The following is a 72,089-nucleotide window of genomic DNA, read 5'->3' as shown; positions in this document are numbered from 1 at the left end:
TTCAGACTTCCAAAACGTCTCCTCCAGGCACAGGGAAGGGGTTTTGGCACTTGTGTGCTTGTGGGTTTCCAGACGAAAACCTCCATCTCAGTCCTATGACCCAGAAATTCTGTTTCTGTGCCCATGATGGAGAAGGGAGGGGCAGCCCGAGAGTCCTCCAGCGGGGGCGTGAATGAGTAACACGTGGCCGATGCACTGTAGGCAGACTCAGCAACGTGGATCTTAAAATCAGTGTTCAGTGAAAAAAGTAGGAAAGCAGATGAGATTTTATAACAGAATACCATTTCCGCACATTCATAATACAAGTATAGGTGCGTGCTTATTTTTAGCATTGTACTATTGCCTCTGGTATTAATAAAATGAACACGACTATCTGATATCAATGTGTAAAAGATTTCAAAGACTCTGCTTATTTTTAGGATACTAGAGGAATATTTTTCAACCAAAATTTGGAGGCTCACTTTGTAGACCAGCATGATCATATAATAGTTCTCCTATGTTAAATTATTTTTATTTTGCAATTTCCCATACTTCTTATAGTTGAAAGTATTTCAGTGGTTACTCTCAATAATTCTGTACTAGTTCAAATGTACCAAAATTCTATCAATTGACTTTGGAATAGTACACCTAAGTGGAAATGTAAATTCATGTGTTATTCACAATATATTTGTATCCCTCAAAGTACTTTTCATTTTCACATTGCCCAGGCCCTGAATTTGGAATGATATGCTTATTCAACATTTGGATTAAAGTCCTGATAATGTATTAATGCTTCTAAGTTTCCCCTTACACATAAGAAAAATAAATTATTTTCTGAGTTAAAAAATATATTCATACAAAACACATGCAAGAATACATACAAATAAAAAGATATGCATTAAGTACATTAGAGTGCTTACCTGTAGTGGATAGGAGAACAGGAGGGAACTATGGGATAAGTGCCTTAGACAGCAAGGAGATCAGGAGTCCTAAAGGAAATCAACTCTGAATATTCACTGAAGGACTGATGCTGAAGCTAAAGCCCCAAACTTTGGCCACCTGATGTGAAGAGCCAACTCATTGGGAAAGATCCTGAGGCTGGGAAAGATTGAGGGCAGAAGAAGAGGGTGACAGAGGATGAGATGGTTGGATGGCATCACTGACTAATGGACATGAGTGAAGGACAAGGAAGCCTGGTGTACTGCAGTCCATGGGGTCTCAAGGAGCTGGACACAACAACAGAACAACAACAATGGGATAAGAGGAAATTCATTAATTCAAATTGAAGGACGAGGCCTTACTCAAAGATGATAATGGACCATGAGGCTAAGTAACTCAATCTCCCTGAGCACAGGTAAGGGCGAAACTGATGAAAAACCCTGCAAGCTCCAGTCTCCAAGCTCAAAGTCAAGTCCATCTGCTCCAGCTCTGGGGCCAAGGTCTTCCAAGAGTTTCAGTCAACAGCACAGTGGCATTTGGTTTATCACCCACCCATCCAGAAAATTCCTAGGAACACGTGGTCCAGGCTCAAGAAATTGCACCCTAAAGAGACTATGAGACTGAGAAATGCGCCCCCTAGAGGCCAGAAGGGTGATCAGAGGTCTGTTTGAGTTGAACCAAAACTTCAAGGGACTCTCTGGCTGCATGGATCCGTCCTGTGAAAAGAGCTGATGCACTTGTTCTCACTAAGGCATAAGGGTTTGAAAAGTTTCCCCTTCCTAGAACAAGTACGATGCTTCAAGAGCCTGGTGTGCACTGTGAAAGGAAAATTAAAATGGAGTCAGTATTGTTAAGAGAGCTCTCTAAAATGGAGGCACTGAGTGAGTGTGATTTATGCTCACTTCAGCCCAGATGGAATCTGAACTTTGACCTGTTATTGTCTCAACTCTGGCATCCAGAATATCTGCCCAGTGTTCCAGACAGTCAAGATACCTCTGGACTCTTAACCTAAATAACTCGTGACAGCCTTTTCCTCAAGGAGAAATATTTCCTTTCCCTTGTCAGAGTCCATCATAATTCCTGCCAGACCATTTTAACAACCTGTGGTCTTTGCCTTTATAAAACCCTGACTGTTTTTCTTCCCTAGAACCCTCTTTCCATTCTACTCAAATCTGTGTCTCTCAAATTGCAATTCTTTTATTAAAAAAATAAAAAACAACCATTATTTATTTATTTGTCTGTGCCAGGTCTTATTTGCACCACACAGGATCTTAGATCTTTATTGTAGCATGCAAGATCTTTTTTTTTTTTAAGTTGCAAATGTGAGGTCTAGTACCAGGGATGGAACCCAGGCCCCCTGCCTTGAGAACACAGAGTCTTAGCCACTGGACCACCAGGGAAGTCCCTCAAATTGCAGTTCTTCAGACCCACACAAATTTCTTTGTTCTTTGAAGGCTAGATACTGATTATTGTTTGACAACAATACCACTGATGCCAAAGGAACAAGTACTGAGGGTGGAGTTTTAGGCAGCTGAGAAGCAAAGATTGTTCAAATGAGGCCGAGAGACCTTGGCCAGCCATACCAGTAAATCTTGGGGGGGGCAACATTCCCCTGATGTTTGGTCTTGGAAAGCATGCCAGTTTCATTTTGGAGGCACAATATGAATTCAATTTCAATAAGGGCTGTGACTTTTTTTTAGAAGGTAAGATATGTATAATTGGTCTTCTACGTTCCCCTCAAATTGAACCAAAATGATTGTGTTATTTATAATGTTACTCCAAACAGTCAGATTTTAAATCCTTACAGAATAAATCCGGCCCTTTAAGATGCCTTCCAGGGAATTCCTTGGTGGTTCAGTGGTCAGGACTGAGTGCTTTCACTGCTGGGGCCTGGGTTTGATCCCTGGTTGGGGAACTAAGATCCCACAAGTCATCTTGCTGTGGGGTTAGGGCTGGGGGCCATGAATATTATCCTCTTTCCATCATCTCTTAGATTAAAGTCAAACATTTAATTTTGGATTTTGGAAACACCAGGGGCCTCTCAATTTTGCTTCATCTGAGATAAAACCCCATCCTCCAACCGGCAGCTGCTGGCATCACCCTGAGGACCCACTGGCCCTGAGCACCCCCCTGGCCCTCCCTCAATCATATGGGTCTCCACAGCATAAGGAGTCAACGGGACCGAGGACACACAGAGCTGTGCATATCTTCTAGAACAAATTTCAGGTCCCCGAAACTCTGGAATAGCATGCCCACATGGCCCCTAAACTTGCAAGGGCCTCTTCCTCACAACACTGTCCCCCTAAGGGTAAACTGAACTGTTAGTGTGTGCAGCATAGGCCCAGAGGATGGCCAAGGGGCAGCTTTGGCAGAGGGTATGGATGGAGCTTGAATATGTGAGCTGGGATGTCCACACACATGTGCACGAGGTTCCTTGCAATGTGGGACAAAGCTGGGGGTGGGAGATAAGAAAAAGGGAGCCCTTTTCAAGGTTCCATGTTCCAGCACAGAGTTCAAGGATTTTTTTTTTTTTTTTTTTTTTTGCTGCTCTGGGTCTTAGTTGTGGCAGGCAGATCTAGTTCCCTGACTATGGATTGAACCTAGGCCTCCTGCATTGGGAGTGGGGAGTCTTAACCACTGGACCACCAGAGAAGTCCCAAAGTTCAAGAGTTTTTAACTAAAACCTGGTTTTCCAGGCCTATAAGAAAACACATTTGTCAGGGTAACAGGATAAAATACGTTTTACCTAGCAATTTGTTAGCTTGATTTATACTCTTATTATTTAGATGTCCCATGGCCCGTGGCCTCCATTTGTACTCTTACCTTGGGCCATGCAAATACTGGGGGCAGGCCTGACCCAGGACTTCTTTTGTGAGGCTGATGTACAATCACCCACTCTCTTGTTCTACAAGGCAGGGAAGTAGAGAAGGAGAAGCAAAGGGGACTTCCAGGGTAGAGAAAAACTGGTGCCCCGAAAGGTCCCTTCCAGTCCCTCTTCCACAGGCTGCTGCAGGGATCCTTGCGTTTCTTCAGTGCTTTATATTTTTAAACATTTGATTGGGAAAAATCTCAAGCATTTCCAAAAGTAAACTAGAAGAATGAATTCTCATGTCCCCGTCACTCACCTGCAAGGATTATCAACTCATAGCTAAACGTATTCCTTCTCTACTCCCACCCACATCCTGCCCCTTCTCTACTATTTTGAAGCAAATTTCAGCTACATCATTTAATAATAACTATTTCTGTAAATATTTCTAAAATAATAAGTACTCAGGAAAAAAACACAACCACAAAGACATCACACTTAAAAACAATAATAATTTTAATATCAAATATCCAGCCAGTGTTCAAATTTATTTTAATGTTGTTTTAAACATCACAAAATTTTTATCTCTTTTTTTCCATTTGAATCTTGATATAAATATGTCCTGCACATTGTAATTAGTTATATGTCATTTAAGTTTCTTTTAAATATCAGTTTCCTCCTCACTTTTTTCTGCAATTTATTGGTTTAAGAAACTAGGCATTTATCCTATAGAGGTTTCCACAACATGGATTTTACTGATTGCATCTCCATACTGTCTTTTAATATTTTCTGAAATCCCATGTGTTTCCTATAATCCTACTTGAATCTAGATTAAGGTTGAATTTTTTGGCAAGAACACTTCACAGAAGCCATGCAATATCTGATTGTCTTTATGTGTGATGTTGGCAGATGTTGCTAATCGAGTGTCCAGTGTCACTGTCCATTAATTAATTGGGAGCTGCCAAATGGTGACATTCCAATTCTATCGTTCCTCTTTCATTTATGAACTGAATTACTTCTATAAAGAGAAACTTGCCAGACTTCCCTGGTAGTACAGTGGAAGAATACAGTACAAGAATCTGCCTGCCAATGCAGGGAACACAGGTTTGATCCCTGGTCTGGGAAGATTCCACAGGCCACAGAGCAACTAAGCCCATACATTACAACTACTGAGTCCGCCTGCTGCAACTGCTGAAGCCCACCCGCCTAGAGCCCATGCTCTGCAACAGGAGAAACCACAGCAATGAGAAGCCCGCACGCCGCAATGAAGAGTAGTTCCCGCTAGAAAAAGCTTGCGCACAGCAACCAAGACTCAGCACAACCAAAAATATATAAATAAATAATATAAAAAAGGGGAAACTTCCTCTCATCTATTATTTCGTTATGCAGGAGTGCAGTTTGTGTAGGAAGGACAGATAAATGCTCAAAGTTAATTTTACATCTTTGCCAATTTTCAAAATAATGAATTTGCTTGTAAGCATACTCCAAAGATGACCGATTAGATTTGTTTCAATATCATTATGAACTCTTGGAATTAAACCAATTTGATGTATTCAATCCATTGCAGTTTTACCTTTATCGATGCTCAAAGTGTCCATCTTTGGCCAAAAGGAGCCTCTTCAAGTTGACTCCTGAGTCCCGAGGATAACCCTTACACTCTCCTAGGAGTCTCTGAAGGCTTCCTTCCCATCTGCTATGACCAACTCCTCATGACGATTTCCTGTCCCAGCCCTGGAATCAACCATTTCTTCACGGAGCCCTAATCTTTCATGGGGAAATGAAATTTTAAGACTGCATTCTGGCCACACTGGGGGTGCTTGCTGATACTGGATTATTATTCCTAGGTCTTTTCAGAGGTCAGAGCTAGAGAATGTGTTTTCTGTTAGTCTTAAAACATGTAAGTTCATACTGATACTTTCAATTCAAATTCAGCACTGGGGTTTTTGCACAAATTCTTATTTCTTCCACCTGCATCTCCTTTCTTCCATGCCAAGAGTCTCATTTCTCAAAGACACCACACAATACGGAATTTCACATAATCTCTCATTGGCTTCATCCTGCATTGCACACACAAAACAATCTCAGAATACCAATTCTCCCACCTGACACCGAAAGCTCAGCTTCTCTGTACATTATTGCCAAATCAAATCTCAGAGACAGAGTTTTGGGGAAGTAGAAAAGGATAGCTTTATTGCTTTGCCAGGCAAAGGGGGCCACAGCAGGCTCAGTTCAGTTCCGTCACTCAGTCATGTCTGACTCTTTGTGACCCCATGGACTGCAGCATACCAGGCTTCCCTGTCAATCACCAACTCCCAGAGCTTACTCAAACTCATGTTCATTGAGTCAGTGATGCCATTGAACCATTTAGATCATTTATCCTATAGAGGTTTTGTTGTCCCCTTCTCCTTTTGCCTTCAATCTTTCCCAGCATCAGGGTCTTTTCCAATGAGTCAGTTCTTTGCATCAGGTGTCTGAAGTATTGGAGTTTCAGCTTCAGCATCAGTCCTTCCAATGAATATTCAGGACTGATTTCCTTTAGGATGGACCGGTGGATCTCCTTGCAGTCCAAGAGGCTCTCAAGAGTCTTTTCCAACACCACCTTTAAAAAGCATCAATTTTTCAGCACTCAGCTTTCTTAATACTCCAACTCTCAGGTCCATACATGACTACTAGAAAAACCATAGCTTTGACTAGATGAACCTTCGTTGGCAAGGTAATGTCTCTGCTTTTTTATATGCTGTCTAGGTTGGTTTCAGCTTCAACATCAGTCCTTCCAATGAACATTCAGGATTGATCTCCCTTAGGATGGACTGGTTGGATCTCCTTGCAGTCCAAGGGACTCTCAAGAGTCTTCTCCAACACCACAGTTCAAAAGCATCAATTCTTCAGCACTCAGCCTTCTTTATAGTCCAACTCTCACATCCATACATGACTACTGGAAAAACCATAGCCTTGACTAGACAGACCTTTGTTAGCAAAGTAATGTCTCTGCTTTTTAATATGCTGTCTAGGTTGGTCATAACTTTCCTTCCAAGGAGTAAGTGTCTTTTTATTTCATGGCTGCAGTCACCATCTGCAGTGATTTTGGAGCCCAGAAAAATAAAGTCGGTCACTGTTTCTACTATTTCCCCATTCATTTGCCATGAAATGATGGGACCAGATGCCATGATCTTAGTTTTCTGAATGCTGAGTTTTAAGCCAACTTTTTCACTCTCCTTTTTCAAGTTCATCAAGAGGCTCTTTAGTTCCTCTTCACTTTCTGCCATAAGGGTGGTGTCATCTGCTTATCTGAGGTTATTGATATTTCTCCTGGCAATCTTGATTCCAGCTTGTGCTTCCTCCAGCTCAGTGTTTCTCAAGATGTATCCTGCTTATAAGTTAAATAAGCAGGGTGACAATATACAGCCTTGACATATTCCTTTCCTGATTTGGAATCAGCCTGTTGTTCCATGTCTAGTTCTAACTGTTGCTTCCTGACCTGCATACAGGTTCTTCAAGAGGCAGGTCAGGTGGTCTGGTATTCCCATCTCTTTCAGAATTTTCCACAGTTTATTGTGATCCACACAGTCAAAGGCTTTGGTGTAGTCAATAAAGCAGAAATAGATGTTTTTCTGGAACTCTCTTGCTTCTTTGATGATCCAGTGGATGTTGGCAATTTGGTCTCTGGTTCCTCTGCCTTTTCTAAAACCAGCTTGAACATCTGGAAGCTCGTGGTTCACGTACTGTTGAAGCCTGGCTTTGAGAATTTTAAGCATTACTTTGCTAGCATGTGAGATGAGTGCATTTGTGCGGCAGTTTGAATGTTCTTTGGCATTGCCTTTCTTAGGGATTGGAATGAAAACACCTTTTCCAGTCCTGTGGCTACTGCTGAGTTTTCCAATTTGCTGGCGTATTGAGTGCAGCACTTTCACAGCATCATCTTTAAGGATTTGAAATAGCTCAGCTGAAATTCCATTACCTCCTCTAGTTTTGTTTGTAGTGATGCTTCCTAAGGCCCACTTGACTTCACATTCCAGGATGTCTGGCTCTAGGTGAGTGATCACACCATCATGGTTATCTGGATCATTAAGGTCTTTTTGTATTGTTCATCTTTGTATTACGGCCACTTCTTCTTAATATCTTCTACTTCTGTTAGGTCCATACCATTTCTGTCCTTTATTGAGTCCATCTTTGCATGAAATGTTCCCTTGGTATCTCTAATTTTCTTGAAATCTCTTCTTTCCCATTCTACTGTTTTCCTCTATTTCTTTGCATTGATTACTGTGGAAGCCTTTCTTATCTCCCCTTGCTGTTCTTTGGAACTCTGCATTCAAATGGGTGTATCTTTCCTTTTCTGTCTATAGATATACAGTCAAATCACTGTGTTTGGAATGGCTCCCCTGCCTGCTTACCCCACTGACAGTATGCACACGTATGCACCTTTGTTCCATTTTATTTCTTTACTCTTAGAAATTCCTTTTTTTAAATTTAATTTTGTGTTTTACATGAAATATTTACTTGGTTCCAAATATACAAAACAACCTTTATTCAAATAAACTCAGCTTTTATCTCCATCCCTCCCCTCTTTGTGGTCCCTCACCCCATGAGTAACCACTTCTCATTGGTTTGTCATCCCATTGTTTATTTTAAATACAAGTAGATACATCTGTATGCTTATATATTTGATCCCTGCCTTTCTTAAATAACTGTTATATACACATTCCCTTTATACTCAGAATATAAATGGAGAAATTCCTCATTCCCAGCTACAGCTGCCTGATACTTTTTTATTCAACCAGCCTTTTGATAGATATATGGGCTGTTTCCAATACAAAGTCAACCAACTAATTGCTTTTTGTCTTTTGGTCTAAGGTTGCTTGCGGGCTAAGTTGCTTCAGTCGTGTCCAACTCTTTGTGACTCTCTGGACTGTAGCCCACCAGGCTTCTCTGTCCATGGGGTTCTCCAGGCAAGAGTACTGGAGTGGGTTGCCATTTCCTATTCAGGGGATCTTCCCAACCCAGGGATTGAACCGGTGTCTCTTATGTCTCCTGCATTGGCAGGCAGGTTCTTTACCATTAGCACTACCTGTGAAGCCTTGATCTAAGGTTATTTGGATGCAAATCCTAGATGTTGCATCATTTCACAGAGGAGTCTTTCTAAAGTACAGATGTGGTCAGGACCTTCTCCTGCTTGGAACCCATCAACGGCTACTCCTGGCCCTTCCTTCTGGCCCTTTATTCTGAGTCTGGTTTTTTTCCAACAGAAACTGAGGTTTTGTCATACAATTCTTGAACCACTTGACTTTTTGGATTATAACATCTTCCCCCCCCACCCCTCAGTGATGATAGCTTCACTATCAGAATAAAGTCTCAACTCCCTAGTTGAGCAGAGAGTGCCCATCAGATCTTACCTTGCCCAGCTCACCAGGCCATCTGCTGCCCCCTTCTCCTCAGCACCTCTCCTGTTCATCTCCACCCAGGAGAACGGGCCCATACTTCTGTAAGCAAGTAAAAAGGGCTCACATGTATCCACAGCACAGGAAGTCCAACTCTGACAGCGGATGTTGGCAGCAAAGTGAGGTTTTATTGCAGGGTGCCAAGCGAGGGAGTTGGGAGACAAGCCTCAGACCCACTCACACTTGGTCTTTGAGTTAGAGGCTTTTTAAAGTAGAAGAACAAAGAAACTGGGCTTACTCATGGCCTTGTGACATTTCTGTGACATTTCTTAATCGTGGTTTCAGGAGTCAGGATGTCTCTGGCCAGGTGGTGCATGGCTCCGGAGTCTGTTAGTTCATCTTGCCCTGGAGAAACAACCTAAGTTTGTAGGTTATCGAGATTACCTACAACTGCAACTTTAGTCATCTGACTCTGCCTGATTAGTGTTCAGTGAGCACAAGATTGACGTCAGAGAGGACAAGAAAGGAAATAAAATTTTAGATAGAGAGGTCAATCAACTCGGTTTCAATACCCTGACTTCATGCTGCTTACACATTCTCTATCCTCTGCTTACAAGCCTTTTAGAAAGGCTTTTCGTCCTTCTTTTATGCAGCCTATGTAAACCAACTGCCATCAATGCATGGATCCTGGACCGTGATTTTCCCATGTTTATCCCCTGACCTCATGGCTCCTTCAGAACTGAAGCTGCAAATATCCCCAATGCCCAGCAGAAACCCAGCAGCTCCATGGCTTTAGGAAATGTTTGTTGCATGAATAAATAATTGTCTTTCCTTTTAAATGAACAAAATCAGCTCCAGGTCACAGCCCTGCCTCTCACTAACCAGAAGAAGTTGCCCCATAGTGAAATCTCCTTGATGTTTTCTTTCTGTTACTCTTCTGAAGGAAAAGTTTCAATTAGGTGTTTATAAGGAGCCTGGTAGGTTGCAGTCCATGAGGTTGCTAAGAGTTGGACATGACTGAATGACTTCACTTACTTTTCCCTTTCATGCGTTGGAGAAGGAAGTGGCAACCCACTCCAGTGTTCTTGCCTGGAGAATCCCAGGGATGGGGTAGCCTGGTGGGCTTCCGTCTATGGGGTCACACAGAGTCAGACACAACTGAAGCGACTTAGCAGCAGCAGCAGCAACAAGAGAGACTAAAGCTATCATCACTGGGGGGTGGGGGGGAAGATGTTATAATCCAGAAAGTCAAGTGGTTCAGGAATTGTATGACAAAACCTCAGTTTCTGTTGGAAAAAAACCAGACTCAGAGAGCCAGCAATGTTGGACAGAGAAGGGAGGGCCTGGCTTGCAGCCCCCTCACAGCGGGCCCCAGGTCCATTTCACATTTGGCCCCTTCAGAGTTTGTTATAGCCACGCGTTCCGGGAAACACACTCACTCAGGAGGACAATGCAGATAGCAGAGTGCAGTTTATGACACCGGCGGGCCCAAGGCAGACTCTCCTCTTAGCCAAGGACCCCGACCAGCATTTGTGAAAATCTTTTATACCCCATGTGTTCATGTCTGAACCCACCACCCCATATTCCTTGAGACTTACATAAACCAAGGAAAATACAATCCCAGTAACCCCATCATTCACGTGCTATGTGAGCTCACGTGCTCAAACAATTAACCAATAATCCATAAGCCCAAGGTTATACTCCGATAGATACAGAAAAATTTATGGCCTGTCTGGAGTGATTAGTGTATGTTTCCTCTTAGGCGATGAGTAACCTAGATACTATCTTCAAGGTTCCCCTGTCTGGAGGGGGTCTTATCCTTCTGTTGTTGTTTTCATAGGCACTAAACACAGAGTTCAGAGTCCATTGGAAAAGTGGCCAAGCATGATCAGCATGAAAGGCCTAAGATGGAGTTCAGGCCCTATGAATCCCTTCTTCAAGTTAAGGAAACCCCCCTCTTCACTTCTGAGACCCCCCAACCAGGGCAGGCTTGGAGAGCATTCTGAGCCAGCTTCAAGATGGGTCTCTCACTGCTTGGAAAACCCGTTCTGTTCAGGTCTACCTGTTGGTTCAGACTTTAGGCTGCCTGCCTTTTATCCCTGTCTACACGGAAGGTGGCTAAAGACAGGCCCGTCCTTCTCAGGTGAGCTCAAATCGGGGCCTCCGCCCTCAGCTGGCCTCAGGATGGGGAGCCGTCACTGTGCATCCCTGGGGAGGGGCGTGTGAGGCGTGTGACTGCTGCACTCTTAGGTTTTTCTCATCTTCTGTAACTATTGATATTTTAGTAGCACATATCCAAGGAAGCTTGTGGGCAACTCAAGAGAAGCCTGGGGAGAAGAGAGAGACGTTCTGGTTTGAAAAGAGGTCGAAGAACCACAGAATCAGAGGAGCTCATATCGAAAGGGATTTTGGTACTCACCTGTGCTATGCTATGCTAAGTCACTTCAGTAGTGTCCAACTCTGTGTGACTCTATGGACTGTAGCCCCCCAGGCTCTTCTGTCCATAGGATTCTCCAGGCAAGAATACTGGAGTAGATTGCCATTCCCTTCCCCAGGGGATCTTCTTGACCCAGGGATCCAATCCGCGTCTCTTACGTCTCCTGCATTGGCAGAAGGTTCTTTACCCAGTGCCACCTGGGAAGCCCTTGGTACTCACCTAGGATATTCCAAAGAGGACATGTCCCCAGGATCACCAAAGAGGCCCCTCTTTGATCTGTTTTATAAGTATTGTGGTGGACTATCTTGCTTAAAGAAAGAGTTCTGGTTTTGTTTTGTTTTTGTTTTTTTAATCTGCAGAACATTGACCCTAGAGCAGCTTCTTACATGATACAAGAATACCCTTTATTATGGTGTTTCTGTCACAGTGCCACCCAGACTTACAGGATCCCAGAGTCAGAGGGCTCCCTTTTACCCCTAAGATGCTGCGCCACTGTTGGGCAGCTATAATGATCCAAAAGAGACACTTCTTCCCCCACCCCTCCCCGACACACACACACACACATGCTTCTCTGTGGTTCTCTGAATTGGTCCTGATCCTGGTCTTCTTCCCCATGGTCTGGGCTGTGGTCTGCTGAAGGCAGAGCCCACATCCTCCTCCCCGCCACCCCCACCTCACCTCTTCTCCCTATTCAATGTTCTCGGGTCCTTGGTCTGCTCCTTTGATATTTAACAGATCATTACTTGCCCTAAAGGGATTCTCTGGTCAGAAGTAAAAATGTTTTATGGCTATCACTTCAGTTGGCTCTGCTACTGATTCAAAATAGCAGTTGTTTTTCTCTTTAATGAATATTTTTCTCCCTCCCAGTTGTTGAGTGCTCTCCCTTTTTAAAGGTGTCACGATTCCAAGCAGACCAGAGCATGTCTGAGATTTCCTCCCCAGGCATTTCGCAACACTCACTGCCCTCCTTCCCTCCTGCCATGGAGGTTGTTGCTGTCAGGGTCTAGACTTTCTAAACTATAAGCAAAGCAATCTGAGGACCCACAGCCATAGAATAGCAGGCCAGGTAGAGGGTTCTCCCACTTGACCTCTAGAATTACCTGGAGGGCTTGGTAAAACTCAGACTCCTGAGTTTCTGAATCAGATCAGGGTGGGGCCCGAGAATCTGCATGTCTAACCTGTTCCCAGGTGATGCTGATGCTACTGGTTTCAGAGCTACTCTCTGAGAACTGCTATATGAAATGGAGACAGACAGCAAGGTTTCAAGGAATGGGAGTGTTTCTAAGTGCCCAGTAGAAAAGGGTGCAGTGAGACCCACACACTCCACAGGTGCCTGAGTTCACCCCAGTTCCTTGCTCAGGCGCCGCCTCTCCCACCCACGGCATCGCCCCCACAGGGAGTCTCACAGGGCTGGGAGCAGACACATTGTTTTTCGGACACTTCATCTCAGAGACCAAAGGAAACTGCTCCTCTGCTCCCAGATTTGGCCCTTGAGGAAAAATTGGCAAGAAAACAGTCATTTCATCTTGGAGGTGGCAGTGATCAAGAGAACAGCCTTCAACAAGCGTTTGAACAACACTCCTGTGTATGCCTAAGGGCCCTGCAGACTGTCCTAGGGATCTGAACAAGGGCAATTTCAAAATTCTGGGCCTATTCTGGTGATGAGCTATGGGAACAAAAGAATATTGGAGCTTAGAGAATGAGGAGTCGGTACATAGATGACAGGTTGTAGTTCCACGCCAGGAGATGTGGCTCCTAAGAGAGAGAAACACTTAAATAACAACAATGGCGACCTGACTTTGCAATCCTAGAGGATGCTAGGAAGGAAGAGAAGCTGAGCGGGCTGGGGGTGGGGGTGGGGGGAACAAAGTAGGAGGCTGGGGTGTCATTCAGGCAAAGAGGTGTTAGAGCCTGGGGGGTGGGGTGGAGGTTGTTGTTGGTTTCTAAAATATTTACCACCACCTGAGCATCAAAGACTGACAACAGACTGTGAAACCTCCCAGTCCCAGAGAGACCCCTGGCAATTAAGTTTAAAGGGCAGGAGCTGTCAATTGGCAGCCAATATATGTATAAAAGGAGCCTTCATCTCTGGCATCTTAACTTCAGCTGTGGAATTCATCTCACCTTGCAGCCTTATCAAAGGTTTGCCCTTCTGTTGCTTCAAAAAAAAAAAAAATCATTTTATTGAGATTTTGAAATGCCAAAGTTTTCAAACCAGCAGCAGCTATCAAAAATTAAAGGACCTTTAATCACAAGGTATTTCCTGTTTTAACTTCTAAGAGAAACTGCTACAGTACTCACTGAGGCTTGACAAGAACTGTTTCATGACTGTGGGTTCCAGAGCTTTCCTTCACGTTGTGTTTTGGCTATGCCTGCTTCATCTCTATTATTACTTAGCAAGGAAAGAATTTCCTTTTTTTCTAGTCTAAACATTCCCCATGAGAAAAACAGTCTGCTTCTCTGTTGAATAATAGGCCCCAAAGCCTGTTAATAAAAAATCAACGTCCATTTAGGAATTAATGGTAGGTAAGAATCGCATCATTCATGTTCATCGTATTTCTGCTACCTGACAGAGTGTAAAAAGTAGATTGCCTTTCTGAGCCTGCTTTGAAGGAGTCGATTCTGTCTCCAGAATGTCTCCACCATCTGTTCCAACCACAGTTGTCTTACCCAAGGGCTCATTACTCCTTCTGAGATGAGTCAACCCCCTCCTATCTGATCTCCCCACTTCTGCACTCCTTCCCTTCTCATCTTATGATAATTCTCTACACACTTCCCTAACACAGATCTTTCCCTAAGACCCACACATCCGCCACACACCTCTTAGGGGAGGGGATACCAGGGCTTATCTTCGTAACCCATAGTGTACTGGGTTATCTTCAAGGTGGGTTTCCCGCACCTGACCTGCCTTTCCAGCTCCACGTTGCCCAGGCTCCCAGTCCAGCTCCTGCCTCAGATGCATTGCTTTTCAGTCATGCAGCCAGGAGCACATTCATCCACTCAGCAGATGCTGCGCCCCGATTTCGGTCCTGGGAAACAGTTTAATAATAACAATAAAAACAGCTAACTGAAACTTTTCTGTATGCCAGGCACTGTGCCAAGTCTCTTCAGGTAAGAACTCATTTGATTCACACAATGACTCTATTAGGTAAATATAGCAACTCATCACCTCCATATAAAAGTAAGGAGACAGAGACTCAGAGAAGCTAAGCAGCTTGCCCAAGTTCAGGCTTCATAGTTCGTCACTCATTTATTTATTCAAATGGTCTCTGGAGTAACTATTATGTTCATGCATTATCCTAGGTACTTGGAAAACATGAGAGAAGGAAACAAAGAACTCTGCCCTCGTGGAGCTTACATTCTGGTGGAGGGAAATGGACAAGAGAATAGATGTTCTAAGTGAATTATCTAGTGTGTTCAAAGGTGATGAGTAGTACTATGGGAACTAAAGAAGAGCAGAGCTTAAGGAATGGGGAGTCAGCGTGTATGTGGCAGGTTGCAGTATTAATAAGATGGTCATGATGGCTGCATTACCCAGGGGACCTTTGCCTGGTGGGCTGCCGTCTACGGGATCGCACAGAGTTGGACACGACTGAAGCGACTTAGCAGCAGCAGCAGAAGAAAGTAGAGGAGATACCCTACGGCTCTCTTGGGGAAGAGCATCCTTGGGAGAAGGAAGAGCGAGTGCAAGAGTCCTGAGGCAGGAACATGCCAAGTGCCTGCTCTGTTTAGGAATTATAATGGTATCCAAAGTGGAGGGAGAGGAGTGAATAAGGGAAAAGAGCAGGGGCAGAATCCTGTAGCTATTCGGTTTTCATTCTGAGTAAAATGGCAAAGCAGGGACTTCCCTGGTGGTCTAGTGGCTAAGACTCTGCACTCCCAATGCAGGGGGCCTGGGTTCCATCACTGAGCAGAGAACTAGATCCCACACGATGCAGTTAAAGATCCCGCAGGCTGCAACAAAGATCGAAGACCCTGCATGCGGCAGCTAAGACCACTGGTAGACAAGCACTTTTTTCCAAGTGGCAGTGGGCAGTGGGGCCAGTTGTATTCTACGGTCATCTTGTAGGGAAGAGATGATGGAGAAGAGGGTGGTGGGTGGGGGAAGGGGAAGTCAAAAGATGGGTGCAAAGAACAAGAGGCAATTACACTAATTCAGGCAGCAGTAATGAAGGGGTGAGAAGTGGCTGGATTGGACTCTGAAGTTTTTTACTTTAGAGCATGGGGACGGCTCTGTGGAGCCTGCTTTACTCCACCTTCGTCCGGTCTACTCTGCCTCCTTTACAGGTAGTTATACAGGGGTCTCCTTAAATTATCACAGATTCATTTGAAATCACACACCCCAAACTGGAAATACTTCATTTAAATTCATTTAATACAAGCATTACATTAAGAAAAAATAACATCCTCCACCTTTCAAATTTCCTACAGACATTTTTTGTCTTTGAAAGTTAAATTGTTAAATCCATCATCTCCACTTTTAAATTCCTCTCGTAAAAAGGCAGTGTTTCTTCCTGTCTGTTTAAATCATATTCCACCCTGAGATTGGTTATGTAACTTAGGAATGAAAACAATGTCATGCCTTACTTTTCATCTGTCTCTTGGGAGGTGGCTACAGGAGCTGGAGTGGGAAATCAGTAGAGTCATAACCATAAGGCAATTTCATCTACTTTTTCTTAATTAAATGGGAAATATAAATTCTTTTCAATGAATGTATTAAATAGAAAACACACTCCAGTTCCAACCGGTTGCTAGGTAAAGCAGGCAAGGATAAAGACTCAGAGCTGGAAGGAATTATAAAGACCCACTCCTTTGAACTCTTCAATCATCCTCTGATGAGGAACCAGATCGGGAACAAAGAGAGCTGCCCAGACTGCACTGAGGTTAAGTGGCTGAAACTCAGGTCCTCCTTCGGACACCAGCCTAGTGCTTTTCCCAGACACAGTGAGGCAGCTTCCTGTCAGAACAGACCAGAGAAAACAAAATTATGGGCTTTCAAAGCTAGACTCTTAAAGTGATATCCAGAGCAACTAGACCAGTGTTTCTACATGGGGTGAGTTTGCCCTCGGGGCACTTTTGGCAATGTCTGGAGACGCTGTTTTTTATCTGTTACAGCTGAAGGGAGGGTGCTACTGGCATCTGATGAGTAGAAGCTGATGATGCTGTTAAACATCCTGCTATGCACAGCTCTTCCCTGCCCCCAACAAAGAACAATTCAGTCCCCAAGGTCAACAGTGCCAAGGTGCAGAAACCCTGAACTAGATCCAGCTACATATTAAGAGTCACCTGGGTGTCTGCAGACCAGTTGGATCAGAATCTCTAGGGGAGGGGTTCGAACAACGGTGTTTCTGAAAAACTCTCCAGGTGAAAGTTTGAAAATTACTGGTTCAACCCCTACCAATTGGAAAATGAATCAAATAACCAACCAAAGAATGTAATTAGCCCTCACTGTGGAGAAGGCAATGGCCACCCACTCCAGTACTCTTGCCTGGAAAAGCCCATGGACAGAGGAGCCTGGTGGGCTGCAGTCCATGGGGTCGCAAAGAGTCGGACACGACTGAGCGACTTCACTTTCACTTTTCCCTTTCATGCATTGGAGAAGGAAATGGCAACCCACTCCAGTGTTCTTGCCTGGAGAATCCCAGGGATGGCGGAGCCTGGTGGGCTGCCATCTATGGGGTCGCACAGAGTCGGACAAAACTGAAGCGACTTAGCAGCAGCAGCAGTGTGTCCACCAGAAACTGAAGGACGTATAAAGCAGTTCACATCACAACCCTGCTTCAGGGAGCTCGCAGTTTGCCTGAGTAGCAGACCAGGAAACACTATCTGTTGTGGGTTATTTAGGTGACGAATGAAGACCATGTGGAGGAAGGGCTTTAGCAAACAGAAGGCAACAGTGAGCATTGAGAAGTCAGAGGGCTGGCTCCTGGGTTGCAACCAGAGGCGAGTTTATTGGTAGGACTACTTCATCTATTTTCCATCTTTGTATTTACTTCCGTGATCAGAAAAAGTCTCATTTTTTCCATCTGCTAAAATTGGGTTAGATAAGGTACACTATCTTATCCTCCAAACTATAATTATACATGATTTAATGATATTAAATATAATGTTACTGAGTCCAGAGAGACTGTTTTATTGCTTTTTAAAAAACTATACAAGTAATTTAATATATTTTATATATTAAGAAAATAATTGTCCCTCAGTTGTGTTTGGGTTAATTATACCCACCTTTCCCATTGGGAATTGGATTCCTTAAAGTTATCTTGGGGCTTCCCTTGTTGGGAATAAAGAATCCACCTGCAATGCAGGAGACACAGGAGATGTGGGTTTCATCCCTGGGTCAGGAAGATCCCCTAGAGGAGGGCATGGCAACCCACGCCAATATTCTTGCCTGGAGAGACCCATGGACAGAGGAGCCTGGTGGGCTACAGTCCATAGTGTTGTAAAGAGCTGGAAATGACTGAAGTGACTGAGTGTGCACGCAAGGATATCTTGGTCAACTTCCTAAACTTGCCTGTCATTTTCGTGGTTACAACTCCCCTACTCCACAGTATAGGACACAATATTTAAGACATGGTCTTTCTCATTTTTAAACTAGTATCTAGTCAAAGCCTGTTTCCCTGCCTCCCTAGAGGCACTGGCGGCTGTTAGCAGTGGTTTTCAATCCTAAACAGACCCCATGCTCCCTGTAATAATAATAATGTTGTTAACAGCTGCTTTACTATGTTGAAATAAAACTCATATGTAATATAACTTACCTACATATAAAAATTTTTTGAATCATTATATACTGATTGTCCCCTCCTCCATATATTCTCCATGCCCCTACAGCCTGCTCTGCCCCCAGGGTGGCAACCTCCACAGACTGCATCACCCGGGCTTCCTGTGGCATTAGGCCCATGGGAGGCACTGATACAAAGGCCACAGCAAAAGGAGAGAGATGAGTGTACTTATTCCCTGCCTCATGGAGCTGCTAACAGTGTTGGCACGTCTCTGTACCTGCAGTCACAGCTCATATGTGTGTGGGTGAGGGGTGTGTGAGTGCATGTGTGCTAAGTCGCTTCAGTCGTGTCTAACTCTTAGCGACCCTATGGACTGCAGCCTGCCAGCCTCCTCTGTCTGGGGGATTCTCCAGGCAAGAATCCTCAACTGGATTGCCATGTCCTCCTCCAGGGGATCATCCCAACTCTGGGATCCAACCCACATCTCTTATGTCTCCTGCATTGGCAGGCGGGTTCTTTACCACTAGTGCCACCTAGGAAGCTCGGGAGACTAACACTGCCTAACCACAGACTGTGGCTTCAACAACAGACATTTACTTTTTCACACTTCTGGAGGCTGGAAGTCAAGGTCAAGGTGTCTACCCGGTTTACTTCTGGTGAGGCTTCTCTCCTTGGCTTACAGACAGCTGCCCTCTCTCTCTGTCCTCACGTGGCCTTTCCTCTGTGCACTTGCACCCCTGGGGTCTCTTCTTCTTTGCATGTGGACACCAACCCTATTGGATTAGCGCCCCACCCTTGTGACCTCATTTAATGATAATGACCTCTTTAAAGGTGCTAACTCTAAATACAGTCACATCCTGAGGTGCTGGGGGGTTAGGACTTCAGTGTGTGAATTTGAAAAGGGTATTATCTTAACATGTAAATACTTGGGAATGACTATCCCAGAAGATATCTGGAAGTACTGCTGTCAGATGTTCGCACCATGAATGAACTTAGATACAAAAGCAGGATACCAAGGTTTTTATCAGGGACTCAGGTGGCATGAGTAGTAAAGAACACGCCTGAATATGCAGGAGACATAAGAGATGTGGGTTCGATCCTGGGGTCGGGAAGATTCACTGGAGGAGATTATGGCAACCCACTCCAGTATTCCTGCCTGGAGAATCCCATGGACAGAGGAGCCTGGCGGGCTACAGTCCATGGGGTTGCAGAGAGTTGGACACGACTAAAGTGACGACACATGCACGCACACACACACCACTAGTGCCAATATCATTTGGGACCTGTTTTTCTGCAATGGTGAACAACTCTTGGAAAAGTTCTAAATAAAAGGAAGCCTAGTTTCTTTGATTTACATAGTATTGAATTTCTGGAAATGCAGTATACATTAAAACTATGTGAAAAATAGTTTGTTTAAAGTGGAGTTTGATTCTAGGCTCAGATGATCATAAGCAGGAGTTTCACCTACATGAATGTCCACTCAGTTCAGTTCAGTTCAATTCAGTTGCTCAGTCGTGTCCAACTCTTTGTGACCCCATGAATTGCAGGCCTCCAGGAGGTGTCCATCACCAAGTCCTGGAGTTCATTCAAACTCACGTCCATTGAGTCAGTGATGCCATCCAGCCATCTCATCCTCTGTCGTCCCCTTCTCCTCCTGCCCCCAATTCCTCCCAGCATTAGAGTCTTTTCAAATGAGTCAACTCTTTGCATGAGGTGGCCAAAGTACTGGAGTTTCAGCTTCAGCATCATTCCTTCCAAAGAACAGCCAGGACTGATCTCCTTTAGAATGGACTGGTTGGATCTCCTTGCAGTCCAAGGGATTCTCAAGAGTCTTTTCCAACACCTCAGTTCAAAAACATCAATTCTTAGGTGCTCAGCTTTCTTCACAGTCCAACTCTCACATCCATACATGACCCTGGAAAAACCATAGCCTTGACTAGACGGACCTTTGTTGGCAAAGTAATGTCTCTGCTTTTGAATATGCTGTCTAGGTTGGTCATAACTTTCCTTCCAAGGAGTGTCTTTTAATTTAATGTCCACTGGGACAGTCTATGGAGAAGGCAATGGCACCCCACTCCAGTACTCTTGCCTGGAAAATCCCATGGATGGAGGAGCCTGGTGGGCTGTAGTCTGTGGGGTTGCTGAGAGTCTGACACAACTGAGTGACTTCACTTTCACTTTTCACTTTCATGCATTGGAGAAGGAAATGGCAACCCACTCCAGTGTTCTTGCCTGGAGAATCCCAGGGACGGGGGAGCTTGGTGGGCTGCCATCTATGGGGTCGCACAGAGTCAGACACGACTGAAGTGACTTAGCAGGGACAGTCTAAAACCAGGTAAGACAAAGTACAATTATTTCTTGTGCAGGATTGCCCCACAAATGGCAGGGCACCTGGGCCCCCGACCTTGCACTTCAAATGCTCACAAAGTACGCCCAGGGTGTCTCCCCTCCAGCACTGAGTTCAGAGGATTTCAGTGGCCTGGAGTAATTGTGGTCTCTGCTGTCCTCTGCCCCTTTCTAGTGCTGGAGTCTGGGAGGAGGGGTGGGGTGGCAGGCAGTGGGGAAAGATCACGGCCTGTAGTTAGGAGTCTCTCCTCTCTCAGGTGGTTATTGTGATTCTATGGCTCAGAGTGACCCAAAGTCTTCTGTGGGACTTCTGGGGTGAACTCATATATGAGTTTGATTTTTTCTTTTTAAAACATTTTAATTTAATTCATTTATTTGGCTGCATTGGGTCTTAGTTATGGCACTCGGGATCTTTAGTTGTGGCATGAGAACTCTTAGTTCCAGCATGTGGGATCTAGTTCCCTGACCAGATTGAACCCAGGCCCCCTGCATTGGGAGCATGGGGTCCTAGCCACTGGACCACCAGGGACTCATTAGCAGTCACTATTCATACCCCCTACATCCAGACCTAGGTGACCGCTAATCTACTTTCCATCTCTCAAGATTTTGGAGTCATATAGATCATGTGGCTTTTGTGACTGATTTCTTTCACTTAGCAGATGATATAGAGGGTCATCCATGTTGTAGTTTGTATCAGTACTTCATTCCTTCCATAGCCAGAAAACATTCCTTTATATGAATACACCACCTTTCATTTATCTATGCATCAGCTGGTGCACATTTGGATTGATTTCATGCTTTTGACTATTATGGGCAGTGCTGCTATGAACGCTTTTGTACAGTTTTTGTGTGTGTGTTTTCATCTCCTCTGGGTATATAGTGGGTTGGCCAAAAAGCATGTTCCAGGTTTTCTGTAAGATGTTCAGAAAAGCCCAAACACACTTTTTGGCCGACCCAGTACTTAGGAGTGGAATTGCTGGGTCATGTGGTAATTCTCTGTTTAACTTTTTAAGGAACTGCCAGGATGTTTTCCAATACAGCTCCATAATTTTACATTCCCAGTGGCAACATACGAAGGTTCTAATTTCTCCACTTCCGCATGAATGCTTGTTATTATCTGCCTTTTTGATTATATACATACCAAGTAGGTACGATGTGTTATTTCACTGTGGTTGTGATTTGCATTTCCCTAATGATTAGTGAGAGTTTCCCTGGTGGCTCAGATGATAAAGAATCTGCCTGCAATGCAGGAGACCTGGGTTCGATCCCTGGGTTGGGAAGATCCCTTGGAGAAGGGCATGGCAACCCACTCCAGTGTTCTTGCCTGGAGAATCCCAAGGACTGAAGAGCCTGCCGGGCTACAGTCCATGGGGTTGCAAAGAGTCAGACTGACTGACTAAGCACACAATGATGAGTGATGTTGAGCATCTTTGCATGTCCTTATTGGTCATTTTTATATATACCTGGAATAAATGTTTATTCAGATAATTTGTCCATATTTTAATTGGATAATTTGTTATTTTATTTTTTATTTTTAAAATTGAGTGGTAAGAGTCCTTTGTATATCTTAGGTATAAGTTGTTTATCAGGTATGATTTGCAAATATTTTCTCTTATTCTGTGGATTATTTTTTTACTTTCTTAATGTTATCTTTAAAGCACAAAAGTTTTAAATTTTGATGAAATTCAGTTTATTTTTTTCTTTTGACCATGGTCACAAAGATTTATTTATACAATTTCTTCAAGAGTTTTATAGTTTCAGCTCGTATTTAGGCCTATGTTCTGTTTTGAGTTGATTTTCGTATATGGTTCGAGGAAGGGGTCCAATTTCATTCTTTTGCATTTAGCTATCCAGTTGTCCCTGCACCATGTGTTGAAGAGACTATTCTTTCCCCACTAAGTTGTCTTGGCACCCTTGTCTACCACCACAGTCTTATTTCTGGACTCTCAGTTCTTTTCTCTTATGTCAGTGCTACACTACTTGACTGCTATACCCATATGGCTTCTTAAATGGACATTCCAAGGGCTGCCCCCATTTCATACTTCCCTTTGTATGGGAGACTGGCTCCTGTTCAACTTCTTTCATTCTCTCTATTGCAAACACCACAGGCTTTAACCCATGGCCTCTTACTGCTGGCCCACAAAGCAAACAGTTCTCTTGGATGAGAAAATGTGCCCTTTTTCAGGGACTTCTCGTCAAACGGTCAAGTATTCATATATACCAAAAGTTGATATGCAGGCTCCTTCAACACTGAGCTGTGGACTTTGGAGTCTCATCTTAGAGAAATTCTCCAAGCTATGGGGGTAGTGGAAATAATTTAGGTAAAGTGTGGAAAGAGAAAAAGCCATGGATAAAACCCCAGATGGTGGGGGAAAAAGCCCATAAAAGAGTCTGAGAAGCAGTGATCAAATGGGAAGGAGAAAAATTAGAAGAGCATGTCCTCATTAAAACCAAAAGAAAAAAAAGCATTTTTCAGGAGGCTGAAGTCAGGAGACATGTGCTCAAGAAACTTTATGTGAATTCCATAGTTGGGCTTCTGTTTGGACTGTTCAGTTCAGTTCAGTCGCTCAGTCATGTCTGACTCTTTGTGACCCCATGAATCGCAGCACGCCAGGCCTCCCTGTCCATCACCAACTCCTGGAGTCTACCCAAACCCATGTCCATCGAGTCGGTCATGCCATCCAACCATCTCATCCTCTGTCGTCCCCTTCTCCTCCTGCCCTCGATCTTTCCCAGCATCAGGGTCTTTTCAAATGAGTCAGCTCTTCACATCAGGTGACCAAAGTATTGGAGTTTCAGCTTCAACATCAGTCCTTCCGAAGGACACCCAGGACTGATCTCCTTTAGGATGGACTGGTTGGATCTCCTTGCAGTCCAGGGGACTCTCAAGAGTCTTCTCCAACACCACAGTTCAAAAGCATCAGTTCTTAGGTGCTCAGCTTTCTTCACAGTCCAACTCTCACATCCATACATGACCACTGGATAAACCATAGCCTTGACTAGACGAACCTTTGTTGACAAAGTAATGTCTTTGCTTTTGAATATGCTGTCTAGGTTGGTCATAACTTTCCTTCCAAGCAGTAAGTGTCTTTTAATTTCATGGCTGCAATCACCATATGCAGTGATTTTGGAGCCCAAAAAAATAAAGTCTGACACTGTTTCCACTGTTTCCCCATCTATTTGCCATGAAGTGATGGGACCAGATGCCATGATCTTAGTTTTCTGAATGTTGAGTTTTAAGCCAACTTTTTCACTCTCCTCTTTCACTTTTATCAAGAGGCTCTTTAGTTCTTCACTTTCTGCCATAAGGGTGGTGTCATCTGCATATCTGAGGTTATTGATATTTCTCCTGTCAATCTTGATTCCAGCTTGTGCTTCCTCCAACCCAGTTAAATCCATCTGCAGAAACAACCTTGCTGAATGGTGTATAATCAATCCTACTCTTAGAATGTATTTTAGGGGGAGGGCTAATACTTAAATTTTCACATATTTTTGAAACTTAAGTTTGAAACTATAGCTGACTTAATCAACTGCTTATATTTTGTCTCATTTGCATATTAGTCTGTATTTCCCCTCCCTCCTCCAGTGCTCAAACACAGACTTTTTTGTTTTTCCTGAACTATTTGAAAGTAAGTTGCAGCCATCTTACTCCTTTCTCTTCTAAAAATACTTCAGCATGTAAGAACAAGGATATTCTCATAACCACTGTTCAGTTGTCAAAAGTAATGACATTTATCACTGATACAATAATATTAAATACAGTGCATTTTCAAATGTCAGGATTACTCCATTAACATCCTTTATACCTATTTTTCCTTTCTCTAGGACCCAATCCAGGATCACATGTATATCTAGATGTCATAGTTTCTTAGTCTCTTTTAAACTAGAAGAGCTCCTTGGCCTTTTTTTGCTTTTCTTGACATTGCCACTTTTGAAGAATATAGGTCAAAAATTTTGTAGGATGTCCCTCACTTTGTGTCTGTGAGGTTTCTTTGCTGTTAAATTCAGACTATGTAGTGTTGACCCTTGAACAACACTGGGGAGGAAGGGTGCCAACCCTCTGCACAGTGGAAAATCTAAGAATAATTTTCACACGACCCTCTCGATCTGCCGTTCCTCTACATCTACAGATTCAACCAACAGTGGATCACATAATACTGTAGAGTTTACTATTGAAAAAAACTCCATGTATAAGTGGCCCCCATAATTCAAGCCCATGTTATTCAAGGATCAGCTGGAGTTTTTCAGGAATACCACAGAACTGATGGTGTGTCCTTCTCAATGACCATATTAGAAACACACATGTTGGTTAGTTCCTGTATTGGTGATATTAACTCAGACGACTTGGGTACAGTTTGTCTGTCAGGTTTCTCAGCTATAAAGCTACTATTTTTCTCTTTATGATGAGAAAAATAATTTGTGGGAATATACTTTGAAATTGTAAATATGTATGTTTCTTATTAAATTTTCACCCATTAGTTCTGGTATCCCTTGATGATTTTTTTAACTCCAGCATGTATTCTACATTTATAAGTTGGAATTCCACTATATGGAAGAGCATTCATTTCTCACTCATCTATTTTTTAATTCTTTACTTTATTTCACCATGGACTTGGATTTTTATTTTATTCAAAAGCTTATAATCTATTATCATGATTTATTTTGATGCTTAAATTATACCGTATTTGGCCAGTGGGAACCCCTACAAACTGATTCCAGCATCCCTTTGATGTGTCCCCATTCTTCTTTCAAGCGATTTTAAGAATTCCAGTTTAGTCATTTAGTTGACTCAGCTGGCCCCTGATTTGCTCTGACCTCATGGCTAAGTCTAAGAAACAAGACAAATGAGATCTATCTGCACATTGCATTTATTTTTAAAGCATTTAAAATTGCATTATATATTTTGCACAATTTTATGCTACTAGCTTATGGTCACATAAAAAAATCCAGCTCTCTATCAATGTAAATGAACAGTAAGGCTTCTTAGTCATCATAGCTGACTGAAATCCTGCTCCAAACACACTTAAATGCTAGACAAAATAGAATCCAAAACAGGTAAGATTGTAGATCAGAGTATAAGAGCAATAAAGAAACCTCCATGTGCTAGAAATAAAGAAGGAACAAAAACTGAGAAGAAATGAACAGGGCATGATGGCTCACAGGGGAATCAGACAGGGCCCCTGAATGTGAACCTCAACCACTGGGGTGAGGTCTTAATGCCAAAGAAAAAGAAAGGAGATGATGCTTCTACAGTGGGGAGCTGGCCAGGACCAGAAGGAGGCTTTCTCTGAGATGAAGACTAGAAAAACTCCACCTACCGGTCTTCCCTGATAGCTCAGACGGTAAAGCGTCTGCCTACAATGGGGGAGACCCAGGTTCGATCCCTGGGTTGGGAAGATCTCCTGGAGAAGGAAATGGCAACCTACTCCAGTATTCTTGCCTGGAAAATCCCATGGACTGAGGATCCTGGTAGGCTACAGTCCATGGGGTAGCAAAGAGTCGGATACGACTGAGCGACTTAACTTTCACTTTCACTGGTCTAAAAAGGAACGAGGAAGTATAATATCTGCCAGCCGTCATCCACGAGAAAGTGTTAGTTGCTCAGTCGTGTCCGACTCGTTGGGACCCCATGGACTATAGCCCGCCAGGTTCCTCTGTCCATGGGATTCTCCAGGCAAGAATACTGAAGTGGGTAGCCATTCCTTTCTCCAAGGGATCTTCCTGACCTAGAGATCAAACCCAGGTCTCCCGCATTGCAGGCAGATTCTTCACCATGTGAGCCACCAGGGAAGAGAAACTAGTCACCAAAACTGTGCTCCTGCAGATACACAGGGATATTACTGTGAAATATAGAAAATTTTAGGCTAAGAAATTTAACACAGAAACCTGTCTAGAACTGATAAAACTTCACAAGGCCTAAGGAAGACTTCTACAACCTCGGATATACAAGTCTCTCCATGCAAACAGCTCTCACTAAATGTGAATTCAGTCAAAATTTGCAAACCATAATGAAGGTGAGTCAGTGGACTGACAAATGAGACAACACCTAGAACCAACAAAATAATCTCAAAGATACTTAAACATAAATATATTTAAACATCCAAAGGGGGGGAAATCTTTTTTAAATGAGACTGCAAGTCAAGAACAGGCTAAGAGACATTAAAAAAAATTACAGTCATTGAAACAAACTGATATTATGTCAGCTTTCTCTCATCTTGTGCCATTAGTAAATTCATTCAGTAAATATCTACTATGTGCTAATCACATACTGGCCACTAGAAACGCAAGGATAAAGATACAGGAGTAGTCCTCAAGAAACTTTTATTTCATTCCTTTAACTTTATGCAAGGATTTTTATATATTGATTTATCTAAAGCGCATTGATTTATAGATAAACTGTTATACTTTTTCTCTTTGTCATACAGGAAACTCTATGTTTATCATGTTTTTAAATTGAGCAGGAGAGTGGCATTAATACAAATCACCCTCCTCTTCCCTTCTCTAGGCTCTCAGTTCGTTGCTTTGCTTTGGTGGGTTGTTTGGGAGTAAGTTTTGCTGAGGTGTTGGGGTATAAAAAGCAGAAGGGCAGAAGGAGCACAGCTGGAGGACCAATTGCTGTAGTATGGTGAGGTGAAATACCTGTAAACAGCTAGTCAGAGCTCAGCCTTAGCTTAGCCCAACTTCCCTTTCCTTATCACCATGGATGCAAGATCACAATTAAAGGTAATCAAGATTTTTTTTTTTTTAGAGTACGCTAACAAAATCATTCACTTGCATGAGGTCATTTGTTGTTACGTGGAACAACAAAGCATCAATTCAGACAGGCCAGCAGCTGGCACAAAGAAAACCCACCTTTGTTCATGCTTTTAGTGTGTTCTTGTAATGGGATGGTCTCTTTACGTCTGTTACCAACCATTATTAATGGGACCACAGAGCAGAAGAGTGATGTCTTCTGTTCTTTGAAAACTGGCCTCAGAAGAGAAGAAAAATAACTTTGTAGAACAGAAAACAAAACTAGGGTGTTTTTTTTTCTTGTTTAATCTTATTTTTTCCACAAAACCAAGATTAAAGGCTATGTGAATTTTTTAAATCCCTTTAACCATTTTTAAAGTTTCAAGAATTTAAATGGTTTACTTTCTGTAGCTGATGAACTGTCTTTGGTTAATTTGCAATAAAGATATGGTGAACTCCAGGTTGCAATAAATTTGCAATTAAGATATGGTGAACATGCACTGTGAAAGTGCGTTTTCCTTTGTACTTGAATTTTTTTTTTCCCCAAATAAAACTGAGACATTTTAGTAGCTATTCTGCATGCCCTTAAGTAGCTGAGCTACTCAATGATATCAGTTGTAAAAAATTTCATAGCAGTCAGAACATCTGGCCAAATATTTATTTGACAAAAACTCAATGTTGAAATGAAGCACATTGGTTATCACACTTGTTTCAAGAACTTGACTCTAATTTGCTTTCCCAAATAATTTTTTAAACTTGAAAAGATCTTATAGAAGTTTTTTAAAGAAGAAATTTCTCACTTAAAAGGAAATACAGTAACACAAAAACCTGAGAGATAAATGCATAATTTAATGCATAAATTTAAAACTGCAAAGGAACCTAAAAAGGACATATACTGTAATAATTCCAACTATGTGATGTCTGGAAAAGGCAAAACTAAGGAGACAGTAAGTTTAGTGTTTGCCAGGGGTTGGGGTGGAAGACTAATGAATAAAGGCAGAGCAGAGAGGATTTTAGGGCAGTGAAACTACTCTGTAGAAAGGTAGATATGTCATTATACATTTGTCCAGACCCACAGAATGTACATCAAGAGCAAATCCTAAACTGTGGTCTTTGGGTGATAATAATGTCCTACCAGACTTCTCCGTCCATGGGATTCTCCAGGCAAGAATAGTGGAGTGGGTTACCATTTCCTTCTCCAATGTGTCAATGTAGGTTCATCAGTTGTAACAAATACACCACTCTGGTGAGGGATTTTGATAGTAGAGGTGGCTGTGTATGTGTGAAGAGCAGAGTTTATGCGAATGACTACCTTTTGCTCAATTTTGTTGTGAATTTAAGACTGCTAAGACTAAAATAAAGTCAATTAAAAAAAAAAAAAAAACAAAGCAAAGAACTAAGTAAGGCTAACTGAATGTCCTCGCTTCTTTTAAGTTCACATCACAAACTATAAAGTCATTTTCTGTCCTGTATATTTGTCCAATCAGAAACAGGTATGAACTGATTTGTGTATGTACTGTCAGCTTTTCCATTTTGAAGTAGTACCTAGAGTCAAACAAAGGAAGTTATTAAGTCCTTCAACCAGAATCAGCTAATAATTCAAAAAGTCTCATTCTATAAGAATAAATTCAAATTATCCTATTTCTATTAAAATAAAAATAAAAGCTTTATTTTTAAAGAGGCTTGTTTAAAATCCAAATGAAAGCATTAAAAATAAACTTTTCTATTTTGAATTAGCAAAAGAAATAAACTTTTCTATTCTGAATTATAGAAACTCTGTTCAAAGCAGGTTTTTTTCTCTGTATGCTTATAAAAGCCAATTATTTAATACTAAATCTTCTGTTAGTAAGGAGAGGCTGTGCTCTTACCAAAATCTTAGCAGCTTAATAAAAGTCTTATTTTTTGATCATGCAAAGTCCACTGAGAGTCCATCTGACCTTCCTAGGGTCACTCAGTAATCAAGACTACTTTGGGACTTTCCATAAAGAATCCACCTGCCAGTGCAGGGGATGTGGGTTCAATCCCTGGTCTGGGAAGATTTCACACGCAACTAAGCCATACAACATAACTGCTGAGCCTGCACTCTAGAGCCCCTGCTCTGCAACAAGAGAAGCCACTGCAAGAGAAGCCCGCACACGGCAAGGATGAGTAGCCTTCAGCTTGCAGCAACTAGAGAAAGCCTGTGCACAGCAACGAAGACACAGCGCAGCCAAAACGCAGGAAACCTTTAAAAAGACTACTTTGATCCTGTGGCTTCACCATTTCAAGTAAGGCGTCCTCTACAACACCAGGGCAAAGGCACGGCAAAGGTTTGTCACTGGTCTGCTTTGGGAATGACGTATACTACTTCCACTCACATTAATTGGTTAGAACCAGCCCGTGTTCACCCACATGGGGGCTGGAAAATAGAATTTCTTTATGCCAGGGATTAAAGAAGTACAGATATGGATGACCACTAATAATGTCACCAAAATTCTTATATCCACGTGAAATCAAGGCTGAATGTAGAATGCTAATTCTTAACTCATCAGATTAAAATAAAAGCTGTATCTGATCCTCTAACAATTCTGGTATAGATTTTGGAGAATCTAGTAAGAAAAACAAATGATTAGCATGCTAATCAAACTAGTAATTCCAAATATCCTGATTTCAGTAAGGTTGACAAATGGCAGATGAGTGATAATTGTGTATCTTTTAATTCTTAAGGAACCAGACAAGTATCGTAAGTTAAAATGAAAACCATGTACTTTAGCCATCAGGGTAAGCAAGCTATCATTAAAGTGTGAGAGTTTATAATCTGTATTCACAACTCACATCAGCAAAAACGGGAGCAATAGAGAGGTAAGCAGACAGTTAATTCTATCAGAAAAGAGTTTCAGGTTTTCTCTAATACTCATAAAGACTAGCTGAGTCTCCCAATGCTGTGCGTGCTATAAAAGAGAGAACTTCAGATTAGAAAAAGATTAACAGAATGCATAGTTGACCTCTTCACCCACAAATACAGGTTATTTAAGAAAATAGAAACTGTGAGTTAAAGCTGGGAAATAAATTTCTCACCTTCTCACTTTTCTTACTCCCCACAAAGGTAACAAGCTAACTTCCTGAATAAGGTTAAAACTGACTACATAGGTACGGACAAATGCTTATCAAGTGTGACTTTAATTTCAGTATGACTGATCTCAGGCTCTACTGGTAATTTCAACCCGTGCAATCCTTACGATTGTTTCCAGCCCGAAAGAGTGAGACCACATTTGCTATACTAGCAACTGAAATGTGTCAGGTGTACATTCAATTACAATATGATTCTTTTATCCAAAAGAACCAAAATAAGAATATGCAGCAAGAATATAATTTAACAAAGTTTTGAGAACATTCACTTCTCAAATACAGGAATGAATGAGGTGAGGTAATGTATAATACAACAAAACTTTTGCTGAATTCAAGGTTTACCTGAAAGATCAAATAAAAATCAAACAAACATATAAAAAGATATGACATTTCATTTTTAATCAGTCAAAAAAAAGAAACAGAAAAGAGTTCTGGACAAAGTCAAATTCCACACACCATAATGCTATAGTTACACATTAAATATAATTACTATCTATACATATGCAAAAATATAAAGTTCTATTTCATACAACAAAACCCTTTATAGAAACCATTTTAAAATTAAGCAGAACTTCTCAACATTAATATGTGAGGTATAAGTCCTTCTAAGGTTCCTTTAAAGGTTTTAAAACAAAATGCTAAATCTAAAAACAATGTCCTTCTGTCAGTTCCCAAGTTAAACCTACTTAAAACAAAAAATTGATAGCTTAGTCACATACTACTTAAATAATATTGTTCAGGCATCTCTGAAATCCTGTTTTTTTTTTCAAGTATGGAAACAGAACTCAAATATTTCACAATACAGTACTAAACAGATGGACTATTTAGGAAAGACTTTTTTGTCATATGGCACAACATTGTTTAATTTCTTCAATGCATTTGGAAATAAATATCAGGCTTTTGTTTTACTTTTCTCCTAAAAGGCCAAAACTATAATGTACATTAGGATAATTTTGACTCTGGTAAGACTTAAGAGTGTAAAATATAACATCAACATTTTATCACAAAAGTAAAGCTGGTAACAAACTATAAAAGGAGCCTGTGCTCTACTCAGATACACCCGGGGATCAAAGCTCGTCATGATAAAAGTATTCATCATGAAGCTGTCTGCCGTAATCTGTGGCTTCACTTGTAAGAAACAAGTCCTGGTTCTCCAGAATCTCTTCTTCAGAGAGCTTTCGGTCACTATTCAAATCCATTTCATCAATTAGATGACGAGCCTTTAAAATAAAACAAAAACGTGTCAAGCATAGTAAGTATTTTTCAGCAAGATGTTCACATTTTAATGGGATCTGATTTGTCAAAATCATTCAGGTATACCAAGTACTCATTATTGTCTAAGTACCTAAAAGTATTAACTATCATGACTGGGTCTGTCTACAGCATTTCTCATCACCTCCTTTCTTAATTTCTGCTGGGTTCTGTCTCCTCCCAACTCAAATCCAATTCAGGATATCTCAAAGACAAGGAAAATTAGTATAACCCATTTTGAGCCCCAGAGGTAAATACAAACTTTTATTATTCTATTGTACTATTGAATTCATATATAATACCATCCTAACTTCCTTGTCTCTTTGACAGTCTAAAACAGATCATAGATTTAAATCAAGAAATAGCAATGCATTGATCCTAAATAACTCCACTACTTCCTTCTTTGGCTTAAGATTCTGAATTTCCTTTACTACAATAGCACAAATTTGGGGATGAGAGAATCCTTCTGTAATACTTACCTCTTCCTGGGCAATGCCCTGGTTATTGGGTACAACCCAGGACAACAGTTCTTGCGGATCAAGTCTGCCATCAGCATCTCTGTCATAATCATTCATGAATCTATCTTTCTCAACAAGTATCCACTCTGGATCTTCACTTGCGGCTATTAATATATTAATATTAAAAAAAGAACATAAACATGCATACACAAGAATACCACACATATCCCATAAGAAGTCTGGTATAGCCCCAGATAGAGGAAATGAATTTAAAGCTTACCACATAAAGGAGGCCCAAAGAAACAAAGCACTTAACTGAAAAGGGCTGAAATAAGCGCAAACTCTATAGTAATTTTCAAAAGTGATACTCAGAGTTTTAAAATTGTTGCACAGAGGGAGGGAGGGAGATGAGAAGGAGGTTCAAAAGGGAGGGGACATATGTAAAACTGCTGCATAGGGACCTCCCTGGCAGACCAGGGCTTGGGCCTCTGTGCTCCCACTGCAGGCCCCGTGGGTTCAATGCCCTGGGGGCGGATCTAGGATCCCACATGCTGTGTGATGTGGCCAAAAAGAAAAAACATCAGCTTTATTGTAAAACTGTTCTGGGATAAAACTCAACTGAAAAAATGAAAACAAACAAACAAACATGAAAGTCTATGTAGCATGCGTCGAACCTGGCGGTGGGAGGGGGGTTCAGGAGGGGGAGCACATGCACACCCGTGGCAGATTCATGCTGATGTATGGCAAAACCAATACAATATTGTAAAGTAACTAGCCTCCAATTAAAATAAATAAATTTATATTAAAAAATACATAAATAAACAGATGGAGATTAACAAAAAGTCTATGTAAAAATCTCATGGAGAAAAAAAATTTTTTTTAAGTGTTACATATTATCACAAACTAGTAATTTTGCTAACTGCTGCTACTTGTTCTGATATTGTTTGCCCAAGTCTGAACTGGGAAATGGTTTTATGAACATCATGTGACTAAATCTTCCTGTGTGTTCTCACAATGTGTGTTCTTACAAAGTAATGCCATAGGTAATTTTAAAGTGACATTCATAGTAAGTGATGCTAAGCAAAAATTCTGAAAAGACAGCTGCTTATACGAAAAGCTGCATATAAAACCTCCTTAAATTTTAAACAGTAAGACATTTTCCACAGTCTTACTCTAGTATTTATAGGATTTTTTTTTTTTCTTCTAAGATCTACATGCAAAGGTACAGGAGTCTGTTTAAAAATATCAACCTTTACTTCCTCAGCCATCTGAATTGATAATTACATTGTATTTGTTTGAAATGGAAGAAAAATGCTTGGCTCTATATGAGGAACTAGAAGTGGGCAAAACAGCATTCTCAGACAAGCTGTAAGCCCCTTTGTTTCACTAGTATTTTACTGAACTCAACAAGGAGGTATGAGGCCCAGTTCTTCCATTTTCCTCCATCAAACAGAGCTCTCAATGAGCAAGACTATCTTCCAATTTCTTCCTTTCCCCTTCCTCCCACACACCCCAGCCTACTTACTCGGGTCCCGCCTGTAGTCCCCAAGAAATTCTTCCAAACTAACAAATCCATCACCATCTTTGTCATGTTCTTCTAAAGCCTCTTGAATGACAAATTCCTATTGCATGTATGTTCACCAAAAAGAAAAAAAATCTGTCACAAAAGTTTCAATTCCATCACCATCTGAATCAACCCTACTATAGAATTAATTATTGAATTATTTCTACTATAATTAATTAATCCTACTATAGAAATATTTAACCTAATTATTCTTTAGGAATAATTATTTTGTCTATACTTGCCACACAATCTTTCTAAACACTGGAATTTAGAAGCAGGAATAAAACCCCAAATATTAATAGCTTAGAATTTAACATCCTTAAGCTTCTATTATTGAGCACTCTACCTCACCCTCCTGAATAACCTTGGCAATAAACTCACATTTCTATTTTCTGCACATTACCTCCTTCTGAAGAATGATATATCTTATATTACCTTTGTCTTCTTTAATTTCACTTTCCTGTCAATCCATTAACAAGCCAAAAGAACCCTCATCTCAGATGTCTCTGCATAGAACTGTTGCCTGAAATGGGTCAGTACCCTATAAAACTTCAACTTCCTTGCTTCCTCTTCCACCCATCTACCTTCATCCACCCTAGACTGCCCCCAAATCGGTTCCTGACTCTTTCTAAGGCTCCTTACCAACTAATCCCTTCTGACCCAAAGATCACGCCCTTTCTAGTTATGCTTTCCCAAGACGACCTGCTCCACTGCTTCCCTTACTACACTCCTGTGTCCCCTTGGACCCTTTTCTTATTATGCCCGTCCTCATGCTATACGTCAGACCCACATCACTTTCTCCTTTATTTCAGAATCAGAGGAAGATACAAAAATAGAAACCTAATCCTTATAAATTTATTTTTTGCCACTTCTGTGGGCTCTCACTGCAGCTTGGAAGTCTCTCTCTGCCTCAGCCTCCCTAACACTCTATGGCTGTTTTTTGACATCTCTATTTTCTCTAAGCCTTACCCCAATTCTCTCCAACATGCTCTTGGCAAAGACTTCCTATTTTTCTAAGCATGGGAGAGGTCTTCTGAAATCCTTCCTTGTTTCCCAGCACTGCATCCTCACCTTTAACCACCTCTATTTTGATGCCTGTTCCTTTCATCCTTCTCTTTGATCTCAGCAGTTAAAGCTCTGCCCCTCTTCTCTAGGATGAAGCCCTCAACTGTCTTCCTAGATCCCATACTTCCCCACTTCCTGAGAGCTTTCTTTTACTCTTAACTCCAGCTTCTCCAACCCTTTCCACTAGCTCCTTTTTCTGTGCCTTTAAAAACAGCCAAGTTCCCATGACTCTGCTGCACTCTTTAACCACCATCCTGGTCTTTCTTTTCCTCTCAGAGGTTACAGCTACTGTTCTCATTTCCTCATTACCTGCTGCTGCCTGAATACTTTTTCAGCCTGGATTCCAGAACCATAACTACAGTGAAACATATTCTCAAAAGTCTCTTATTGTAGTCAAATCCAGGGGCTTTATCTACATCTGCATGAAACAACACTTAAGTAGAAGTTGTTGGGTTTTGTTGTTTTTTTTTAATCAAATATAACAGATTTTCGATACAGAAACCAGGGGATGTTAACCTGGAGACCCAAAGATTAGTTTTGGAGAGAAGATCTGAGAATCTCTTGAAATTATAACCCAGTATTTTATGTGTATGAACATGGACATGTTCAGGACTTTTCTGGGGCAGGGTACACAGCTTGCATCAGATTTTTTTAAAGGAGTCTGTGATCCAATAAAAGAATCACTGATCAAACTGATTATTCCTGCATTCAAGTAATCCTCTTGGGAAACAAAGACATTTCAAGAATGCTGCCTTGGTTAAAATAATTTTTAAAATTATGTGAACGAAAATATTTTTAAATTCCAACTTTTAATTCAAAGTAGAATCACTTAGTTGATCTTATATTCTGCCCTTTTCCTATCCTATATACCCTTAAAAGGGAAACAAGGAAAAAAAGATCCACGAAAACAATTAAGGTAAACAGAAATTAATGAAGCTGCTCTGAATGAGACACCGTCTTATGATCACCCATCTTGTGTGCTGCCATCAACTCCAACTCAGCACAAAGACCATCCTTTCCCATCCCGACATATCCCATTCTGCGATGGTACTGCTTTTGTATCGTTGTTACTCAAGCTTCCAACCTCAGAGTCATTTCTGATTCTTGCCCTCTTCCCCTCCCATGCTATATCAGTCAACATTCCTGTCTATGCTTTCTTCAAAATGTTGGTCACTCATCAATTCATTCCATTGCCACTTAATATTCCAGGGCTATACACATAATGCCTAAATTATTTCATTGCTATCACTGGTCATTTCCCTCCTCAGTCTTCAACTGTTCCTTATTCCCCAGATAATCAAGATCCAACATCCTCCGCCTACCATGCTAGGGCTCAATTAGCTTATCTCCACTTAATTCTGGCACTTAAACAAACTGTGCCCAGCAATGTTCTCAAACTAGGTCATGTACTTTGTGGAAAGTAAGAAATCCAAAGCCTCACAATGGCAAGAGAAATGGCACTGATGGTGGTGTCTTGCCACCAAGTTAGAGAGAAAAATATATCTGCAGTCCTGCTATCAAGGCAGGGACATCCAACCATGACCCATTAAGCACAAAGCTACATCTTCCCTCCCTGAAATGTCCAGGGAACCAAGCCACACAGCTTGGGGCTGATGCCAGGCAACAGACCTCAATGTAAACGTTTAGTCTGTTTTTTAAAAGCCATTTCTTATGTTAAAGTTTACTCTCCAATATGATAGTTTCTGCTCCCAAGAAGTTTACCAAGTCATAGCAGGGACTTAATCACTGTTGAATTATACCCTGGGTTCAACAAAATTTTGAAGAGCTGGTACTTCTTTTAAAGGGATGAGAGGACTCATTATGCCTAAAGTTACAAAAACATTATTAGTCATTAGCAGTTGCATCCCCCCACCTCATCCCACTCCCATACCCTATGAAAAGGGATCTAAATATGATAGTGTTCCCAGACCAAAAGTTTTCACAAGTAACCCTGTAAACTAAACAGGAAGTTCTAGTGTTACTAATATTGAAACACCTGAGAAAAGTCTGAAAGCTACAAAACGACAAGGAAGGCGCTGAAGGTAACCCAGTTATGAAAGAGAAACTAGCCAGGCAAAGACGGATACACATAAACACTTCAGAGACTGAAGAAAACCTCATTCCTTACCTTCTCCCGCCCTGTACACACCCCCACTCCACCAGAAAACCTCCGTCTTCCCACCCCTTTTCTGAAGCAAGGAAAAGTTTAGATCATCTCCTAAAATTCTGTTTTGTATATAATTTATTTTCATTACTATGTAAAAGTTTTAAAGTTTTGGCTATTCAATAGTTATCTTGAAATTTTTTCTTCCTTACCGTCATATAATCAACTTCTTCAGGATGTTCAAAAGCAATAAACTCTTCAAGGTTCAAGCCAGGGCCTGAATCCTGGTTAGCTTTTTCAAATCGCTTCTTGTCCTTTAAATGAAGCTTTGAAAATTAAATATTGAACATTTAAAGGTTTTCTCATTCATCCCACAATGTCATTAAAAATACTTTGAAAAATACAAGCTATGTGACCTCTAAAGTACATTTATATCCATTATCACATTTAATCTTCACATCATCCCTTTGATGTTAAGTTGGGCAAATAACAAGCATTTACTAGAAGCAGTACAGCGACATAGGGAGACTCAGATCTGAATTCCAGCAATGCCACTTATTAACTTGTTACTTACGGCAAACTGCTAAACCTCTTTGGGCTCCTCAACTATACAACTGGGATAATTTGACACCAAAAACAACAGAAGCAAAAATAAACAAGTGGGACTACATCAAACTAAAAGGCTTCTGCACAGCCAAAGAAATCGTCAAGAAAATGAAAGCTACTGAATGGGAGAAAATATCTGCAAATCATCTATCTGATAAGGGGCTAATATCCAAAATATATAGAGAACTCGTACAACTCAATAGAAAAACAAACAGTCCAACTACAAAAATGGGCAGGTCTGAATAGACATTTTCCGAATACATACAGATGGCCAACAGGCAGGTGAAAAGATGCTCAGCATCATAAATCATCAGGGAAATGCAAATCAAAACCACAGTGAGGCACACCTGACACCTGGATGCTATACAACAAGACAATCCAGCAATTCCACTTCTGGGTATTTGTCGAAAGAAAATGAAAATACTAACTCAAAAAGATACACAAGCCTCTATGTTCACTGCAGCATTATTTACAATAGCCAACACATGGGAACAGCCTATATCCACTGATGGATAAATGGATAAAGAAATTACATAATATGTTCCACTAATATATATAAGAATATTATTCAGCCATAAAGAATAAAATCTTGTCATTTAAGACAACATGGATATATACCTCAAGGGCATTATGCTTTGTGAAATAAGTCAGAGAAAGACAAATACTGTATGACCTTGCATATGTAGAATCTAAAAACAAACAAAAAGTTCACAAAAACAAAACCCAAAAAACAAAAACAAAAAACCAAGTTCACAGATAGAGAGAACAGACAGGTGGCTGCCAGAAGTGGCTGGTAGGGAAGTGAGAGAAATCAGTGAACTGTTTTTTGGTTTTTTTTTAGTTTAAATAAACTGAACAATTCATAATAAGAAAAAATCTCTATTAAGCAACTGAGATGAGAATTCCTATCAAGCAATTAGAAAACATATTAGGTATTCAATGTTACGTGTTACTATTATTGATAAAAAAATTGAGATTAAAATGATTTATTGAAAGGGATGTCAGGAAAACAACTAAAATATATTGAACTTGGATCCCTCCTGTTCTTTCTACAACACTACACACTACCTTCTTTAACAATCGCAGCAACTTTTTGAATGCCCCCAAAGCAATGACTTTAGACTATGTATTAGTTCTTGGTGTGCCTATTTCTGTTTCTGGTCTTCAAAATGACTTTTCAAAAACACTGTAACAGGTTTCAAATACTCCTCTTATGAGAATACTTTTGGTAAATATTTGGAAGTCTACTCTTCATAGGCTGTTTATAGTGCTACTTCTGTATGTCCAGATAAACACATCAAAAGCTGAAAAGCCCCTATCTTGGGGTTGAGCTAAATAATCATACCGTTTTCTACTTTGTCATGCCCATCTTCCTTTTCTTTCCCCTCAAGTACACTCTGGTAGGAAACCAAGCAGTAGCGACTATTAGGAGAAAAGCGACTTTTAATCAATTTTCTCAAAGGTAATTCTGTAATTAAGAGGATTGGAAGCCAATAGTGGCATATTGCTAATCCTGCATACATTTTGAGAAATTTCTAGGAATAACTTTCCTTTTTATAAACTGATGTGTATTAAATCACACATTTTTTTAAAAAGCACAATTTCAAATATTTTAGAAGCTTTTAATTTATGTGTTTCACTGTTGAAAAGAAATGCTCTTCTCAATTTTCTAGAATACTAAAGGTTGGGTAGCACTTGTTTACTGAAACAGTAGTTCTTTTACGATGACTGAGTTACAGTGGAGGCTCACTTCTTTCCCCAAAGAATTTGTCTTTTAAATACCCAGATTCCACTAGCCAGTTATATTCACCCAATCATGGCAGAGAAAAAAACATGTTTCCAAACAGCTGCTTTTAACTTAATGTTTCATAATTTTAAATAACTAGACTAAATAATGTACATGTTATGTTCAGGTTTAACATGGGGAAAAGTAGAAAAACAAGAATTTGAGGTACTTAGCTGAGTCAATCAAGGTTTTTGAATAAATCACTATTCAAAATACTAAAGTGCTTAGATTTCCTTATGAAAGAACCCTTCAATCTGGAGCAAAAGGTCCATGTTTCAGCAGAGGGAGCTGAATTTGGCCAAATTTGCCTATGGAAAGAAAGGATCTCTTTCAATAGCTGAGATTTCTTAAAAAAAAAAATAAAGTACTTTTCTCATTTACATTTCTCAGGTTTTTAAAAAATAATGGGATTTTTAAAAGTCTTATTCATGGTCATTTAAAGAACACATTTATTAGAGACTCATATTAAAGAAGCTAATACACCAAGACTTTGTCCAAAGGGGCAAATTTCTAAAAGACGACCACAAAGGACTGTCAGTTTCATAAAACCTCAACACTTTTTTTTTCCTGTATAAAACCCTTGTGTTCTAGTGCATAGAAAGTACTATGCACAGTAGTAAAAAGATAGAAACTACTATAGTCATTTATTTTTACATTGTAACAGAAACTTGTGAAGAACAAAACTGCCATCTTTTGGTAGACTAAAGATTTTACACGAGGAAATCTATAACCTGTGATAACAGAACAAAAGTCTAGGTCTTAAGATTCTGATTAGCCACATGCATGATTATATCCTACACAAATAAATCCTGCTTACACATGCACATTCGCAGCTGGCTTTAGAAGTTATAGGAATTGAGCTTTTGCCAGGTAGGTCCTCAAACTTTAATTATCCTGCTTAAAAGTGCTGACTATACTTGTTCATCAGGTCATAAAGAAATACTTTTTTTCCGGCATCTCACAGCCTGCAAGTCATTATTCCAGGTTATCTCTATTCTCTGTATGAAAACATTAAAAGTAACATATAATTCAGCTATCAAATTGATTTTTGGTTTTTAATAGGCTTCCATACAAAAACATTTTATTTGGACATCCAATTACTTTTTATGATTCTTTTATGGTACAATGTTTAGGCTGTAACTTTGATCAAGATCGATACATTCTTCATCCTTTTATTTTTTATTTTGCAGAATCATGCAATTGTGTCTGGGTTCATTTTTATACCCCACATCCACTTTTAGTGGGTCATATATGTAAATATATATATATATATATATATATATATATATATAATTCTAACAAAGTATTATAAATAGAATTTCATGTAGAGACATATTCCTATGTTGTTGAAGAATAAGCAACAGGACCAATAGGACTCCCATTGAGAAGTGTTCATTTCAGGGACCCATTAATTCCTGTAGGCTATAAGGTCCATCTAATTCATTCTTTAAAAGTACAGTCTTATAATCAACATGTCCAGAGTACCTGGGTGAGAAACACAGCATTAAAATCAGACATCTTTTAAAAAAACCAAACTGCTCATCAACAGTTTATGTAACAAGTCACGTACTTCTTCAAAGTAAAGATTTTCTTCTCCATACCATCATGTATTATTACATTCCACCCTACTCCACTCTCCAAAGAATATAGATTTTAAAAAACTACACAATTTCCCTACTTTTTGATGGGATAATAATTAAATCTTTTGAGTGAAAAACAAACACAGAATCTACTTCTGGTAAGATTTTAAAATACTGTATTTAACGTTTGTATTATTCCCTGGCAAAGAAGTCATAATGTCACACCATGGTTTGGTTTTAAGAAAAAATCTTGGAATGTGAACGATGCTTTTAAGATGAGTTAATTCCTATAGTAAAGGAGAATAACTAGCAGACAAATTCTAGATCTCATTATCATCATCTGTTTTCTTTTTAGCACTAAGTAGTAAAAAGACTGATTTACACTCTTTTCAGTCTGCTGTAAGATGAAGACCCAAATAAGGAGAAAAGAGGATACTTTCCCCCTATATATTAAATCTTATCTACTCTAAAGCTGATAGTTAACAAATGCTTAAACAACTTCCAAAAGCTGATTGTATGTAAGTATTAGAGATAAACATGTGACTCACATGTTTTCTTCAACAATTTTCTTTCAAATTAACATAGAAGGATTTACCAGTTCAACTGCTACTATTTATTACTATTTCTCCATACTGTTTTCATCCCCATTTTTAGATATGAGGACACTGAGGCACAGGAGGGTTAATTTAACCCAAGGTACCCCACTGTCATGTGGTGCTGCGTGCATGCTCAGTCCTGTCTGATGCTTTGCGACCCTTTGGACTGCAGCCTGCCAGTCCGTCTCCTCCAGAGGATCTTCCCAACCCAGGGACTGAACTCGCATTTCCTCCAGCTCCTGAATTGCAAGTGGATTCTTTAGCTGCCGAAGCACTGGGGAAGCCCTTGCTGAATGTAAAGCCAAGGTGACTGGCCCCACAGCTGGAGTCCTTACCCTCCACACTGGTGGTACAGGCACAGCACATGCATAATCATGTCAACCACAAATTGGCACTTGCCATGGGTGCCTGCCATCTACCTCTACAAGAATTAAATCATGTGCTGCTGCAGCTGCTGGGCTCCAGCACCCTCTGAAGGAGCTCAAGATGGACAGCAGAAGCCAGGCACTCTGCGTTCTGGGAAAACTGGCAGGACAGGTCTTCAGATAGTTAGATATTCTCAGGAGATAATTTTATGAGCCCAATTCTTCTATCTCCTCATCTCTAGAAAAGCACTAAAATCCTTCATGGTTGACAACTGTTTCTCATGACTAGCAGAAGCTTCATAAGACCAGCAGAAACTTTCTAAAAAAATTAATGTGCTTGACTGTATGTACTCCCCCTTTACCCAAATCACATATAGACTGTCCTTTCCTTCCCCCCTGCCTCTTTGGAGCAGTTTCTCAGAGCTATCTGAGGCGCTGTCTCCCAGGCTGCAGTCCTCATATTGCCTCAAATAAAACTTAACACACAACTCTCAATTGTGCATTTTTTTAGTCGACAATCCTTAGCAGAGAAACAACCAATTTCGAGTTAGTGATGACCTACAGAGTTCAAGTGGTTCTTAAATAAATAGCATATACAATGCCACAATATGGCCACAGTAAAAACTAAATTGTAGATGCCAACAGAGGAAGCTCAGAAGTTTTCAAAGCACCCTTGACTAATATGTTGGGACATGACCTTTGCAAATAGTTGTTTGAGTTTATTTTTTCCACATACAACAACCTCTTTTTAAAAAAAGTCTTTAAAATTACCTCTGAAATACAAAGTATTCACAATATCAATTTTTAAGGCTTATAGTAATTTGTCTTAAAGACTTCCTACCAATTACTAAGTAAAGTCTTTAAAAAAGTTCCTATTAATTCCTAAATATGTCTTCCTCAATTCTGCTTAAGAAGTATTTCAACAAATTAAACCATGAGACACAACACAACTCACAGTGATACTGAATCTTTAAAAATAAGTTATTTTAAATGGTGCAGCCACTATGGAAGACAGTGTTGCAGTTCCTCAGAAATTTAAAAACAGAATTACTATATATGAACTAGCAATTCCACTTCTGGATGTACCCACAAAAGAATTAAAGGCAGGATCTCAAAGAGGTATTTGTACATCCATGTTCATAGCAACATTACTCCCAATAGCCAAAAAGATGAAGCAACTCAACTCACCATTGATTGATGGATGGATAACAAAATGTGATATATACATATACTGGAATATTATTGTCTTTAAAAGGAAATTTTGACACATAGTATGACCTGGACAAATCTTGAGACTGCTAAGTGAAATAAGCTAATCACAAAAAATATACTGTATGATTCCACTTACATGAGGCACCTAGAATACAGTAAGTCTCATTCATATGAACCTTCAAGTTGCAAACTTTCAAAGATGTGAACGTGTGTTTTCATGTCCAATCACTTAAGCTAATTCACAGGTCTGGCGTCCATTGTCACATGCATGCATCCTCTCCAAGTGCTTATGCTTTTGTGTACCTTACTGTACAGTATGTACAGAGTACGGGCTTTGAAGGTGGCATTAGAGGTAAAGAACCAGCCTGCCAATGCAGAAGACGTAAGAGACGCAGGTTCGACCCCTGGGTCGGAAGATGCCCTGGAGAAGGAAATGGCAACCTACTCCAGTATTCTTGCCTGGAAAATCCCATGGACAAAGCAGCCTGGCATTGCAAAGTCAGACATGACTGAAGCAACTCAGCATGCATGCAGGCACTGTATAAAATACGGTAGTACAGTCTCCTTATTTCAAGCCCAATATGTCCAGAGGCAAGCATAAAAGAAGCAGTGACGTAGCTGGAACTACTGTACTTTTCAAGGTACTATACTGTAAAATTAAAGTTGTTTTATTTTCTTGTATTTTTGTGTGTATTATTTGTGCAAAAAGTATTATAAACCTATTATAACACTGTATAGCTGATTTGTGTTTGTTGGGTACAGGCTAACTTTGTTGAACTTATGAATGCACTTTTGGAATGGAACTCGTTCATATGTTGGGGAATTACTGTAGTTGAATTCGGAGACACAAAGTAAAGCGGTGATTGCCAGGGGCTGGGGGAAGTGGAAACGGGGAGTTATTTGAGGCTTCCTGGTGGTTCAGATGGTAGACAATGTGCGTGCAATGCAGGGGACCTGGGTTTGATCCCTGGGTGGAAAAGATTCCCTGGAGAAGGGAATGGAAACCCACTCCAGTATTCTTGCCTGGAGAATTCCATGGACAAAGGAGGCTGGCAGCCTACAGTCCATGGGGTTGCAAAGAGTCAGACACAACTAAGTGACTAACACTTTAATGGGTTTAGAGTTTCAGTTTTGCAAGATGAAATAAATTCTGGAGATTGGTTGCCTAACAGTGTGAATATAATAAAAAAATATGGAACTGCACACTTAAAAATAGTAAAATGGTAAATTTTATGTGTATCTTACCACAATTTAAAAAATGTTTATTTTATATAAATACTTAAAATGGTACTTAAAAATGGGAATAGGCCTCTATAATCTTCCTAATAAATATGATACAAAACCAACCATTCAATAACACAATAAAATAAAATATTATGAAACATATTCAAAATACACTAAAAAAGCAAACCAGGAAATGAGAACAAATGATGCAGCTAAGAAAAAGATGCAGGGATAATTGAGGTAGTCCAGAATAAGAGTCCTAAATCTGGCTAGAAAGGAAACATCAAAATGACCACTGAGGTGGAACAGGTGATTGCCTAGAGAACAAGGCAATCCAGTCGATGACCTCAGGGTTCTTGTGCTCACTCATGCAGGAAACTGAACTGATATAATCAAAAGAAAAAGCTTGTGCACACATACTCACCTGCCTAAAAGACTCCTCTTCTGCATCATCGAGAGCAGTGTTCTCAACAAAGTCGATCACCCGATCATACATCTGAATGTTGTATTCATCCCATGACACACTACCATCACTGTTTTTATCATACTCAATAAACTGTTGTTTCGCTTCTTGCATAGCATAATGTTTAAAAGACATTTGAATCCATGAACTGAGTTCACCTATGAGAATTTCCCAGAACACAATGAATGTGACAGTAATTCTGATACTTAAGAGTAGTGAGGATTTCTAAACATTCTTTAAAAGAAAAAAAAAAAAACTTTAGTGTTTATAAATATTTGAGTGAGAATTGGTTTAGCTGCGTTCATAGAAATAGGAGTAGGAGACAAGGAGAGCTGTTTGGAATCTAAGAATGTTATATGTGATCAACCCAGAACGTAAGCCCTTTGAGTATGGAGAGTTTTGGTATATTTTGTTCACTAAGGTACTCCAAATGACTAGAAAGCACCGGGCTCAAGAAGTATTTATTAAATAAACTACCAATTGGCCAAGAAAGCACTTGACTTTTAAAACATATTATCCAAAAAATTGCAGATAACTTTTGCTAATTGGGCTTTCCTGATAGCTCAGTTGGTAAAGAATCTGTCCCAATGCAGGAGACCCTGGTTTGATTCCTAGGTTGGGAAGATCCACTAGAGAAGAGATAGGCTACCCACTCCAGTATTCTTGGGCTTCCCTTGTGGCTCAGCTGGTAAAGAATCCACCTGCAATGCAGGAGACCTGAGTTTGATCCCTGGGTTGGGAAGATCCCTTGGAGAGGGAAAAGGCTACTCACTCAAGTATTCTGGCCTAGAGAGTTCCATGGACTGTATATAGTCCATGGGATCACAAAGAGTTGGACACGACTGAGCAACTTTTACTTTGCTAATTATCACAGACCTCTCAGGAAGCACAAATATTTGAATAGCTACCCACTTAATACGTATTAGAAAAAAGTGTTCTTCATTTACAAAAATAATATACAGTTTAAAATACATTTTACATTGAGTTGAATCAAGACTATATTAAGGAAATAATAGATAAGTAAGTATGATCTAACTTCTGAAAAATGCACTCAAGTGACTGAAGTTTGAGAAACATTGTTACAGTATATTACCATTAACTATGTCAAATCATCTGGAGGAAATTTTAACAAAGTTATGGGTAGCAATTATGATTTATGCGTGTCTTGTAATAGCTTTGTCTTAACTGGGTATCTGAAAACATGGAGGAAAAGTTTCTAAATCTCAAATGTCCACTTTCAAATTAACTTTTAAAAATCTATCTTAAAATACTTTAAAATATCTATAGAGATATTTTGGAGAAGGAAATGGCAACCCACTCCAGTGTTCTTGCCTTGAGAATCCCAGGGACGGGGGAGCCTGGTGGGCTGCCGTCTATGGGGTCGCACAGAGTCGGACATGACTGAAGCGACTTAGCAGCAGCAGAGATATTTAGTATATGCATCATAGAAAAAAAGGGATGAGGGGAGAAAAATGTGCGTATTTGTAAGAATAGCAAGAGTACCCATTTGGTTTAAAGATAATACACCATTTAGTTTAAAGAATGGTACTCCTCTGTTAGTTTGAGGGAAGTCAGGTGAATAGAGAAAAGTAAAGATATTTTTGTCTCTCCTGAAACTTTAAATTGGGATAGAATAATTATGGTAACCATGGAACAATTACTTTATACCAAGTCCTCTACAGATGCTGTCTCTAATCTTCAAAACAAGGCAATTATAATCATTGCTTTACAGTTCAGGAAATTGATATTAGAAATTGAGGACTCATAACTGATAAGCAGCAGAATCCAGATTCAAACCCCATGTTTGGCTTCAAAGCCCAAACTCTTTCCACTGAACTTTGCTGTCTCTCAAGAACCCGAGTCCAGTCATGGCCCTTAACGTGCAAATAAGCAAAACTTCCTGAAGAGTCCTCAAGTGGAATGATCGTCCAGGCGTAACAGGGTACAGAATGGAACAGAGGCCAGAAACAGGGCTTCACACTTCAGCTCTGCTGTTAGAGGTAAGTTTACCCTCTCAAGGTTTTGTTTTCTCATCTACTAAATGAAGATTTGGACTAAGTTCCTTTTAATTTTAATTTTTTAAAAGCTTACTGTTAAATATTGGAGCATATATAGGCCCTTACAGATAAATGCCACCAAGTTTTCCAAATCATCTTGCGCACTCTCTAATGTATCCAAAGATGGACCTATTCTTATTGGATAATTAGCCTAGAGGCTCTGTTGTTCACATAAAAGGAACAAAGCCTTAATATTGGTGACCACACCTGAGGGCACTTCATTGACAACACATCTTGAATTTACCAATCAGGTTGTAATTCTCTCTAGCAACTTCATTCTTCAGATGTTGAGCACCATTTAAATGAGAGTTATAGCAAAACAGTTCCTGAATTTTTGTTGAGGATCAATTTGGAAAACTTGATAGGGTTCTTCAAATGAATGAAGCAATGGGGAGAGGCAGCTATTTATTTAGACTATTCTTTTAATAATCTGTGCATTTCGTTCCTGACTCTAGAACCTATCTAAGAGCACTCATTTTTTTTTTTTTTAAGTGAAGGATATTAAAGACTGAATTAAGGGCAGGAGATATGGATTCTAATCCTGGTTTTGCCACTCATTTGAGCAAGGTACGTATGCCTCTGGGTTTCAATTTCTTCACCCCTACAAAAAGAGGTGGACATAATGATTATATGGTTCCTACCGAGTTATAATCATGTGTCATAAATACAATTCACACGCAACAGGTCCTTTTCTACTTGCTTATAAAAAGAAGCAAGTTCTTAAGATTCTAATGAAGCATTTATCAAAAGAGCAATAAACTTAATGCCTTAAGGCTTTAGTTTGTTTCTCCAAAATGAATTACATTGTTGACACTGATAAAAAGTCATGTGAGGAGTCCGGCAATTGCTCTAGGTATGACCTGAACACCGTGTAGGGTCAATGATGCTTATGTATTACGGGAGAAAGCACTGAGCTTTACTTGGTATCCTATGTCTAAAGATTTGGAGGTATAAAACCTACTCACCATGTCCTTTTTCCCCTCTCACATATCATCTCTAACTGATTGCAACACTAGTCATCTACACTCAACAGACACCCTGCTTAAATGTTTGCATTTGTCTCCTACAAAGGGCTGTCTCCATTGTTAGTTGTGTAGGACGTCCTTACTTTCGGTGAGAAAGCCATCTGAGTCCAAGTCAATTTTCTTTATGATTGACTTCAGTCTTTTGTGTTGCTCTTCGGGGGAGAGTTTAACATATTCATCGACTTCTTCCTTTGGGAGGTAAGCGATATACAGAGGGGATCACGCATTACTATCAGGAGGGCAAAATGGTGGAGAAAAACAGAGCTATTAGAGACCTCCCTTGCGGAGGGCTTTTGGGGTGACCCATATCTGCTCTCCAAGGGCCCTCCCCCAATGATCCCCTCAGTAACCCTGCCCCTTGTAGGGAAAGTAGAAGGGATCTGGCTCTTGGGCTGCATTGTTTTGACGCGCTTACAGACTCCGGGGTCCATCGGAGAGTGAGCGGCGCCCCGCCCGGCCCCCATTGTCAGGCTGCCCCGACCAGGCCTCGCCCGGCAGCCCCCTTTGTCCCGCGGGGACAAAGCCCGCGGCAGCCGCGCTGCGAGGCCCGACCCTCCCAGCCCCCGGTCTGGCCGCCTCACCTGGCCGCCCAGCAGCGCCTCGCGGTCGTAGTCGGCGCGGTGCTCGCCCTGCTGGTAGTGCAGCTCCTCGGCTTCCCCGGCGCCGGCTGCCGCGGCGCACAGCAGCAGCAGCCCCAGCGTGGCGGGCCTCGGGCCCAGCTGCATCGCGCCGGCCAGCCGCGGACACACAGAAAGGCGAGGAGGGAAGCAGGCGGGGCCCAAGCCAGCGGCGGCGCTCGAATGAGCGCTGCAGAGAGGCGGCGCGGCGTACGTACGGAGGTGGGAACGGAATGCGGAGAGGTCCGTGGCCTCAGTAACTAGAGCGACGTAACGCGGAGGCCCGAGCCCCAACTGCGATGGTGAAACTGGCCAGGCCGAGGCCTAAATAGCATCGGCGGGGGGGGCGGGGAGGGGGCGGGGCTCCAGGCCGCGCCGCTGATTGGGTACCACGGCGCTGGGGGTGGACCGCGGCGATGTGGCGATCTGCAGCGGGCCCAGAGGTTCCCGGAGGCTGGCGGTCGCGGCCGGGAGGGGAGACCCCCGGGGGAGCCTTTCCTTGCGCCACGACACCCTCCAGAAGACACGCCCTCACTCCACCCTCGCCCTGTCTCTGTCAGTCAGCCTCATTCCTGCCCGAAGGTCCCTGTCTACTCCATGTAACCGACCCTGCTTCCATCAATGAGAAAGGCTGCAGATCTGGATGAAAAGGCAATGGCACCCCTCTCCAGTACTCTTGCCTGGAAAATCCCATGGACGGAGGAGGCTGGTAGGCTGCAGTCCATGGGGTCGCTAAGAGTCAGACACAACTGAGCGACTTCACTTTGACTTTTCACTTTCATGCCTTGGAGGAGGAAATGGCAACCCACTCCAGTGTTCTTGCCTGGAGAATCCCATGGACAGAGGAGCCTGGTGGCCTGCCGTCTATGGGGTCGCACAGAGTCGGACACGACTGAAGCGACTTAGCAGCAGCAGCAGCAGGAAAATCTTTGTATTTCCAAGTCTTTAATGTATCTCTACTTACTTATTTGACCAGAGCAGAACGAATGAACCCGGGTACTGAAGCCAGATGTTTTGTATCTGATGCTCAATTTCTCGATTTACAAGTTCTGTGACCTTCGCCAAGTTTGATGTTGTTTAGTCGCTAAGTCGCTTCCTACTCTTTGCGACCCCATGGACTGTAGCCTACCAGGCTCCTATGTCCATGGGATTTTTCCAGGTAAGAATACTGGAGTGGGTTGCCGTGCCCCTCTCCAAGGGGTCATCCGCACCCAGGGTCGGAACCCGCACCTCCTGCTTTGGTATGCGGATTCTTTACCACTGTCCCTAAGTGAAATGTATAATTCAGTAAATTATACATATGTATATTTTGTATGTAATATTAAACAAATTATGTAAATTAAACAAATTATGTTTAAGACATAAATTATTCTTTAAGATTAGCATATACTTGGCCTACTTAATATTGCTCTGCAGGAGACCTGAGGCTCCTTCTCACAACCGAGTCCCAAACATTCCCTGCCACCTGCCTGGAGAGCTGGCACTCAGGATACTTACCATCCAGGCATTTAAGAAATATTGACACCTTTTGTATAGTTATAACTGGACATGGAACAACAGACCGGTTCCAAATAGAGAAAGGAGTTCGTCAAGGCTGTATATTGTCACCCTGCTTATTTAACTTATATGTACAGTATATCATGAAAAACGCTGGGCTGGATGAAGCACAAGCTGGAATCAAGATTACAGGGAGAAATATCAATAACCTTGGATTTGCAGATGACACCACCCTTATGGCAGAAAGTGAAGAACTAAAGAGCCTCTTGATGAAAGTGAAAGAGGAGAGTGAAAAAGTTGGCTTAAAGCTCAACATTCAGAAAACTAAGATCATGGCATCTGGTCCCATCACTTCATGGCGAATAGATGGGAAAACAGTGGAAACACTGACAGACTTTATTTTTGGGGGCTCCAAAATCACTGCAGATGGTGACTGCAGCCATGAAATTAAAAGACCCTTACACCTTGGAAGGAAAGTTATGACCAATCTAGACGGCATATTAAAAAACAGAGACATTACTTTGCCAACAAAGGTCCATCTAGTCAAAGCTATGGTTTTTCCAGTAGTCATGTATGGATGTGAGAGTTGGACTATTAAGAAAGCTGAGCACCTAACAACTGATGCTTTTGAACTGTGGTGTTGGAGAAGACTTTTGAGAGTCCCTTGGACTGCAAGGAGATCCAACCAGTCCATCCTAAAGGAAATCAGTCCTGAATATTTATTGGAAGGACCGATGCTGAAGCTGAAACTCCAATACTTTGGCCTCCTGATGCAAAGAACTGACTCATTTAAAAAGACCCTGATGCTGGGAAAGATTGAAGGTGGGAGGAGAAGGGGATGACAGAGGATGAGATGATTGGATGGCATCACTGACTCAATGGACATGAGTTTGAATAAACTCCATGAGTTGGTGATGGACAGGGAGGCCTGGCATGCTGCAGTCCATGGGGTCACAAAGAATCGGACACGACTGAGCGACTAAACTGAACTGAACTTTATATAGTCAAGGTACATGCACATGGGTGTCTGTTTTAAGGCTTATGGTTCACATTCACTATCTTAGGAAACAAAGTTATAACTTTTTCTTAAAATATTAGTTGTAATTTATTTTTGAGACTTTCAACAGGGAAAGAAAGCCTACTTAACATCATTTCTGTGTGAAAGTGGTTTATTATTCAAATATTTGTTGGAAGGCTAATATTATGACTTATTTATAGAAATGCATAATAAAGGAAAGAATAATTTTTCTGTACTTGACTAGTGGAGAAGCTCATAAAAAAGAAGAAAATTATTTTGAGGACTGCTCAGAATATCCAGTTTAAACAAATTCATGAGGCAATTAGAGTAAAAAGACATTTTAGCTAACTCGTCTTGATTTGCATTATAATACTCAACTAAAAATTAAAACTTTTTTTTAGTAAATTAGAAATTTCAAATTTAACATATTCTAAACTTACAGTAGAATTCTAGAATTCTTCAGTTCAGTTCAGTTCAGTCACTCAGTCGTGTCCAACTCTTTGTGACCCCATGAACTGCAGCACACCAGGCCTCCCTGTCCATCACCAACTTGCGGAGTTGACTCAGACTCACGTCCATCAAGTCAGTGATGCCATCCAGCCGTCTCATCCTCTGTCGTCCCCTTCTCCTCCTGCCCCCAATCCCTCCCAGCATCAGAGTCTTTTCCAATGAGTCAACTCTTCGCATGAGGTGGCCAAAGTACTGGAGTTTCAGCTTTAGCATCATTCCTTCCAAAGAAATCCCAGGGCTGATCTCCTTTAGAATGGACTGGTTGGATCTCCTTGCAGTCCAAGGGACTCTCAAGAGTCTTCTCCAACACCACAGTTCAAAAGCATCAGTTCTTCAGTGCTCAGCTTTCTTCACAGTCCAACTCTCACATCCATACATGACCACAGGAAAAACCATAGCCTTGACTAGATGAACCTTTGTTGACAAAGTAATGTCTCTGCTTTTGAATATGCTATCTAGGTTGGTCATAACTTTCCTTCCAAGGAGTAAGGGTCTTTTAATTTCATGGCTGCAGTCACCATCTGCAGTGATTTTGGAGCCCCCAAAAGAAAGTCTGACACTGTTTCCACTGTTTCCCTATCTATTTCCCATGAAGTGATGGGACCAGATGCCATGATCTTTGTTTTCTGAATGTTGAGTTTTAAGCCAACTTTTTTACTCTCCTCTTTCACCTTCATCAAGAGGCTTTTTAGTTCCTCTTCACTTTCTGCCATAAGGGTGGTGTCATCAGCATATCTGAGGTTCCTGACATTTCTCCCAGCAATCTTGATTCCAGCTTGTGCTTCTTCCAGCCCAGCGTTTCTCATGATGTACTCTGCATATAAGTTAAATAAGCAGGGTGACAATATACAGCCTTGACATACTCCTTTTCCTATTTGGAACCAGTCTGTTGTTCCATGTCCAGTTCTAACTGTTGCTTCCTGACCTGCATACAGATTTCTCAAGAGGCAGGTCAGGTGGTCTGGTATTCCCATCTCTTTCAGAATTTTCCACAGTTTATTGTGATCCACACAGTCAAAGGCTTTGGCATAGTCAATAAAGCAGAAATGGATGTTTTTCTGGAACTCTCTTGCTTTTTCAATGATCCAGCAGATGTTGGCAATTTGGTCTCTGGTTCCTCTGCCTTTTCTAAAACCAGCTTGAACATCTGAAAGTTCATGGTTCACGTATTGCTGAAGCCTGTCTTGGAGAATTTTGAGCATTATTTTGCTAGCGTGTGAGATGAGTGCAATTGTGCGATAGTTTGAGTATTGTTTGGCATTGCCTTTCTTTGGAATTGGAATGAAAACTGACCTTTTCCAATCCTGTGGCCACTGCTGAGTTTTCCAAATTTGCTGGGATATTGAGTGCAGCACTTTCACAGCATCATCTCTCAGGATTTGAAATAGCTCAACTGGAATTCCATCACCTTCACTATCTTTGTTCATAGTGATGCTTTCTAAGGCCCACTTAACTTCACATTCCAGGATATCTGGCTCTAGGTGAGTGATCACACCGTAGTGATTACCTGGGTCGTGAAGATCTTTTTTGTACAGATCTTCTGTGTATTCTTGCCACCTCTTCTTATATCTTCTGCTTCTGTTAGGTCCATACCATTTCTGTCCTTTATCGAGCCCATCTTTGCATGAAATGTTCCCTTGGTATCTCTAATTTTCTTGAAGAGATCTCTAGTCTTTCCCATTCTGTTGTTTTCCTCTATTTCTTTGCATTGATCACTGAGGAAGGCTTTCTTATCTCTTCTTGCTATTCTTTGGAACTCTTCATTCAGATGCTTATATCTTTCCTTTTCTCCTTTGCTTTTTGCTTCTCTTCTTTTCACAACTATTTGTAAGGCCTCCCCAGACAGCCATTTTGCTTTTTTGTATTTCTTTTCCATGGGGATGGTCTTGATCCCTGTCTCCTGTACAATGTCATGAACCTCAGTCCATAGCTCATCAGGCACTCTATCTATCAGATCTAGTCCCTTAAATCTATTTCTCACTTCCACTGTATAATCATAAGGGATTTGATTTAGGTCATACCTGAATGGTCTAGTGGTGTTCCCTACTTTCTTCAATTTCAGTCTGAATTTGGCAATAAGGAGTTCATGATCTGAGCCACAGTCAGCTCCCGGTCTTGTTTTTGTTGACTGTATAGAGCCTCTCCATCTTTGGCTGCAAAGAATATAATCAATCTGATTTCGGTGTTGACCATCTGGTGATGTCCATGTGTAGAGTCTTCTCTCGTGTTGTTGGAAGAGGGTGTTTGCTATGACCAGTGCATTTTCTTGGCAAAACTCTATTAGTCTTTGCCCTGCTTCATTCTGTATTCCAAGGCCAAATTTTCCTGTTACTCCAGGTGTTTCTTGACTTCCTACTTTTGCATTCCAGTCCCCTATAATGAAAAGGACATCTTTTTTGGGTGTTAGTTCTAAAAGGTCTTGTAGGTCTTCATAGAACCGTTCAACTTCAGCTTCTTCAGCGTTACTGGTTGGGGCATAGACTTGGATTACTGTGATATTGAATGGTTTGCCTTGGAAACGAACAGAGATCATTCTGTCGTTTTCGAGATTGCATCCAAGTCCCATCACTTCATGGGAAATAGATGGGGAAACAGTGGAAGCAGTGTCAGGCTTTATTTTTTGGGCTCCAAAATCACTGCAGATGGTGACTGCAGCCATGAAATTAAAAGACCCTTACTCCTTGGAAGGAAAGTTATGACCAACCTAGATAGCATATTGAAAAGCAGAGATATTACTTTGCAAACAAAGGTCTGTCTAGTCAAGGCTATGGTTTTTCCTGTGGTCATGTATGGATGTGAGAGTTGGACTGTGAAGACGGCTGAGCGCCAAAGAATTGGTGCTTTTGAACTGTGGTGTTGGAGAAGACTCTTGAGAGTCCCTTGGACTGCAAGGAGATCCAACCATCTCCAACCAAGGAGACCCATCCAGTCCATTCTAAAGGAGATCAGATTAGTCCTGGGTGTTCTTTGGAAGGAATGATGCTAAAGCTGAAACTCCAGTACTTTGGCCACCTCATTCGAAGAGTTGACTCATTGGAAAAGACTCTGATGCTCGGACGGATTGGGGGCAGGAGGAGAAGGGGACAACAGAGGATGAGACGGCTGGATGGCATCACTGACTCAATGGACGTGAGTCTGAGTGATCTCCAGGAGTTGGTGATGGACAGGGAGGCCTGGTGTGCTGCGATTCATGGGGTCACTAAGAGTCGGACACGACTGAGTGACTGAACTGAACTGAACTGCATTTCAAACTCTTTTGTTGACCATGATGGCTACTGCATTTCTTCTGAGGGATTCCTGCCCACAGTAGTAGATATAATGGTCATCTGAGTTAAATTCACCCATTCCAGTCCATTTTAGTTCGCCTATTCCTAGAATGTCAACGTTCACTCTTGCCATCTCTTGTTTGACCACTTCCAATTTGCCTTGATTCATGGACCTGACATTCCAGGTTCCTATGCAATATTGCTCTTTATAGCATCGGACCTTGCTTCTATCACCAGTCACATCCACAACTGGGTATTCTTTTTGCTTTGGCTCCATTCCCTCATTCTTTCTGGAGTTATTTCTCCACTGATCTCCAGTAGCATATTGGGCACCTACTGACCTGGGGAGTTCCTCTTTCAGTATCCTATCATTTTGCCTTTTCATACTGTTCATGGGGTTCTCAAGGCAAGAATACTGAAGTGGTTTGCCATTCCCGTCTCCAGTGGACCACATTCTGTCAGACCTCTCCACCATGACCCGCCCATCTTGGATGGCTCCATGGGCATGGCTTAGTTTCATTGAGTTAGACAAGGCTGTGGTCCTAGTGTGATTAGATTGAGTAGTTTTCTGTGAGTATGGTTTCAGTGTGTCTGCCCTCTGATGCCCTCTTGCAACACCTACCGTCTTACTTGGGTTTCTCTTACCTTGGACCTGGGGTATCTCTTCACGGCTGCTCCAGCAAAGCGCAGCCGCTGCTCCTCACCTTGGATGAGGGTTATCTCCTCACCGCCACCCCTTTTGACCTTGAACGTGGAATAGCTCCTCTAGGCCCTCCTACACCTGCGCAGCCATCGGCTCCTTGGAGGTGGGGTTGTTCTTCCAGCCGCAGCCCCTGGCCTCGAGCGGGGGTAGGTCCTCCCGGCCGCCGCCCCTAGCCTCAGGCGTGGGGGCGTGGGGTAGCTCCTCCTGGCCACCGCCCCTGACCTCTGACGTGGGGTAGCTCCTCTCGGCCGTTCCTGCGCCGTGGCAGCCTGGCACTCTGGGCCGCTGCCCCTGACCTCAGACGTGGGGTAAGTCCTCTTGGCCGCCTCCCCTCGGGCATGGGGTCCTCTGGGCTTCTGCCCCTGACCTCCGACGTGGGGTAGCTCCTCTCGGCCGCGCTCAGTGCTCTGGTTGCAGCCGCCCACGCTAAATGCTAAACTGAGGATTTATAATCATGTGTCACAAGAAAAGCTGAACAATAGTAAATAATTACCTGCTTGCCTGCTAAGTCACTTCAGTGGTGTCCAACTCTTTGCAACCCTATAGGTAGCCCACTAGGCTCCTCTGTCTACGGGATTCTCCAGGCAAGAATACTGGAGTGGGTTGCCATGCCCTCCTTCAGGGGATCTTCCCGACCCAGGGATGTAAACCACATCTCTTCTGTCTCCTGCGTTGGCAGGTGGGTTATTTACCACTAGCGTCACCTGGGAAGCCCTCAAATAATGACATGGTAATAAATTTTTTGTTACTTGGCCTCTAAAAACCTCTTGACTCATTTATAATATGGGCAAAATAATAAGACTACTATAGAAGTTTATTATGAAGATTAAATTAAATAATATGCGTTTAGAACAGTAGCTGGTGTGTATGGTAAAGTGTTCAATAAATGTAAGCTTACATTATGTGGGGAGAAAAGCAAAAGATGGTTGTGCAGAAGTAACAGTTTAGTAAGTACCTAGGAAATTCTTTGCAGACAGAATGCATGTAGAGGTGGGTTTTATTCTATGCCCACCTACAAGACTCTGTGGTTTCTGCCCCTTATCCTAAGTACACTAAACTAAAAAGAAATTCGTAGGCTGCAGCTTGAGCTTTCTTTCATCAGTTGCTCCACTTAGGATCAGGCCTTTTCACACAGAAGAAAAGGCTTTCTGGGTCCTCTTTCACTTCTCACAGTCTGTATGTGGATTGGGTGCCAAGAATTCTGTTCCAAAATGAATGGGCACAAATCAGTCACATTTCTTGAGTCAGGTTGGAATTTAATTGTTTTTAATCAGAGACTTCTGGAAAGTGTATAGAATGAAGAGTTCAATGGGGTCTTTCCACTGTTAGGAAGTTCAACATAGAATAGTTTTAAGTTTCAGAATGTGAATAGAGGGAACACGTCAGGATTGATTTTTCTAAAACAATTTTGAAGAAAGAAAAGAAAAAACTTTTATTACATTTTAATTTTAGCTTTAGTTCTGGGCTTTGAGACAGTACATGAAAAAAAAAAAAAAAAAGACTAATGTCCTCAACTCAGCTTTGCACATATTGTTCTCCAATGAGTACAAGGTAAAATTTGGCCCGCTCCTGATGTGATTCCAATTACAAAATGTACGATACAAGATTTTATGGAAGTTCTTCTGAACCCAAGGTCTCCCCAGATGGAGGCTTTGAGGCAAAAGAAATCTAATGATATCTAAAGAGGAGATAGGCCAAACAGCATAAATGTGAACAGCATCAGAAGGTCTGGATTTTATCTTTCTTCATCCCCTAAACAGATCCCTTTCCTTCTTTGGCCCTTATTTTTTCATCAGTAGGAAAATGATTAGGTTAGCTCAGAGAATCTTAATTTAAGATCTTTGCCTGTTAGGTGGATCCTAAGTGGTATGATAATCACAAAACCCCATGCAAAATTTTGTGCACAGTAGATTTCTGGAGAGGAGGGCCATAGTTTTGCTTTCATCAGAGTCTCAAAAAAATCCAGGTGGCAGCCCTTGTAGAAGTCTCAAAGCAGCTCTTCATCACTTAAATAATTTTATGATCTTGGCAGTTAGGATTGTTAGGAAGCAGATTAAAGACCTATGTTTAAGAGAGGCAAGACTGATCCATTTTCATTACTTGTAATTAGTCCGTTTTATTTAGTGAAAAATAAATATCTAAAATAAGCAGGCTGTCAATAAAAAAGGCATTATGAGAATCCAGAGGTCAACTTTCTTGCCCTATAAAAGCCATAGTACATAGCAAACATGTTTGTTTTTCTAATTTACTTATTTGTCTGCATTGGGTCTTAGCTGTGGCACACGGGAGCTTTATTGTGTCAGGCAAAATATTGTCATTGCAATGTGTGGGCTCAGTAGTCTTGGCTCGCGGGCTTAGTTGCCCTGCTGCATGTGGGATTTTAGTTCCCTGATCAGGGAACAAACCCGAGTCCTCTGCTTTACAAGGTGGATCCTTAACCACTGGACTACCAGGGCAGTCCCACAAATATGTTTTTATTTGTATTTTTGAAGTATAATTTACATACAACAAAGTGCACAAATCTTACATGTACAGCTCGATGAATCTATACGTATACAAACCTGCAAAACCTGCCCAGCACCCCATAAGCCTCCCTTCTATTCCCCAAATATCACCTCTACCAAACATAGTTACTATTCTGACCTCTGTCATCATAGGTAAGTTTTGCCTGTTCTTGAACTTTATGTAGATGGCATCATACAGGATGTAAAACTACTAGCATATACCTTTCTGCTCTGTTGGGAAGCAGTATGGTGCCAGGGAAAGAGGACAGACAATTTTGGAATCAGAAACACAGTGCTTGAATCAGTCTCCATAGCTCACCCACTTTGTTATCTTGAACAAATGACTTAATCTTTTTAAAATTCTGTAAAAAAAAAAAAACAAAAACAAAACACTGTAGTAATAAAAACCTGTCTGGCAAGTCTTATGCTGCTGCTGCTAAGTCGCTTTAGTCGTGTCCGACTCTGTGAGACCCCATAGACGGCAGCCCACTAGGCTCCCCGGTCCCTGGGATTCTCCAGGCAAGAACAATGGAGTAGGTTGCCATTTCCTTCTCCAATGCATGAAAGTGAAAAGTGAAAGTGAAGTCACTCAGTCGTGTCAGACTCTCAGCGACCCCACAGACTACAGCCCACCAGGCTCCTCCGTCCATGGGATTTTCCAGGCAAGAGTACTGGAGTAGGGTGCCATTGCCTTCTCCAGTAAGTCTTATGAGAGTAGCTTATTAAATACTTTATGTAAGGTGTCTGGCTCACTGAAGGGGCTCAAGTTTGTTTAATTTTCCTTTCCTTCTCCCTAGAAAATTTCTATTCCACCTTCTAGATCCTGGGTCTAGGAGTGCTTCCTAAAGGAGGCCTTTTCTAACTTCCTACCAAGCAAAATTGCTATTTTCTTGGGTCTCTTTATTTCATTAATGTGCTTTGTATGTTCCTCTGCTATAGCATTTAGCACAGTCTACTGTCAGACATGACTAAACAAAAACAACTGTAGCTATTTGTTGCTATTACTACAAGAATTTGAGAGTCTTGTGGTCAGGAACTATGTAATTTCACCTGTATTTCACCAGTGCCCTTACTAATAAAAGAAATTCAATAAATTTTTGTGGAATAAATGAATTCTGCTCTACTGGCATTCTTTTAGAAGTATGTACTGTAGATAGCAGAATTAACTTTGAAACTATTAAGAGAAAGAATGTGTAGATTTTGAGTTTGTTAAAATGTGTGTTTCAATGATTAGTGGCTTAAAAAACAAAGCAATACTTTATATACATGATACAGACACTGCGTTACAGGCGCATTTCCATGAAAATAAGTGAGATTTGGCACAATAAACAACTTACATGGAAAGGCTAACAAATGGAATGAGTTTGTAACTTTTCCAAAGTTGGAAAACACAAGACAAAGGAAGAGACTACAGGGCAGTGAATGAAGGAGCAACTTATACCGAATGGTCACACAATTAGAGGAATTTTGTTGATTGTTTAATCTTTCATTAGTCTTTTGAGAAGAGAAGATGTGGAAATTCCAGGGTTACAATGGAATCTTAGAAGATGACAGAAAATATGTAGGTGGGTGGGTGTCATGTTAAGTATACTTAGAACATACTTTCATTTCTAAGGAGTATCTAAAGTGTGTGTTGCTGTTCAGTTGCTAAGTTACATCTGAATCTTTGTGGCCTCTTGGACTGTAGCACACCAGGCCCCTCTGTCCTCCGCTATCTCCTGGAGTTTGCTCAAACTCATGTTCATTGAGTGGGCGATGCCATCTAACCATCTCATCCTCTGCCATCCCCTTCTCCTTTTGCCTTCAATATTTCCCAGGATCAGGGCTTAAGTAGTCATAAAATTGTAATAACCTCTTAGACATAATTGCAACAAATTCAATTTAACTGTTTCTTATTGAATGCGATTTCCCTCAATTAAACAAGGATCTGTCCCAATGATCAAATGTAATGATAGCTCCATCCTGAAATTGAAGCCATCCTTTACATCCGGCAATTCACATTTATGGCCCTACAGCAGTTACACCCATCTCTGGCCCTAAAGGCAGCCTAAGTGGACAGATATTAGAGTGCCTTCCCTGACTTACTCCCTGCACACATAGGGTGACCACACCTCCTGGTTGACCTGGCATAATTATTAATCGTGTCCACTTTCACACTCAAAAATATCCCAAAATGAGTTGACAAATTTTGTCACCTTACCTTTGGGCCTCACACACAACCTGTCCAGTCCTCTCTCAGCCCCCCTCTTCCCACATCCCATGCTTTATTAAGCCTCAGAACCCTTTCCCACATTCTTTCCCTCAAGTTCTCATCAATTAGTCCTTGAAGTGTTAGTCAAACACATCAGCAGTAAACATCAAGAATGCAAAGCAGGAAGGGATGAAAGTTGGTTAAAGAAGGCAGTGAAAGAAGGAGTAAAAGGAGGAGGAAGATTGTATACTAAGGTTTTCTTACAAATTATCATGAAATTTATTTCCTTTTGGCATTACGAAACTAGCTTTGAAGACGGTTTTGTGAGAGGAAACCCCAAACAGAGTGACTTCTTTGAAAGCAGAGTGACTTCTTTGAAAGATGCCACTTGCCGAACCTGTAAGTTTTGGAGTGTTTATGGGAACAAAACACAGGACTGCTTTGTAAGCACATCAGGCATTCAAGACTTACGTGTTGTCAGATCCGCTGACAAAGAGAAAAACGTTCCTACGATTGCAACTCTGTACAAGGTGCTGTTCAGGCGCTTGTGAGAAATTTGTGCCTCTTTTTTTTTTCTTGGTTCGTTATCTGGACACTTTTGAGGTTGATTGCTGTTAAAAAAAAAAAAGATTTGTCCTACAGTGTAGTACAGAAACAAAGGAGTTACACAAGTATGGCATGTGTACTTATTTATTTTAGGAAAATCAGTATATACAAATAGAGAAAAAAATGATCAGAAATCCCGTTCTTTTAAAAAATATATTTTTTGTTTTTGGTTGTGCTGGGTCTTTGTTGTTACACGTGGGCTTTCTCTAGTTGCACTGAGCAGGGGCTACTCTCTAGTTGAGCTGTTCGGGCTTCTCACTGCGGTGGCTTTTCCTGTCGTGGAGCACAGGCTCTGGGGTACACGGGCTTCAGTAGTTGTGGCACAGGGGTTCATTAGTTGCGTCTCTTGGACTCTAGAGCGTGGCTCAGCAGCTGTGGCACGTAGGCTCAGTTGTTCTGCAGCCTGTGGGATCTTCCCACACCAGAGATCGAACTGTGTCCTCTGCATTACAAAGCAGGTTCTTAACCATTGGATCACCAGGAAAGCCCAGAAATCCCATTCTTAAAAATAATTACTATAAACATTGGTGTTGAACTTTACAGAGGTTTTCTGTATGCTTTATATACACTTTTAAAGGCAGATACATTTTATGTAAAAATAAGATTAAAAAGGAAGCAGCTACTATCAATAAAATAGCTCAAGAAAGCCAAGGAGCATAGCCCAGAATGACCTACAAAGTCTAGAGACCCCTTAAAAATCCTCAGCAAGTATCCACATTCCATTTCAGGAATATTGATTCATGAAATAATAATAAGAGAAATATCATAACTCATGTCCAATATAGAGCTTAATATATGGAAAGAATTGTAATATATGACAACAGCAGCAGTAAGGTATGTGGTGGGTAGTAACTGTAACTACAGTTTTCTAAAATCTTTGCATTGTTCAAGAGGTGGTGAAAGTCCTAATTTATATTAGGGAAGTTTCCATAAGTCAAGGATGCATATTATCATCTGCTTTATAACACTAACATCAGTAAGATAATGCATAACTAGCAAGCAAGCTCATAGAGGAAAAAATAAAATAATAAAAAGGAATATTTTAATTTAAAAAGGCAAGGAAAGAGAGAAAAAAGAACATAGAATGTACTGGACAGGTTGAAAAGAAACCATAAGATAATTGGTTTAAGCCCAATTAATTAATTAATTAATTAAGTCACTGTATCAAATATGAATGGAATAAATACTCCAATTAGAAAAGCAAAAAATTTAAGACTGAATGTAAAACTTCAAATATTTGCTGCTTTCAATAAATACACCTTAACTATAAAAACACAGTGATGCTGAAAATAAATGAATAGAAAAATATATATCTGCAACCAGTAATCAAAAGAACCCTGATGCTGTTATACTAATATCAGACAAGATAGTCTTGATCATGAAAGGCTTTAATAAAGGTAAAGATAACATTTCATAATGTTAAAATCTCAATATTTCATCTTTCTTAGGCACACAGTGCTCTTTAAATTTGTAGAATATCTGAAGGTGATTGATTTCCTTTAATTTTTCATTTTTGATAAAATGATACAGATGTTCTCATTTAAGTATTATATCTTAATCTCATAAAAAGGTAAGAAGAATCCCATAGGACCTTTAGAAATGATAATTTTCTGTTTATTGATTTCATAAATCCATATTTGTTTAGAATTAACCCCATATTTATCACAGCAATTCTGGTAAGAGAGTCATAGTGAAGACCACTTGGGTTCTAGAATAGAGCCATATCTGTAGCAGAGAATTTTATTTGAGCAGAGAGTTACACTCTATTTTAACCTTGAAAATCATCTACAGTTATGCTATTGTGCCTTGCTAAAGAGTGAACATTTGCCTATGAAGACATTTGCGAGGACAGGTCTCTATCCTTTTTTACCTTAAACCAATAGTCACCGTATGGTACTGTATTCATACAATGTACAATACATGAGTCTGAGGATCAAAGAGTGGAAGTAGGAGGGCCAACTCACCATCACTCCCAAAAATTCATTTGATGAATTTGTTCTTCCTGGCCCCACAATGTCTAGGTCCTGTGCTTCTGTAGATCTCAGATTCCAGAAAGAGTACACTTCCACCAGGGAACAAAGAATCCTATTTAACTTAATACTATGACTGCCACCCTGCCACTTTGGGGTCTTTGTGCCAGTGGAAAGGAGCTCCTACCTTGTGGGGGAAAATGACTTTGATAATCATGAGGAGGTGGACCTGTTGCTACGTATGGAGTAATCAGGAACGTTTGGCACTTGGGTGATCCAGTAAGGAACCTCTTGATATTCCATGGTCAGTTTTAAATGTAAGCGGAAAAATTCAGCAACCATGACCTGATAATGGTATGGAGCTCAGGATCCCCAGAAATGAGGATTTAGGCAACTCACTAGACAAATCACATTTTGTTGTTGTTTAGTTACTGAATTGTGCCTGACTCTTTGCAACCCCATGAACTGCAGCAGTCCAGGCTTCCCTGTCCTCTACTATATCCTGGTATTTGCTCAAATTCATGCCTATTGAGTCAGTGGTGCTTGTAACCATCTCAGTCTCTGCCATCCTCTTCTTTTGCCTTCAGTCTTTCCCAGCATCAGAGTCTTTTCCAGTGAATCAGTTCTTCACACCAGGTGGCCAAAGTATAGGAGCATCAGTCCTTCCAATGAATATTCAGGGTTGATTTCCTATAGGATTGACTGATTTCATCTCTTTGCTGTCCAAGGGACTCTCAAGAGTCTTCTCTAGCACCACAGTTCAAAAGCATCACTTCCGGGCTTCTTTATGGTCCAACTCCCACATCCGTACATGAATGACTACTGGAAAAACCATAGCTTTGACTAATGGACCTTTGTCAGCAAAGTGATGTTTTTGCTTTTTAATATGTTATATAGGTTTGTCATAACTTTGCTTCCAAGGAGCAAGCATCTTTTAATGTCATGGCTGCAGTCACAGTCTGCAATGATTTTGAAGCCCCAGAAAGGAAAATCTGTCACTGCTTCCACTTTTGTCCCTTATACTTGCCATGAGGTGATAGGACCAGATGCTATGATCTTAGTTTTCTGAATGCTGAGTTTTAAGCCAGCTTTTTCACTCTCCTCTTTTACCCTCATCAAGAGACTCTTTAGTTCCTCTTCTCTTTCTGCCATCAGAGTGGTGTCATTTATGTATCCGTGGTATCATCTGGTATTTCCTAGAGGTTGTTGATATTTCCCCCAGCAATCTTGATTCCAGCTTGCGATTCATCCATCCTGGCATTTCACATGATGTACTCTGCATAGACATTAAATAAGCAGGGAGACAATATTCAGCCTTGTACTCCTTTCCCAATTTTGAACCAGTTAGTCGTTCTATGTCCAGTTCTAACTGTTGCTTCTTGACCCACATACTGGTTTCTCAGGAGACAGGTAAGGTAGTCTAGCACTCCTGTCTCTTTAAGAATTTTCCACAGTTTCTTGAGATCCACATAGTCAAAGGTTTAGTGTAGTCAATGAAGCAGAAGTAGATGTTTTTCTAGAACTCCCTTGCTTTCTCCATGATTCAACAGATGTTGGCAATTCAATCTCTGGTTCCTCTGCCTTTTCTAAACCCATCTTGTACATTTGAAATTTCTCAGCTCATGTACTGCTGAAGCCTAACTTAAAGGATTTTCAACATAATCTTGCTAGCAGGTGAAATGAGTGCAGTTGTACAGTAGTTTGAACATTCTTTGGCATTGCCCTTCTTTAGAACTGGAATGAAAACCGAACTTTTCCAGTCCTGTGGCCACTGCTGAGTTTTCCAAATTTGCTGGCATATTGAGTGCAGCACTTTCATAGCATCATCTTTTAGAATTTTAAATAGCTCAGCTAGAACTCCGTCACCTCCACTAGCTTTGTAGTAATGCTCCCTAAGACCCACTTACCTTCACACTCCAGGATGGCCAGCTTTAGGTGAGTGACCACATCATGGTGGTTATCCGGATCATTAAGATCTTCTTTGTAAGACACAGTTCTTCTGTGTCTTCTTGTCACCTCTTCTTAATATCTTCTGCTTCTGTTAGGTCCTTGCCTTTTCTGTCCTTCATAATGCCCATCCTTGCATGAAATGCTCCCTTGACATCTCCAGTTTTCTCAAAGAGCTCTCTAGACTTTCCCATTCTATCGTTTTCCTCTATTTCTTTGCATTGTTCATTGACGAATGTCATCTTATCTCTCCTTGCTTCTCTGAAACTCTGCATTCAGTTGGGTATATCTTTCCCTTGCTCCCTTACCTTTTGCTTCTCTTCTTTCCTTGGCTATTTGTAAAGCTTCCTCAGACAGCTACTTTGCCTTCTTGTATTTCTTTTTCTTTGGAATGGCTTTGGTCACTGCCTCCTATACAATGTTATGAACCTCCATCCATAGTTCTTCTGGCACTCTGTCTCCTGGGTCTAATCCTTTGAATCTATTTGTCACCTCCACTGTGTACTCATAAGGGATTTGACTTAGGTCATATCTGAATGGCCTAGTGGTTTTCCCTACTTTCTTCAATTTAAGGCTGAATTTTGCAATATGGAATTCATGATCTGAGCCACAGTCAGGTCCAAGTCTCATTTTTGCTGTCTGTATAGAGCTTCTCCATCTTTGGCTGCAAAGAATATAATTAATCTGGTTTTGCTAATGACCATCTAGTGATGTCCATGTATAGAGTCATCTCTTGTGTGATTGGAAGAGGGTATTTGCTATGACCAGCATGTTCTCTTGACAAAACTCTTTGCCTTGCTTCATTTTGTACTCCAAGGCCAAACTTGCCTGTTACTTCAGGCATCTCTTGACTTCCCACTTTTGCATTCCAATCCCCTATGATGAAAAAGACATCTTTTTTTGGCGTGAGTTCTAGAAGATGTTGTAGGTCTTCAGAGAACCCTTCAAGTTCACCTTCTTTGGTGATGGTTGTGGTGGTTGTGGCACAATCGGTGGTTGTGGCATAGAGTTGGATTACTGTGATGTTGAATGGTATGCCTTGGAAATGAACTGAGATCATGCTGTAGTACTGCATTTCAAACTCTTTTGTTGACTTTGAGGGCTAATCCATTTCTTCTAAGAAATTCTTGCCCACAGTAGTAGATATAATGGTCATCTGAATTAAATTCACCCATCCCAGTCCATTTTAGTTCACTGATTCCTAAGAAGTCGATGTTCATTTACTATCTCCTGCTTGACCACATCCAATTTCCCTGATTCATGGACCTAACATTCCAGGTTCCTATGCAATATTGTTCTTTATAGTATCAGACTTTACTTAACAAAATATGCATAACGGTCAATCATCACTATAACCAGTACTCGTGCCTGGAAAATCCCATGGATGGTGGAGCCTGGTAGGCTGCAGTCCATGGGGTCGCTAAGAGTCGGACATGACTGAGCAACTTCACTTTCACTTTTCACTTTCATGCATTGGAGAAGGAAATGGGAACCCACTCCAGTGTTCTTGCCTGGAGAATCCCAGGGATGGGGGAGCCTGGTGGGCTGCCATCTATGGGGTCGCACAGAATCGGACACGACTGAAGTGACTTAGCAGCTTAGCAGCAACTGGTCATAATAAGGTTAGAGGTGATATTTATTACTTCCTTCTTTCACTATTCATTTGTGCTTCTATTGTTATTTGTCTATGCTTTAGCTGGTTGTGGCCCTTTACCTAGGTAGTGACCCCAACCTTCATTCCTGAAGGATTCAAATCTTTAGTGGTCTTGCCTTTTTTGGGTTCTTTGTTTAATCTTTTCTACTAGAGATGGAAAAACAAGGGATGCCCCAGTGATTCCTCCTAAGTACCAGATAGAATCCTCTCTGTCCTCGTTGTTAATCGGGACAGACCATTCCATCCAGTATTGTAACCTCTCCTCTGGCTATTAGATTAGTGGCACAAGGACCCCAAAATAGTCAGGTGGCCGTTTCAATTTCTCGTTCAATTGGACCATCATCGTGTCCCGTCATGAAAGCATGCCTCCCTTGGGGATATAGCAGATGAGGTAGATGCTTCTCTTCATATCCCTTTGGCCCATCTGAGTCACCTGCAACTGCAGTAGAGGCTACCTGCACAATGAAAGCTTTCCCCCACTTCTCTAGTCTCTCCCTCTAGGTTCTCTCACACTCTGCCAAAGGAAAGCCCAGAAATGTGACAGAGTTAATGTCCTTTAATTGGACTTGGTAGGTATATGTCCTGCCTTCCTGTCCTCCAAAAGGACAATTCCGAAGTTTATTCCATACTGTTTTTCAGAGGTTTCTTGGTGATAATGAGCTTCAGTTTCCCATGAGTGATTACTTTCTCATCCTTACACACCTTATTGTCTTTTCTTCTTTCTCTGACTCATTTTCCTCCCTTCATCACTTGTGCTCATTGGAGTGATCTTCCAGATAAATTGCCTGGACACAAGGTTCTGTCTTAGGACACGAACACAAACTAAGACAGGAATCAAGACCTATTTAAAAAAAGAGGAATTTATGACTGGGAGAAGGGAAACTAAATTTTGTCAGCAGCTTATTAGGTATAATAGTTTCCAGAACCTGGGTATTGTGACTGTAAGAGAAACGGCACCATCTGTTGGTCACTGGCTCAGAGCATAAACAGTATCCTGGTAGCACTGGATCTCAGAGATTTGTCCCACAAGTAGTGCTGTAATTGGCCCTTCCCAAGTGGTGCTCAATGGCACCCCACTCCAGTCCTCTTGCCTGGAAAATCCCGTGGACGGAGGAGCCTGGTGGGCTGCAGTCCTTGGGGTCGCTGCAAGTCAGACATGACTGAGCGACTTCACTTTCACTTTTCACTTTCATGCATTGGAGGAGGAAATGGCAACCCACTCCAGAATTCTTGCCTGGAGTATCCCAGGGACGGGGGAGCCTGGTGGGCTGCCGTCTATGGGGTCGCACAGAGTCGGACACGACTGAAGTGACTTAGCAGCAGTAGCAGCAGCAGCAAGTGGTGCTAGTGTTAAAGAACCCGCCTGCCAGTGCAGGTAGATGTAAGAGACACAGGTTCAATCCCTGGGTCAGGAAGATCCCCTGGAGGAGGGCATGGCAACCTACTCCAGTATTCTTGCCTGGAAAATCCATGGACAGAGGAGCCTGGCGGGCTACAGTCCATAGGGTCACAAGGTTGGGCATGACTGAAGCTACTTAGCACAAACGCAGTGCTGTAATTATGACTTCAGTAGGTCATTCCATCAATCTGTTGGATTAGATGTTCTCAGATGATGGGGTACGTGGTAATATCAGTGAAAAACAAGAGTCTGAGCCAATTTCTCTTGCTTTCAAATGAGATCTTTGGTGAGAAGCAATCTTATACGGATATAATGATAATGAGTCATGGAATCATCACATTCCATAACTCCACAGATCTTGTTTGCTGGTAGAACCATTTTGGATAAGGAAAGAAGAAAGAAGTATCTATTTAAGTGAGAATAAATCTCTGGCCCATTTTGATGGAAACGGTCTAATATAATCAGCATGCCCTCAGTGCCCTGAGGAATAGTGCCATAACAAGGGTTCAATATTGGCTTCTGCTCTTGCAGTCTGAGCTTTCTGCCTTGGGGAGGAAAGTCCACAGTGTGGACCCCTTATCCCTATTGCCATGGCTACTACTACACAAGCCTGGTGAGCAAAGACTGGGAGGCTGAATAATGGAGCCAACAAACACTCACAGAATGGGTCTTCTCCCTGATTATTAAGAGCTTCCTCTGTTTTTAAAAATTAATTAACCGACTGAAGTATAGTTGATTTACAATAATGTGTTAGTTTCAGGTGTACAGCAAAGTGATTCAGTTATGTATATTTTCCTTTTTTTCAGGATCTTTTCCATTATAGATTATTACATGACAGTAAATCCTTGTTTTTCTTCTTTCTTTCATCAGTTTTATAAATGGTAGCTAGTATCTGCTAATCACAAGCTCCTAATTTATCCTTCTCTATTCTGTTTCCATTTTTTGCTGATGGGTGAGGCTGAGCACCGAAAAATCAATGCTTTCAAACTGTGGTGTTGAAGAAGACTCTTTAGAGTCCCTTGGACTGCAAGGAGATCCAACCAGTCAATCCTATAGGAAACCAACCCTGAATATTCATTGGAAGGACCAATGCTGAAGCTGAAGCTTCAATACTTTGGCCACCTGATGCAAAGAGGTGACTCATTGGAAAAGATCCTGATACTGGGAAAGATTGAGGGCAGGAGGAGAAGGGGACAACAGAGGATGAGATGGTTGGAGGGCATCACCAACTCAATGGACATGAGTTTGAGCAAACTCTGGGAGATGGTGATGGACAGGGAAGCCTGGCACACTGCCATTCATGGGGTCACAAAGAGTCAGACATGACTGAGTAACTGAACAACAACTTCCCTTTCCCCTTTGGTAAACATAACTTTGTTTTCTATGTCTGTGGGTCTATTTCTGTTTTGTAAATAAATTCATTTGTATTATTTTTTAGATTCCTCATTTAAGTGATATCATATGATATTTGACTTTCTTTGCCTGACTTCCTTCGCTGAGTATGATAATCTCTAGTTTCATTAATGTTCCTGCAAATGGCAATTTTTCATTCTTTTTATGACTGAGTAATATTTCATTGTATACACACACACATCTTCTTTATCTGTTCATCTGCTGATGGACATTTAGTTTGCCTCCATGTCTTGGCTTCTATAAATAGTGCTGCTATGAACATTGGGGTGCATGTTCATCTTTTCCAATTAGAGTTTTCATCTTTTCTGGATATTTGACCAGGAGTGGGCTTGCTGAATCATATGGTAGAAGAACTTTGTTTTCAGTGGATGCCTTTGGGTAAGCTTTCAAATGAGAAGCAAAAATCTTCATGCCTGCATGCTAAGTCACTTCAGTCTGACTCTCTGCAATCCCATGGACTGTAGTCCACCAGACTCCTCTGTCCATGGGATTCTATGGGCAGGAATACTGGAGTGGGTTGCCATTTCCTTCTTCAGGGGATCTTCTCAACCCTGGGATTGAACCTGGGTCTCCTGCATTGCAGGCAGATTCCTTACTGACTGAGCCACCAGGGAAGCCTGCTGAGCCACTAGGAAAGCCCAAAAATACTGTTGGCCAATTTTGAGAGATCCATTAGTAGCTCAGCTGGTGAAGAACCTGCCTGCCAATGTAGGAGACACAGGAGACACAAGAGACAAGGGTTTGATCCTTGGGCCAGGAAGAACCCCTGGAGAAGGAAATGACGACCTGCTCCAGTATTCTTGCCTAAAAAACGCCTTAGATAGAGGAGCCTGATGGGCTACAGTCCATGGGACTGCTAAGAGTCAGACACAACTGAGCATGCACACATGGTTACTCATGGTATTCATATTCCTCTTCCATAGATTTCCTTGTTACCAATATTCCAATATTATTCTTTACAAGTCTTTGAGCAATAGGCAAATGTTAGTTACTACCTATGAGCCAGAGTAGATCTATACCTCGGACCATGATCCTTATAGGCTAAGTAGACATCCACATGTACTGCCCAAAGCTCTCCCCACTGGGAGAGTTGATTTTCACATTTTCTTTCAAAGCTGCTCTTGGGTAATATAATAACAATCCACTTCCAGCTGATGCCAACGTATGGTGCAGGCCCATCTTTAAACTAGGCCCAAGTTTTATTTTATTCTGCTTTGTTTTCCTCTAAGTGATGGTCATAGGGAGCTCCTCATGAGGCCCTAGAGTCCTTGCCATCTGCCTGTGCCACTTACTTGTGTCCTCCTGACCCAATCAAGGATAATCTTTCTATGCTATTTTTAATTGATGATGGTTTGTTGGTATGTATGTCTAATATTGGGCTTCCCAGGTGGTGCTAGTGTTAAAGAACCCACCTGCCATTGCAGGAGATTTAGGAGACTTGGGTTCGATCCCTGGGTTGGGAAGATCTCCTGCTGGAGGCACAGCAACCCACTCCAGTGTTCTTGCCTGGAGAATCTAATGCACAGAGGAACCTGGCGGGCTATGGTCCATGTGTCACAAAGAGTTGGAGATGACTGAAGTGACTTAGCACACATGCACATGTCTCATGTCATGGCACTTCAAGACTGGCAGATCAGAGAACATCAGTCTTTATGTCATCACAATCCAGTCTATCAGAATCTAGTGCTCTTTTAGCATAAGAGAGCATGGTATAGTGTAAAAAACTTGAGGTCCTGTGCTTTGAATCTCTTATCGGGATTTGTGCAGGGGTCCATACAGCATCCTCACTCGTCACAGAAACTTAGATCTTCTGGATTATTAGACTTGATTGGCAGAGCCTGGACCTGCTGCAGAGCCTTTTTATTTTCTGGGAACACAGGTTTCTAAGTAAATGGCTCAGAGAAATACATCCAGATGTGGTGTATGTTGCCTTCAAAATCCAAATGGGCCCACTATGATTGTGCCTCTTTCTTAGTGTTCGGATGCACAAGGTACAGAAACCTGTCTTCAGCTTTAACACAGGGATTCTTGACTTCTTCATCTTGACATTTTGAACTTGACAGTTCTCAATTGTGAGGAGGTGCCCTGTACATTTCAGGATGTTTAGCAGCATCCTTGGGTCTCTGCCCACAAGATGCCAATAGCCACTAACTCCCTTCCCTACAGCTGTGACAACCAAAAAAGTCTCCAGATATTGCCTCTTCAGTGTTCAGTAGGGGACAAAATTGTTGAGAACCACTGCTGTACAGGAATAGTGCAATACTCCTTTCATAGAAGTTGTGTGTCTCTGGCATTTATGTATCTTACTGAGAATATTTGCTACTTCCTGTTCACTGAGTCAGTCAACAGATGCTATTAGTGTCTGGATCAGATGAATGTTCTACGGGATGTCCAGATGGTCAAGGTCCATGTGGGCTACACTGTGACAGTATTTGAGAATTGACATGGACCTGAAGTAAAACTGTAGAAGTCAGTTACTATTCCTGACATATGAAAATGTGTTGCTTTGATTTTCTTTGCTAATTGATTTGAGGGGAAAATGATTTGCCAGATCAACAGCTGCATACTACATGGGCAGGACTAGGTTGATGTGTCTCAGCAAAGATGCCATATCTGGATCAAAAGGTGCAAGTGGAGTCACTGCCTAGTCTTGTTTTGTTTTGTTTTTGACTTGACACATATTTATTAAGCACCTATCATACATTCAACACTGTTTTAGGTGCTAAGAATGTATCTGTGAACAAAGGAATCATGATTTATGTTTATCTATTAACAATGCTGCTTCTGCTGCTAAGTCGCTTCAGTCGTGTCCGACTCTGTGCGACCCCATAGACGGCAGCCCACCAGGCTCCTCTGTCCCTGGGATTCTCCAGGCAAGGACACTGGAGTTGGTTGCCATTTCCTTCTCCAATGCATGAAAGTGAAAAGTGAAGTCGTTCAGTCGTGTCTGACTCTTCGAGACCCCAAGGCCTGCAGCCTATGAACAATAGTTTG

The 72,089-nt window shown here is 41.3% G+C and overlaps 1 protein-coding gene across 2 annotated transcripts; it reads right to left on the bottom strand.

The window, feature by feature from the left end:
• Window positions 1–30,818: 30,818 nt before the first annotated feature.
• On the bottom strand, window positions 30,819–48,737 carry RCN2 (reticulocalbin 2). 2 transcript variants are annotated; one of them, XM_061394731.1, is made up of 7 exons: window positions 48,382–48,737; window positions 47,884–47,989; window positions 44,680–44,876; window positions 37,099–37,212; window positions 33,679–33,775; window positions 32,175–32,317; window positions 30,819–31,664 (listed from the first exon to the last, which is right to left on the bottom strand). In XM_061394731.1, the coding sequence occupies exons 1-7, from the start codon at window positions 48,523–48,525 to the stop codon at window positions 31,512–31,514; spliced, it is 954 nt and encodes a 317-aa protein (XP_061250715.1). In that variant the 5' UTR covers window positions 48,526–48,737; the 3' UTR covers window positions 30,819–31,511. The 2 variants fall into 2 exon arrangements, with proteins under 2 accessions (XP_061250715.1, XP_061250716.1); XM_061394732.1 differs by having other exon boundaries at window positions 37,099–37,200.
• Window positions 48,738–72,089: the final 23,352 nt, after the last annotated feature.

This window comes from Bos javanicus, chromosome 21 (assembly GCF_032452875.1).
Source record: "Bos javanicus breed banteng chromosome 21, ARS-OSU_banteng_1.0, whole genome shotgun sequence".
Lineage (NCBI taxonomy): Eukaryota > Metazoa > Chordata > Mammalia > Artiodactyla > Bovidae > Bos > Bos javanicus.
The sequence above is the reverse complement of the archived record's forward strand: the minus strand, read 5'-3'. Positions and strand labels throughout refer to the sequence as shown.

Excerpts from the sequence above, each read along its gene's own strand:
- RCN2 (XM_061394731.1), bottom strand. The coding sequence starts at position 48,525 with ATGCAGCTGGGCCCGAGGCCCGCCACGCTGGGGCTGCTGCTGCTGTGC. Across the intron at positions 47,990-48,381 it reads AGGCGCTGCTGGGCGGCCAG|GAAGAAGTCGATGAATATGT; the intron begins GTGAGGCGGCCA and ends TACCTCCCAAAG. Across the intron at positions 44,877-47,883 it reads AGATGGCTTTCTCACCGAAA|GTGAACTCAGTTCATGGATT; the intron begins GTAAGGACGTCC and ends AAATTCTCATAG.